The sequence below is a fragment of the Amblyomma americanum genome, chromosome 2, assembly GCF_052857255.1.
Source record: "Amblyomma americanum isolate KBUSLIRL-KWMA chromosome 2, ASM5285725v1, whole genome shotgun sequence".
Taxonomy (NCBI): Eukaryota; Metazoa; Arthropoda; class Arachnida; order Ixodida; family Ixodidae; genus Amblyomma; species Amblyomma americanum.
The window spans coordinates 162805502-162877590 of NC_135498.1; the positions used below are offsets into that span (position 1 = coordinate 162805502).

Below are 72089 nucleotides of genomic sequence, written 5' to 3' on the forward strand. Positions count from 1 at the left end.
CTGTCTGCATTTTATTCTGTTTATTTGTTTACTTTTTCTGGCCAGGGCACGCGAGTGCACGCATCTCTAAATTTTATCTGTTGGACGATTGCGCCACCGTCTGTTTCTGTGCACCTTACTCGCCGCCGCTCTGTTGCCTTGAGGGATGGCTATTATCCCCTCACGCTCCTAGTTTTTCATTCTTTTTTTTCTTTTCCCGGGCCGGCTGCCCGCGGCTGCTGGGTGGGCGGCGGGGGACAGCGCGTTTTTCGCTTTTATTTTCCCTTTTTTCCCTTTTTCTCTCTCTCTTTTCTAGTATTCTTTCCTTTGTGCCCATCTTCTTTCCAGCATACCTTTGCTTTTTGTTTTGTTCATGTGTCGTACATGTGTGCCAATGATGAGCAAGAAAATCGCTGTAACTACAATCTTGAGAAGGGACAGGCTCTGTCCAAAACGTCGACTCAAAATAAGTCTATGGCTAAATGAAGCTTTTGTGAACATTGCATATATATATATATATATATATATATATATATATATATATATATATAGTTAAACATGACGTGCGTGGCTGCTCAAAATAATATAGGGCGAAACATGCGCTTCGTTTAAGGAACCATATTTTTTTTACTCGACGTTTTGATCCGAGGACTGATCTTTTTCAACAGTCATTTGCTTCATTGGGTCTCCCCTTTATATATAATGGTTAGACTCAGAGCAGGAAGAGGAGTGAGAAAAGACAATGCAGAATCATTAAAAACATAAAAAAGCAAAACGACATCAAAGAGCAGCTGGAGTTGCACGAGAGGGGGCTGTGGGAGAAGAAAATCAAAAGAAACGAGAGAGAGAGAGAGAGAGAGAGAGAGAGAGAGCGCTTATCCTGGGCGGATGGTCAGGAGGCAAAATGATCTTGGCCCAACAACAAAAGGAGGAGTCAAACAATGGTCAAGCAGTGTTTTCTTTTCTTTTTTTTCCTCGGGCAATACTGCGCCCCTTCCTGGTATAGCCCTGCAGCTGTACATCGCTTCCGCATCCGCAAGAAAAAAAGAAAAGGGAGGAAGGGGAAGGTGAAGGACGAAATCTCCTGTTGCATCGTAGTACGTGAAAAATAAATCCGGCGCCTTCCGTCCGCTAAATTGTATATCAATAATAATTTCTTGCTTTCAGGTGATGCGGAAAAACAACTAGATAGGTTCAAATAAAGTTCAGATGTTTTTATCCATTGTGCCCAAAGCACCCCCGGGCGTCCGGGTCTGTGAGGGAAAGGCTCAAGCGCATTAACGCCGGAGAATCTTTGCGTCGCGTTCGACTTTTTTTCAATTCCCTTTTATTAGCTTGTTCACTTGTTATTCTCTAGTACAACCGTTCCTCAATTCAACGTTCAAACGTCACGGCCAGAAATAACGCATTGGTCTCCCGAAGCAATAATCAATATGGCGGGTGGCTTACTCCATAGTAGGTTACGAGAATGGCAGGGGCCTTCCGGTCTCTCAATGGCCGGTTATGAAAATGGCGGCGGCCTCCCAAACGTCAATTCTGAAGTGGCGGCAGCCTCTCGGCTCCTCCAGTGGCTGGATACGAGAATGGCTGCGGCCTCCCATACTGTCAAATATGAAAATTAATGGCAGCTTCCCGGTTCCTCCAATGTCTGGTTACCAAAATGGCTGCAGCCTCCCGGTCTCTCACTGGCCGGCTACGAAATAAAAGTGCCCTCCTGTATCGCTGCTAACGAAAATGCTGGTCCCAGTACAACGTACTTCCGGTCTTTCATTGCTTGTCCATTGAAAACTGAACATGAAAGTTGGCGTCCTTCCGGTCTCCGCGATTGCCGGTTACAGAAAATGGCAGCCAACGGTCTTCTTCCCTCCTCGTTTGCGCAGCAACAGGTTGCACGCAATGGCGGTAACGTCTCCCGAGTTCCTCCATCTAACTCGGTGGAGGCGGATGCGGCGACTTTAACCAGTCTTGAATGAATGTCCTTAAAAATGTGATAATTTGTACTATTCGTTCTTCCTCTTGTTACAAATACGAATGGCCCTTGCCTATTTTCTTCAATTTCTCACATGTTCGCAACTGCGCAGGTCCGCTAGGCTTAGCCACCTCCTAAGCCGGTCGGACTCGAGGCGTCTAAAAACGCAACCTCACTCACTTCCACGAATGCTCTTCATGCGTATAAGAAACGCCGGTGATGAACGCGCTCACTCGTTTTCCAAACCTGAGTGCTCCGGGCGAACGCGGCTCCTCTGCAGCGACCCGGTCCTCGATGATGACGTAGAAGGAGGCAAGTTGACGCCGAAGTCCTCCGATGAAGAAGTTGAATCATCCGCCGAAAATATGCCGTGGACTGTTCCTTGAATTATTTATGCATAGCAAAGAATCGAAGACGCCCGGGCGTCGTCACATTACTTTTGAACTAACTCGTGCCAGCCAACACACGCTAGGCCAGTAGGCCTAACGAATACCGGACTCGTCACCAATGTGGTGTCGGCCTGGAGGGCCGCCGAAGAAATGAGTCGAGACTCAGAATTACATGTGGAATGAAGTTTTATTTATTGCGGGTGGGATTTTATATAAAACAATCACGTGACAATCTAAGCTAATAATGAAATACAGATATACATAAATAAGGCCAAATCCAATCCAATTAGAACGAACCAAAACTGAAACCAAGGACACAACACCCCGTTCAGCACGATGGCGCCGTATGGGCTGGCAGCGACGCACTCCTTGCCTCCACCAGGCACACTTTCGCCGTCTTCCCGACGAAGAACAGCGGACGCTGCCTCCGCTCGACCATTACGAAGATCATTTCGTGCCTGGTGAGAGTCTCCCGTTACACGAAAGGAACACTGTAAAAAAAATGTATACATTAATCTCGCAGCGAGTGCGGCGTGGCTGTCTAGCTGAATGGGCGTTCCTGTGAGTGCTGAATAAGTTCCTTTCAATAACAATGCGTGCGTTTGTGCGTCTACTATCGAACGCGTCGGGGCGTCACAAAAGAAAACGAGGACGGCGGGAGCCCAAATCGAAATAGTTAAACCGGCATCCTTAAAAACGACATAAAAGGAAGAGACAGAGTGTGCTACTACACTGCAGAAGAATGGCACCTGGGCTTGCTACTACTTTCATGGAACCGCAAACTAACTCTCCTTTTTTACACCTGCGCAGCTCTACATAACGGGATATCTATCACAGCGCCGATGTACGAGCTAAGGTCACCAAACGACCAGTGCTCATAACAGAGTCCGTCGCTGGACTTAAAGGGACTCTGAGAAGTTGAAGTGTACTTGTATCGATGGCATACCAGCTCCTCATCACAAAACGCCACTCTTAATGTAAACAAAGCTCTTGTAAGGCAGAAAATACCAAGAACCAGAATACAGTTATCGCCGCCACAGGCAAATCTCCGAAGCTAAAACGTGATGACGTCACAGGACAGGAGACACTACCTTGGAGTAATTTTCCTTCCTACATAACCGCAAATCTCAGAGGCAGACAGAGGAAGGTTTCGCGGTTCAATATTAAAGCAAGTTTTGTTTTAAAACCGATAGTGCACTTTTATCACACAAGGAAGACAGACAAAAGACAATCTAAATGTTGGAAGCAAACAAAACTGATGCTTAGCGGCGCCACAGGCGGCCAGGAGAGTTAATATTTGTTATGGCGCTTCGCGTCTATGAGCTTTGCGTGCCCCGTGGTATTGTTTTTGACACGCCTCAATTCGCAAGCGCCGAACAGCAGAGAAACTCCAAGTGCCGCTTCAAGTGGTAGTAAGCCTTTGCAGGAGCCTGTTAAGGCTGGTCAGATGATCGCCATGGTCGATGAAAAACTATGATGGCACGAGGGTCGGTGATCGTACAAGGCAGTTAGCAGTATAAAAAGCACTTGTGTATTCGTACGCTCGCCCGGCGAAACTTTCCCGGCTGTGCCATTCAACTTCAAACCACTTAACGGAAATCGTTTATTATGGACGGGAAGCAAGATACAAGGCAGTTAAGAAAAGGAGATTTGGAACGTGCAGAGACGGTGACTTCGCTCTCCTCCAACTCGTTTGTTTACGGCTTCATTCAATAGCTTCGACAGTTGGGCGGAGCTGTTCTATTCTAGCTCTCGGCTAATTTAATCCATTCACAGTGCACATCTGAAGGTACATGCAAGTGGGCGAGATAGCTCAATCCAGTGGACCCCGCACCTATGTAAACGCGCGAAACCCGTTGAAGCGTCGTGCGTCGGCTTTACTTTCAAGCCGCCAACTTTAAACGCGAGCGCCCTTGAGCACCCATTCGTTTTTTTACCTCAAAACAAATAAGGATCATGACCATTGCAACCGTGGGATACCTCCTCGACGCCGTCTGCAGCACCGTGCAGCAGCGCCGCTCAAGCAACCAGAATCCATTGGCCCCAAAGCCCCGACCAGCCTCCGATGGGCGCGACGCGCCGACCTTGTCCTCATTCCTCGCAACTCGCCGCACTAGTGGCTTTACGATATTCATTCAGCAACGGCTGAGCACGGCGGAAGAGGGAAACGACCCGCCGGCGCCTAACCTAACCGTGCTCCCTCAAGACTATCGCACGCTTTGTGGGACTGAGGTCGCTGAAATGCAGACCGGAGATCACACGTTTTCTAAAATAACTTCGAGAAAAAAGGTAGCCAATTTTCTATGAAAGAGCACGTTTTTTCCTTGTTCAATTTTTGTAACGTTAGTGTTTTGCACTTACGGAATGTTAATGTCGTGTAAAACAGCGTTCCTTATCTGTGCAGTGCGAGCTTATTCCTAATTGAAGAGAACCTTACAGCTGCCTGCAATGTCTTCGCCAATTATAGAGAAAACCATGAAGCTGGAATAATGTATTCTTTCACTGTGTGAGCTGCATCACAATCAGCGGCTCGGAAGCCGACGCAGGAAAGAATTTCTTGAGCAACGACTTTCACCGCATAGCTATTACACGCTTGTCTCAAGACGATCCACGCGTTGTTCCCTTTCATGCTCACTCGAACACCTTCTCCACCGGCATTGGGCTCCCTTTCCTCGACTTCAGCTAAAGTGCGCTCTAGGGGTAATTGGGAGGGGAGAGTGCATTACCACACACTGCTTACACCCTTCCTCTTGTTTCATGGAATCTTTGCCGCTAGCTGGTGAACGCATGATTGTGAAGACTCCCGAAATGCTTCAAAAAGCCTCTCAGACACCACACATGGCCGGGAGATGGAAGCCCGTAGACGGGGGGTTTATAGGAGAATGTATAATATTTATATTATAACGACACGTAATTTGCATTTTTCAGCTGACGCTGCCCGGTGGGAGAGAAACCACTGCTGTGATGTCATAACAATGGACGCAGAAGAAGCGAGGAATGAGCTTTACGATGTGCCAATTAGCGGCGCCAACTTTATAGGTTTGTTTTTGTGTTTAGGTAGAGCGAAATAAAAATTCGTTTATTATTTCATCTGGCATCTCTTGCCTGGAATGGCACTGTTGGACAAAGGCTATGGAACAGATGCGTTGTTCACTGTTGTGACCCAATTTTACTAGACCAAATACACTTGTCGCACCCAAACAACACATCTTACCAAAAAATACCACGCCGTAAGGACGCAGATCGAAGCCGTGGTAGCACGTAATAGCATTCTACCTGCGCGCCTTCCAACACTAGCCTTTTTCATTCATTTTGCCTTCCTTTTCTTTTAACTATCATTACACGCGGCTTTCATCACTTTAGACACAAAATATCGCAATAAAACAAAGCTCCCCCAGCAACACCCCATCCGCTTGGTGCTCTACAGTAAGCTGGGCCGCTTGGTCGTGCATGTGGAAGTGCCATCTGCCTTCTAGCATCTCGATGGCATGGATTTTCAGAATAGAGCAGCAATCTGTAGCCAAAGCTCCGATTCTTACAGAAGCGCGCGAAGATTGGCGCTTCGGTCTCCAAGAAACACTCCACGCAGAGTAGCATCTTAATTTGGGTCACACAATGGTGATAAATATCTGTATCAACTTTCAATTTGTGCACGTTCCTTAAAAACAAAGATGAACTCTAAAGGACAGTGCATAAATCTGAGTTTGACAAAGACATTTTCACTTCGTGAAAAAAGCTTGCAACGTATATGGTGCGTGAACTGAGAGATGCATCCTGGAAGAAACGTGGACGAAGAAGAAGCAGCAGAGCACTGATGGCCGCCGTTCCAAGGCAACCACCGAAGGGCATCATCCGCGGCAGCAACCAACAACCCGCAACCCAAGCAGAGGCTGCGCCTCCACCCGTTGAATGCGGCGCACCTGGCCAAGTGCCGCATAGTGGTGCGGCTCCAGTTGTACCCGGAATTGACCTGGCCGACAGTAGCTCCCAGGCGGCCTTGGCCTCCTTTGCCCTATGCGCACTCTGCTGCCTCGCCGTAGTTGTGTCGGCCACCTCCTTCTACGTGAGTCGCGCCGCGGCCGGCGGGAAGGACGAAATCGGGACGACCACCACAGCACACATCACGGTCGCCGTCACCACCGCGACAACTGTCGAGGAGTTACCGCAGGCTCGTGTGGTCGAAGTCCGGACACGGAGGGCTAGCGGCGCCGCTACGCCAGTCGAGACTGAGGAATGCAGCTCGACGGACGCCGGAGTTGCGTCTGTGTCCGACTACAACCCAGGTCTTGAGACGCCGCCAAGCCGGGCGGCTAGTTCTACTTCGTCCTAAATGCCTAGCTAGCGATACTCCACTGTGAAGCATCTGCCTATCCTGTTTTCGCTGCCTACCCGCGCTGTCAGGGACAGGCCGGTTTTTTCCATGACTATGTTTTCTTTTGTTTTCTTCTTTCTTATTCGGGACACCGTTGATAAGTGCGCATTTAATTTTGTCAATATTCTACTTGCAAACTGTTTTACGTGCTTTGCGTTGGTTTGAATAAAGGAATTGTCATTTTATAGACTGCAAAGTGGCTTTATATTAGACCACACAGAACTTGGTCTTAAATGCCCCCAAAAAGGATACTAGCATGTCACTGGTGTGAGCTTTCTTCTCGGGAAGCGTGCCACCCAAAGAGAAATAATTATAACACAATTTCATAACAACTGCTCGCTCGCAAGATGGTGCCTTTGCCATGGATGAGCTGCTTCTAGATCTGATGCGCGTCCACATGAATCATCCACATGCAGAGGAGTTTTAACATTCACACCCAGCCGAACTTGCTGTTAAAACCTGCTAACCACTGAATTATAAGCCGCACAGGCTCAGCAGCAAGTTAGCCGAGAAGGTTGTCAGGAATTCCTTTCAGCAGATTTGCAGATTCTTATAACAAAGCACTGGTGTTTCATAGTCCCCACGATATGGACATTCTGTAAATTATAACCTGCCTGCATCCACATACTTCTCAGTATTACTTCGTCCACTAGTCTAATTTATTCAGTATACTCGCTCCTCAGCCTTTGTGGGCAAGAGCCGGAAATGCGGCAATGTTCGAGTTGTGCAGAATAAGAAAATGGTACAATCTGGGGAAAAAAAAGATACAAGAGCAGTGTGGCATAACTCACAAAGATGTGTTATGGCTTGACCTAGAGTGGAGCTTACATTAACTACCAAACTTGACCACACACATAGACAAGGTTATTACCGGAGCTATTGGCTGCTCGGCACCCACTTATTCGTTGCCCTGCCACTGGAGCGGCACTTCATGCATTAAGCCTCTACTTCGAGTTGATATACACATCAATATTATTTTCGAATTTTCAATTTTTACAACAGTGTTCTCCTGCTTCAACGAAAAGATCATTATAATGAGTTTGCTCTGAGAAGGAATTTTGTTGTTTTCTATGACTAGGCATACTCACCTAGACACTATGCTTGCATGGAATATTTTTATTATAACCCACACATGAATTACAAACACGTTTTCACTACAAACAGCTATGCCAAACACATAATCATAATCTTCTAGTTTTCAGCAGGAAGGAAACAGTTCCATTTTGTATCTATGATGTCATTCTCACCAAATACCAGAGTAGTTAATGAAACGACACTAGTGCTTACGATAAGTGCGAAGTGGCTCTTGTTTTTAAAAAATGAGACTGCCGTGTAAAGGCACTCCCCTGTCTCAGCCATTCCAAGCACTACTTCACAGCAATAACTGAGATTCCCCTTCCAAACATTATCCCTCTTATTAAAACCCATTGTAGCAAATGCATACTAGTCATCAGCAGTATGCGTACTACACTGGTGAACATCAGAGCACACTGAAACCTCAAGTGAATGAGTTACAGAGGAGCAACGCAAAAACATTAATAATGTAAATCCTTGCAGATCTAGAGCTACAGAGTACGCACAGCAACTGGTTTCAAAGCAATAAGCTGAATATACAAATGAGATATAAAATGTGGGCGGAAATAAAGTGATATGGGCTTTCATAAAGCCGCATGAAGCATTCTTGACAGCATAAGTCATTCTGAATATATGAAGCCTAAAAGCCCACCAGATACAATGCGTGGTGGACATTAGGTTCCAGAAAATATTTACCTGATAAAGAGGCATTTCTTGTGGTGGTATTTCACTGTATACTGCGCAAATTTAACCCTTACGTGAAATATAATCAAAATTTACAATTTATTGTACATCAGTGCCAATTTATGTAGCATATGCTATTATGGATGACTACTATACTAGGCTGCAGGATGGCGAGTGATGATTTAATACTTTATGAATTACTTCGGGGAGAACCAGTGTCAACTAGGAATGCCCAAGACCTTACTTTCTGAAGGAACTCTGACATGACTTGTGCCATCTACTTTTTATCAACAGCCTTTCAGTGCCTGAAAAGCAGTAGTCTCATAATGCACACTAATACAGCAAAAGAAATCTTAACTGCAAAAGGCGAAGCGGCCATTTTTTATATGATTTTAAGGCGAGCTGCGTCACCTGCCTACCGTTCAATTCATACTTCACAATTTTTAAAGACATTTTGTTACTTCATTGAGCACATGGACTCTAAACCATCTCTCTCCCCCTACAGCGCTTACATGAGAAACGGATAATACCATCAGGAGAGCACACTATTGAAGGGCACTGGTGTGAAGCGATACCTGCCTTGCACGTCTCAAGTGCTTGGCTCTATTTCTTCCCATTTGTGTATGAAACAGATACCCTGTCATCCTTCGTGGTTCAAGTAACAATAACTAGGGTGCAGATTGATTCGCTTCTCATAATTTGAGTTGGGAATAATTAATTGTGTTATGTGAATTTTCATGAATAGCATTTGCACACACTACAGATGTATGCGCAGTACTTGAAGTGAACGATCCTTTTTGATATCTGAACCACTGTAGAGAATGGTGCGTGTCACAGACTCGATTTGTCTCTTACCACTCTTTGCATACTATATATTTCCCATACATACTTATGATGTCTCCCAGTATTCTGGATGAGCTCTTTAGCCTGGCGCCTAGGGACGTCTAACGAAGTAAATGAGCATGGAAGACAAAATTTTAAGCTGCTCTGTTGAAAAAATACACCATTAGAACAGAGGATATTGTTACCTTTAAACGAAGGAGCACTATGGTTCGCAGAAATTGCATGAAAATAAAATTATACGTGAAGACCGCCTCGGCAAACTACCGCGGCCTGTATCCTATTTGTTTTCATGGTCAATCAAAATTCAAAGTACCTACAAATCCGACAGCTGTACAATGTGGGTTGGCAAACAAAATCTTTAAAAATATTATTTATTTCATCACAATATGTGGAGTTTTCGCAACGCAAAACAGAATATGCCCCCGCTGGTTCAAGAAAAAGATAATCAACTTCGGCTTCTGTGAGGTTCTCTCGACAGATATTTCGATGTATGCCGTTCGCATAGCATGTAAACGTCTGTTTACTAGTGGGCTCCTGAGCAGAGTGCCTGCGTAAGCGACAGCTCCAGAGGCCCTCGCTCAGGAGTGAGTTTATAGTGTCCGATAGCTGTGATGGATGAACACACGAAAGAGGAAAACTACGCCGCATTCGGACTTTTGGCAAGTATCACCTATCAAGTATGCGTTGTCACGGTATTCGGGGCATCGTACACAAGTTAGGCTTTGACCTCCGCCACCTCCGATTTCCCAACTTTCTATGAAGGGTTACGATTTCGGCTTTAGCCTTAGCACAGGCAAGCTCACGCCACCGAGAGAGCCAACCGACACGATGGATCACGCAAATCTTTATTCGGACAACAACGGCAAAAAAGCACTGTGAACGCTCTATCCATACACAGGACCAAATCACTGCGAAAGCACATTTATCTTTGCGTGATCGCGTTGTACACACACATCCCGATTTTGCTGCCCCTTTTCGACATAGCTGCATGTTCTCGATTGAGAACGCAACATACCGTAGACTCGACGTGTCCATTCCATTCTGCTACCAAGAAGTTTGGTGGCAACAAACGCGGGAGAAAAAAAGCACGACTGCGGAGCCACCGCCGGCAAGAGGAGCGCAGCCGTCCCGCTAAATAATGACAAAGTCTCCAAGGTCTTTACCTGTACTAATGGACAAACACGGCGCCAACACGTTTCTATTTTTACAGACATCGGAAAAGCAGGAACTCTTCGCCTTCTCCACAGCAGATTCCGCAAAGACGCTCGTCTGTTAGCGCAATTTTGCGAATATCGACAGCCATTCCATTACCCCAAATTTCATCTGATAGTCTCTGGTACCCACAGAGAGGGTGACAGTTAGGTCCTTAGCGCCGAATACGTGATTAGTTTCTACAAAACCGCAAAATGTTCGACGCAAGCAAGCAACGCCCATGGATTCATAAGCTACGAGCTATGCATGGACCCCCAGTCATGCCATGTTGCAGCGCTCCCTGAAGTTGAGTTTGCTCGCAAGTAGGTCGTGTTAAATTTCTTGCCTATTAGGACCGGTCGTATGGTTTTCCTTCACGTAGAGACCCTTACTTTTCGTGACGCCGACCTATGGGCACTGCAGGAATTCAATTCACTTCCAGAGAGTTTTTTGCGTGCAAAACCTTTTTCCCAGGTACATTATGAGAAGTTCAACTTACCTATCAGAAAAAACGCGCACATAAGAATCGAGAATTTGCTACATGCCTGGCCATCGTTCGAGTAAATCCTTAGCACGGAGATTCGGACCATCGTCTTGAACACATTGCCCCCTTCAGTGTTTCGCAGGAAGTACGCACGTTAGGGCATGCAGTTTTCTTACTGATCAGATGCTGGCAACTATAGCGAGGGTTGATATTCGAGAGAAGTCAGTCTACTCAGAAGGCTCTGCTTAGTCTGTCACTGGACTCCACCATATTGATCCGAATGCTGAGAGTTCGGTGTTGCTGATTTTAACAATTAGCTTTTTTTGTTCTCGGCTATCTCATACAATATGCAAAGAGGCCGCAAGATCGCAAACAATAGCAGTATCGAAATACTGAGGGCTATTATATGGTTCATTTATTATATGCCACAATGTTTCATAAAAGCAGCAGTAATATTGCAATGAGGAAGCCTGTCAGCTCGGGGAAATACAACATCACCAGTGCTATTCACCGCCTTTTTTTTCAAGAGGCGTTCCGAGGCCTGGATTGGGAACAGTTGCGAATAAGAGCTGCGGATTCGCTCATGACATGGCCGTGCTAAGTCACTCAGGAGATGAGCTGCACGGCATGATCATTGAGTGTTACAGGCAGAGCAGAAAAATAGGTTAAACATTAACTTGCAGAAAACCAAAGTAATGTTATACAGACCCGCAAGGGCACAGCAGTTTATAAATGCTAGCGAGGTGCTGAAATGCTTAAGGAATACGTCTACTTAAAGCAGGTAGTGACAGCTGATTCGATTCTTAAGAGGGAAATAACTAGAAAGATAAGAATGGAGTGGAGCGCGTATGGCAGGTTCTCTGAGATCATGAAGAGCAGCTTACCAATATTCCTTAAGAGAAAAATGCACAACAGCTGTATCTTACCGGTACTCACCTACGGGGCAGAAACGTAGAGGATAATGAAAAGGGTTCAGCTCAAGTCCAGGACAACGCAGCAAGCTATGGAACGAAAAATGATAGGTGTAAGGTTAAGAGACCGGAAGCGGGTGGAGTGGGCGTGGGAACAAACGAGCTTTTAATAGCATCCTAGTCGAAACCAAGAGGAAGAAATGGACTTGTGCAGGGCATGCAATGCGAAGGCAAAATACCCGCTGGCGCTTAAGGATAACGGAGTGGATTCCAAGAGAAGGAAAGCATAGTAGGGGGCGGCAGAAAGTTAGGTGGGCGGACAAGATTGAGAAGTTTGTGGAGACACGGAGGTCGCACCTGGCAAAAAACATGGCTAATTAAAAATACATGTGAGTAGCCTTTGCTCTGCTGTGGGTGTAGTTAGGCTGTGATAATGATGAGTAAGGTGCATTCTGGATGTCCACTTTATCAAAAATTCCAATCACGGGATGCTTAAGAAGCAGCAGCGGTAGCAATATAGTAATTTTGTCACGTGGTTGTGGTGATGGGCACGGACGATGTTGTTAGACAGGTCGGCCTTGAACTGAAACACGCGGCGACCGTAACAAGAGCAGATGACGGATGGTCATCGGACACACGATGACGGTAATTCTCTGCTACGTTAATTTGAGGATAAGCACGAAGCAGACTCACTAGAGAGATGGGCTCAGTCTCACGGGACTTACGTTACTGTTCTTGTCGCTGAAATTACTTCGAACCGGCCTGAGCAGTGTTGACTCAGAGTTGGGCTCAGTTGAGGGAATCACTCAGCAACCACGCAGCGAGAACGTTGTGCAGCCTTCCGCATGATTTCACGTTCGGTTTGGAGACATCTCAGTTACCTCAGCTCGAGAGATACCGCAGACTTTAGGAGAAAATATTTTTTTCTGCCCGCTCTAGACCTCTCATGCATCCGTCGCATGTGACAGCCCCGGGAACTTCTGCGGCATTAGCGTGAAATCGGTCCGCCTCCTATTTGTCAGCTCTCGGACTAGCCTGCCTGATCAACCTAAAAGGAAAAATAATATTCACGGCCAGCCAGAAAGAAGAAGAACAAAAAGAAGTCATCCGTCTGGCCCTGGACACCGCTGAATCCCAAGGGATCCCAGCCTGCTGAAAGGGGAGGAAGATGACGGCGGTCAAGACTCGTCTTTTTCGCCCTCTGATTCCTTGACGGGTGCAAATAAAGTTATTTCATCACGCGCACCCACCGTGCATGTAGTGGAAAGCGTAGTTTCAGCGCACAATTATAAGAACGTCAGGCACCCTTCCTGAAACCTCACGCCACATACTAGCCGCTAGCTGATTGGGAAAACGGGCCTGCGTCGTACAACAGCTACATAAACATTTCGGGCAAAGAACTAAATTCTAACTTTAGGTTGGCAAACCCACAGAATACATCTGCGATCGCATTGTTTCCACGGCGAACCGAGAAGTAAACTGTCTGCAGAATTTTGATGCAGCGTTCCCCTTGAAAGGAATGGTAATACTGCGTGATCATTGGTGCAGATTTCCCCTTGATGGGAATGATAATACTGCGTGATCAAAGTTGTAAACCAAATGTATTAATTGTGTTTGTCCCGTATCCCCGGAGAATACTCGGGTCGAATGAATGGACTTCGCGACAGATGTACACAAACAGACGCGCATTGATTACACCCTATGTGACACAAACACTAGCAAACAAAACTAACTAACAAAAATAATACAAAAAAACCAAGACTACCAATACACACGACCGTTGAACACCCAGTCCACTAGCATTCGGCGTGCGTGCTCACTGTTCGGGGCTCATAAAACGTTGCATGGGTCCAGTCAGTGGCATCCAGGTAGCAGGCGACGAAATGCAGTTCTAAGTGCTCAGGCTGGCGTCGCTGGCGGCGTCGTACGAGCTCCCGATCCAAGTGGCCATGGAGGTGGTGCTGCTGACGTTGGCGTTGGGTGCACCACCCGGTAAGGTGGCAACAGCGCTGGAGGCCCCCCTGGCTGTAGCAGGTCGTTGCGTCGGCAGTTGACTTCTCGGAACGGGCTCAGGAACGAAAGTTCATGGTGCGACACCGTAGACCCGAGATCACCGGAGCAGTAACCGGCGTTGCTCTCTTGCATCCGAGGTGTTCTTGACCCGCCAGAACCTTCGCTTTTCTGTTCTCCAAACCTCTCCCCGGCCCCGTGCCACGCTATTCCTCGTGCGTTTTTAACCTTGACGGTGGTACACGTCATCTTTGTCGTCGTCGTATTCGTCTTCCGTTCTCCACCATATATCTCTTCCCACCTCACCGAATCCTTCTTCTTCATCTTCTTTATTCTTGGGTCAATACGCGTCATGCCTATCGTCATCCTCGTTGTCTTCTTCAAAATTCTTTAGCTCCTTCTTTTATTTCAAACTTACTCTCATAGGTGACATTGGCAACTCTCTCAAGAGTTTTTCCATAAAAACTGCTCACATCATCCACATCTTCAAGCCTTCCAGCCAACCGACTATCTTCTGTGGCGATTCTGGACCCTGCACACAACAAACCGAAGGTGTCAAGCACACACCAAAAACACACCACCGACACAGCACACCAAATTGCATTCACGGAACATTAACACACAACTGCCGTTGTCCGTGTGGTGTCCATAATAAAAAAGTAAATGTCCACAACACGCTTCGCTGTATAAGCACACAACAACACTAAAAAACACACCCCAGAGATATCTAAAGCTTTTTATGTTGGCTCTACTCATGATGTCCGCTCCAACGTTACCTCTGCCATTAATATATTGAACCCATAATGATTACTCTTGCAATGCCAAGCTCCATCGCATGACTTTACTATAGTTCATTTTGGCCTCGGTTATGTATTTTAGTGGCTGATGATCCGCTTGATTTCTGAAAAGTCTGCCATAAAGATAAATCTGAAAATTTCTTACTGCCCATACCACCGCCAAGCATTCCTTTTCAACAGTGCAGGATTTGCGTTGACTAGCCGATAATCTCTTACTGGCAAAAATACCAGATGTAGCACGCGATTCTCTTGCAAAAGTACGGCTCCTAATACTGTGTCAGATGGATCAGTGCGAAGAACAAATTCTTTACCCAAATTCAGAGGAAGCAGAACGGGCGGTTTTGCAATATGCCATTTTAACATAACGAATGCGTTCTCATGTTCAGCAGTCCAATTCAGCTTATTTCTTGCACCCATCTCAGTGAGTTCGACTAGCGTATCGGCTATGTGAGTATAATCAGGAATAAGGTCCCTGTATATCCCATTAAACCCAAGAACGACTGTACTTCTTTCTTGGTCGCCGTTGTCTGGGCTTGCTGCATTTTGACCAAGATGTCTTTCGAAGCGATGCGGCCCATCTCAAGCTTGCGTCCGAGAAAAAAAAAATGGCTTCAAAGCCCACCTCACATTTTGTCGGTTTCTTGGTCAAACTTGCTTGCTGAATTTGTCAAATATTTTTCCAGCGTAATTACCTGCTCTTCCTACGTATCTGTTGCCACAAGGATCTCATCAATATAGTGTTCTGCATTTTGGAAGATGAGCAAAAATTTCCTCATAAGCTTCGTGAGTATTGATGATGCTGTCTTCAAACCAGAAGGCATGAGTTTAAACTGAAATTAACCCGCCGCGCAAGAAAAGGCAGTCTTCTCTTTAGACGAATCTTTCATTGGTATTTTCCGATACCCTTCAGTTAACTCAAACTGAGACAAAACTTTTCGTGGGCCACTTTGGCCAATACAACATCCGCTCTTGGTATAGGTTCCGCATCGAGTATTTTAATGTCATTTAGCCGAAGAAAAAATACACACAATCTATTTGTACCTTCGGGCTTTTTTACAACCAACAGAGGCGCATTGTATGCTTACCGCAACCTCTCAATCACACCAAGATTCAACATCTCCCGCACCTCATTTTCAATTGATTCTTGAACTACTGAAGGTAGTGAGCATTGTTTCACGCTCATTGGTCTATCTGTAGAGAGATCTAATTTGCAACAAATGACATCCGTTTTGCACGGCACATCTGAAAACACATCCCCTTTGCTTTAGAGTAGGGCCTTTAACTGTGATATTCTGTGTTCATTCAAATTGGGGTTTATTAGTACCTTATTCCATGCTACACTTTTCTTCCCACTGCACATGGGCACCTCGGCAACATCATCTGTCTCCTCTGCCACTACCGAGCATGCTACCTTGGGCGCGTACCGTACGGGAACTTCACAATTTTTCAACATGTTTGAATAAAAAGCCTTCTTGGTGTTCTTTTTAAATAATTCATAATTCATGTTATTTTCTCCGTCACAAGGTAAGGGGCCTTCTATGGCATCAGTAACTTATTATGCTCCATGGGTATTCGGATAAGAACCCTGTCGCCCGGATTCACATTTCTGTGAGTGGGCCTTCTTGTCACAGTAGCCCTGATAGCTCTCGCGCGCCCTTTGGAAGCCTTTACGTGCAAGCCCACATGTTTCCTCCAACTTGTCTCGCTACTCAAGAACGTATGTGTATGTTGTCTTAAGATCTGACGCAATCTCTTTATTAGCGCACAGCTCATTGAGTATTGTAATTAGAACTCTAAAGGTTCTGCCATACAATATCACGAAGGGCGAGAATCCAAGACTCATTTGCGGTACTTCGCGGTAAGCGAATAAAAGAGCAGAGGTATCTATCCCAATCAGTAGGTCCTTTCTGGCACATTTTTCTTATAGTCTTTCATAGGGTGCTGTAGAACTGCTCTACAAGCACATTACACATGGTATGGTATGGCGTTGTTAGTAACTGCCTTACTCACAAAAGGCGGTTAGCCTCCTGCACTAGTTCCGACTTGAAGTTCGAGTCCCGTTTACTCAAGATTTCCCTCGGGAACCCACAACGCAAGCATACCTCCACAAGACCCTCCGCCACTTGGAGACTATCAACAGTCTTCAATGAAATAGCGTCAGGATAACGAGTGGCCAACTCCACCAGGGTAAGCACATATATATTGCCTCTGGCTGATATTGGAGAGATTGACCCCACAATGTCAATAGCCACTCTTTGAAACAGTAGGTCGATGGCTGGCATCTTGCACAGAGGTACGGGACCAACTCTTCATTTTGGAACTGTGCGCTGGCACGCATCACACCAGCGAACAAAGCGGCTAACGTCACTCGGGACGCATGGCCAGAACTTTTTGGTGATTCTAGGCACCATTTTGTGAACACCCTGGCGGCCGGCCATAATGGCGTCCTGCCAAAAGCATAACACTGTCTCTCGCATAATTTCGGTACCACCAGCTGTTGGACCCGCCTTCCCGAGCTAACTATGCATTCCCTGTGCAGAAGACTGTTTACCAATTGGTATTGCAATGACCTACGACTAATCGTTCTTTTCACCTTTTGCCCAACTCTTTCGAAAAAGGCTTTCAAACTCGGGTCCTCTCGGAGCCTAATTGCAATTTCTCCCGGTGTTACGCCCAGACACATCGTAGCAGAAATAGAGAGCGGACGCTCAGCGGGCTGTCTCTTCAGCTCATCTCTCCACTGCCGACAAGAAACTGACTGCTCCATCACCCGCCTGAACTGTCTTGGGCCTTTCTTCATTTGGGAGCTCCTCAACGTCGATTATTCTTCACTCGGGATCGGATTCCTCGACACTTCTTGCACTCGTAATGTTTCCTAAGATGAGATCCTATATTGGTTGTTCTACGCATTTTGCCACTACCTGTCCACTGTAATATGGCGTGGACACTAGAATCCTGGCTTCAGGAGGGTACCTTACTGTGCTATCTAGAAGAGTGATGGCCGATGCTTCCCCTGTAAGATCCTCGTCCTTCACGAGGCTTCTCCGAACCAAAACTGTTTAGGCTCCGCTGTCTCTAAGCACCAATATAGGACGGTCTCCTATTTGGCCAACCACCACCGGCATTGCTGCTTTCGACTTGGGTGTTCCACTCACCGCTTCATTTTCCAGCGGCGTTTGCTGTCCTTTCAGCTGTGGGACTTCAGGTGCCGTGACAAGTTCTACCCTGGAGTTGACCACGCATGCAGCTCGGTCAAGCGCTCTATACCGGCACTCATCCACAATATGTCCTCCTCTCTTACAACCTTGACGAACAACCTGTGTCTTTTGGGCAACGCTACTAGACCGACAGTCAACTGCAAGGTGTCCCACCTTGCCACAGAAGAAACACCTTACTGGCGCGTTAGATGCACCACAATAGGCTCTTGGTTTTGTCGCATTTGTCTCTGGCCCGTTTTGAGCTTCCTCATTTGCCTTACTCATATTTCTCAGCCCTTGAGCTTCGAGGAATTTGTCTGCAGTGTCACAAACTCTTGTAATGTACACAACATTCTTCTTTTGAGAAATAGCGCTAGCTTTGGACTGCAACGTGCTAAAAACTGCTCTGTCACCACCTTGTCAGTACTTCTTCTAAACTTTTTTCTGTGTTTGACATATTGTCACCGAGAAACTGTTGACGAACGAAGGGCTCGTTTACTTGTACGCGCAAGTCAGCAGGCAGCTCGAGAGATGAAGACAAGGAGGCATCTAGCCCCGAGATGGCTCAAGGCTTGGCAACTGCCAGGTAATACAGTTAAGCCGTGATACAGTGCCAATATAGGAGTTAGTAGTGTGGCATTACTTGAAAGACACCGACTAGGTGCGGCAGCAATCGGAGGCCGGACAACAAGGGTAGTCGCCTGTGTCTGGCGTTCGGTGTAGACATGCGTGAGGCGATAGCGGGCGTGGTACGGCATCTTCCGGGCGACGTGGACAACTTTGGAGGTCGGCTGTCTAGAGGAGCGAATGGTTCCCTGGGGAAGAACTTCGTAGGTGACTTCACTGAGCTGGCGGAGCACCTAGTAGGGGCCAAAATATTGGCGTAGAAGCTTCTCAGAGCGCCCTCGCATGCGGATTGGGCTCCACACCTTGAATTGTTCACCGGGCTGGTAACACACGTTTCGGTGGCAGAGGTTATAGCGCCGAGCTTCGAGAACCTGCAGGTGCACGGATGCGCACTCGAGCGAGTTGGCGGGCGGCCTCAGCGCAACGAATAAATTGAGCAGCACCCATAACAGAGGAGGTAGTGTTAGCTGGAAGCAGCACTGCATCCAGTATAGTTGTGGCTTCGCGACCATGTACAAAAAGAAATGGAGTCAAGCGTGTCGTTTCCTGGACTGAAGTATTATAGGCTAATGTGACGTAAGAGTATGGCGACCCAGTTCCGGTGGACTGCATCGACATAGACGGAAATCACGTCGGCGATCGTCTTGCTTAGCCGTTCGGTGAGGCCGTTCGTTTGAGGGTGGTAAGCGCTTGTCTTGCGGTGCTGGTGCCGCTCATGCGCATTACCTCCGGCGTAAGGGCGGATGTGAACGCTGTTTCCTTATCAATTAAAACGATGGTGGGTGCACCGTGACGAAACAAAGTGTTTTGGATAAAAAAGTTCCCAATTTCGTCAGCGGTACCACGATTAAGAGGTTTAGTTTCACAGTATCGGCTGAGGTAGCCGGTGGCGACTACATAGTAGCGGTTACCCAGCGAGGACTCCGGAAATGGATCGAGTAAGACCATGCCGACTTGATGGAAGGGAACCTGAGGCGGATCAATAGGCTGCAGTAGGCCTGCTGGCTTAGTCGCGGGGCCTTGCGACGCTGGCAGTCGCGGCCAGTTCTTACGTAATGCTTCACAACTGCAGCAACCGTGGGCCAGCAGTACTTTTGCCGTATTCATGCCGAAGTTCGACAAAAATCCAGGTGACCAGAAGATCGGTTGTCATGGCACGCCTGCAGGACTTCGTCGCGAAGAGGCATAGGCACGACGAGCAGATAAAGAGCATCCGTCGGGCTGTAGATTTTTTTTATACAGGTTGCCGTCACCTAAACAGAACGACGACAGTCCGCGTGAGAATATTCGTGGGGGACCGAGCGCTTAATTCCAGATACTCAATGAGGGGCCGTAGTTCACTGTCATCTCTTTGGTGTTCAATCAGAACGGACATGGAAATGGCGCCAAGATAAACTGAATCATCGTCGGGGTCCTCGATAGAAGCATGAGACAAACATTCGGCATCACTGTGCTTCCTACCAGACTTATAGACGATGGTGACATCGAAATCCTGAAGTCTAAGGCACCAGCGTGCCAGCGCTTGCAGGGATCTTTGAGGTTCGCCAGCCAACACAGCGAGTGGTGGTCACTTACGACCCTGAAAGGGCGGCCGTATAAGCACGGGCGAAATTTGGTCACTGCCCACACAATGGACAGGCAGTCTTTTTCAGTGGTGGAATAGTTTGCCTCAGATCGTGACAAGGTGCAGCTCGCGTATGCGATTATGCTCTCGAGACCATCCTGACACTACACAAGGACCGCATCGAAGCCGATGTTGCTGGCGTCTGTGTACAGTTCATCGGCGGTCGACTCGTCAAAGTGTGCAACGATGGGCGTACTTTGGAGACGAGTTCGGAGGTTTTCAAAGGCCTTCTGTTGCTCCAGACCCCAGAAGAACGGTTCGGATTATTTCGTGAGGCGTGTGAGGGGCTCAGCGATCTGAGAGAAGTGTTGCACAAAACGCTGATAATAGGCGCAGAGGCCCAGAAAGCGGCGCACGCTTCGCTTATCGGAGGGCTCAGGAAAATCAGCCACGGCGGGGATCTTATCGCGGTCGGAGCTAACCCCTTTAGCACTCACGATGTGGCCCAGAAACTTCAACTCTTCGAAAGCGAAGTGACACTTTTCGGGCTTCAGGGAAAGACGGGCCGACCGAATTGCTTCGAGCACAGCGCGCAGGCGTCTCAGGTGCGCTTCGAACGTATCAGTGAAGATGGCAACGTCATCCAAGTGCACGAGACAGGAGTGCCATTTAAGATCACCAAGAGCTGTGTCCATCATCAGCTGGAAGGTTGCAGAAGCCGAGCACAGGCTGAAAGGAAGCACTCGGAATTCGTGCAGACCGTCCGGTGAAAAAAAGACGGTCTTTTCCAGGTCGCGTTCGTCCACCTCGATTTGCCAATAGCCGATTCGTAAATCTAGCGATGAGAAGTACTTGACGTGGCGCAGCCGATCTAGGGAATCATCAGTGCGCGGCAGGGGATAAACATCCTTTTTGTGACTTTGCTTAAACGTCGGTAATCAACGCAGGTTCGTAGTGTTTCATCTTTCTTTGCTACTAGAACCACAAGCGACGCCCTCAGGCTCCTCTACGGCTCTATCATATCACGTCGTCCTGGAGCATTTCTTGAACTTGGCGGCGAAAGGCATCACGCTTCTTCGAAGAGATCCGGTTAGGCAGCTGACATAACGGCGGCTGGTTGGCGTCGACTATAATGCGGTGCTTTGTGAGAGGTGTCTGCCTAACCTAAGAGGTCGAGGCAAAGGAGTCAATGAAAGACTGAATAACGCTTTGGAGGCAGCGTTTCTGATTAGACGAGAGGTTCGGGTTCACGTCAGTTTTTATGGGAGTGGTCGGTGCCTCCACTGATGCCGAGGATTTGGACAAAGCGTGATGTCCCGCAAATTCGCTGGGTACTTTTAAATAGGCAATAGCTGTTCTGTCAGGCGTACACTGAGGTTCACACCAAAATCGGTTACCAAGAATTTGGTTCAGCCATTCTTCAGCTCAACAATTCCGTGAGCAACACAGACTTGCCGAGCAAGGACCCGCGACATGTTGGTTTCAGCGATGCCACGAGTTCCGGTAATGTTGTCGCAATCTACGGTGACAAACATGCTAGCTCTTGACGGGATTATTACGTGGTTGTCAAAGACGCGTAACTTAGTCCCGCGATAACTGCATAGAGAAACCCTCTGTTGGGCTGTCTCGTAAGGAATTAGATTACCTCAGAAGCCACCAACTATTGACTGTCTGCCGCGCTTGCGCAATGTATTGCCATGTCATATATATCTACAGGCTCTCTTCTGTAATAAACTGTTGCAACTTAGCGCTCGTGTGTGTTCTTTCTTGTTCTTGTCTGATGTTGCGCTATTTTATACGTTGCGTCACCTTCTTGTCCTCGCGCATAGCAGGGTCGGCGCGATTGAAGAGTCGCGTCATGTCCTCAATGAGCATGGCGACGCTCCCGTTCGGCTGCTGCAACCTCGATTGCAAGGCGATTTCAGCCTTCTGCTTTCGTACGCTGGTGTTGAACGTTGCTAAAAGCTCTCGGCGAAAGATCCCCAAGTTAGTGAAGGAAGCTTCGTGGTTCTCATACCACGTCTTGGCCGAGTCCTGTAGTGCGAAGTACACGTTCCGCAATTTGCGCTCGCCTTCCCACTCGTTGAAGCCCGCCACACCTTCAAAGCTGGCCAACCAGTCTTCGACGTTCTCAAACCTCTCACCGTGGAGTGATGCGGGCGACCGAGGTGTGTGAAGGACGAACGGCGGGGCATTCCAGGAATGCTGAGTTGTCTGACTAGCCGTAGCGGACGTCATGGCCTTTAGTGATCTTGTGAGCTGGCCGAAATTGGTTGTAGGCCTCGCAGGCGGCGGCTCGCCTTGTGGACAGGATTGTAGCCACGCGTTGAGAACTGACGTCAAGAGTGTCCCCGAGTTCAGCGTACATAAACTGAACCCAGCACCTCCATCAAATATGTCACCAAGGAACGGTTGACGTGCGCACGGCTCGTTTACTTGTACGCGCAAGGCAGCAGGCAGCTAGAGAGAAGACGAGGAGGCATCAAGCCCCGAGATGGGTCAAGGTTTGCCAACTAGCAGGTAATACAGTTTACCCGCGATAGGCGCCACTATTGGAGTTGGTGCTATGGCAATATCAAGCCATCTACCGAAATAGTTGGTCACCCTGCAGGAATACTGCTTAGCGACTTCAGAATCCTCAGTGATCGCGGTGAGAAATCTCTCGTGAAAACCCTCTGCCGTAAACTTTACAATTTGCAGGAGCGCCTTCTTCATTTTCTGGTAGTCTATGGAATCAGCAGCAGGCATCCTCCCAAACGCATTCAGTGCCGCCCCAACTAAACACATGCTCAATGCCGTGGCCCATTCACTGCCTTCCCAGCCTTGCCGCAAAGCTATCCGCTCGAATCATTGCAGATATGCGGCCAAACCATTTCTTTTGTCACCAAAAGGAGTCTTCAGCTTTCTTGGACAAACTCTGGCCGGTCTGGGAGATTCTGTATCCCCAAAGGAACGCTGACCATCGTTCGTGATCCCTTCAAATCATCCCGCGGCATGCTCCTGTTTCCACAAAAAAACTCCTTCTCCCGTTCTATCTTACCATCTTACTTTGCTTGTAACGCCCCGTGTGAGCAATACCTTTAAGCCCGCACCAGTACTTATGTGGGCTTTGCGCAAGGCGTTAGAGCAACAGCTACCGCTTTGTACTTACGAACGCTGCCCGGGAGCATGGTGTATTGAGGTATTAATGAACTGAGATTATGGCTCGATTTGTGTAATTGAGCCAACGTACGACATCATCCCAGTAAGTGTTTCCAGTGTGCATTGCGTTAGCGGTAGCCAGCAGGTATAGCGGCTAGCGCGATGTAGAAAGCCGGTTCACCGGTAACTAATGAGGTGTCTGTGTTTTATCTCCTCTAGAGCATGTATATCTAGTTGTGAGTATGTAGCGACCCGCGCGCCCGGTGGTGGCGAAATGCCGAGGAGGACAAAGTGTCGCTAGGACGCGAGAGAACGCTCCGGACTTGGGCTTCGGCCGGACGCTGCCGTCGCTGCTACGCTGCTGTCTCTTCTCTAGCAGCCCTCTAATAAATGTGGCCGCGGTCACCTTCCTGGCCGACCTCCATAAGTTGTAACTCTAATTGCAATTGCAACTGTGAACACAACCGCACAAAGAAGGCACCGCATGCGCAGCTAACGACTGCGCGGTACAGATCTGCTACGCCTCGCCTCAGTATACCTGCATCGCGCACTGATCATCGTGCAGTGCGTGCTGTTTCGTGTACATATCTCAACATGGCGCCTGTAACGGCTTAAATTTGAGCTACCGTCATATCGCACGACAAAATTAGAAGTTGAGCGAGCCAAATCACATGCGCCATGTTTGTCGTTGTTCCGGAGCTTTGCCGTCTCCTCCCGGTGTACGTAAAACTCTACATCATGCCTTATGCCTCCTGAGATATGCCATATAGCACTTGGCTGCTGATTTGCCTCATCCATCTAGGTGTACTGAATGTGCGCTGACGACCATTTCTTCACCTCGTCCTGACTGAAGCAAGGTCCGCAGAAAGCCTCCAATTTAAAGGCCGTTGGTGAGAAACCAGCATTCGGATAGGGCACAGAAGTAAGGTCACGAACGTTTGAGTGTCATGCGGAAAACAAAATTAGTGCCGAGATTTTACGGGCCATATATATAAAGTTACTGCGACATTTACTGCATCATCTTCTTAAGTTAGTTCCTTTTTAAAGGTGGAAAATTTGACACACATTCAATAGAAGTCGTCCAGCTAGTGGATAGCGTAAAGGTGTGGCCTGAAAATTGCAGTTCTCATTTTGTGCCGATATTCCTATTGCAATGTACTGAGTTAGCGTCTGCGGACGTGCCAAAATTGCGAAGTCTTGGCGCGACAGCCTGATCAAAGCACTAATAACCATGTCAAAATTAACACAACTTGGAGGTTTACCATAGCTATTGAGGCATGGTCTCAGTATTTCCATGGTAACAAAAACAACTAGATAAAAAATGAAGGATGCAATAAAAATATACAAACTATTTCCCCTGAGCTTGCATCTCAGGTTGACATGTGTACCGGATTTGCTTCCGTGCGCCTGTCATTTATGAAATGGGCTTAACATGTCCGAGAGTTCATAAGTGGTATGAAGACATTTCCGCTTACGCAAAGCATCTGCTGGAAATTTCCATGTCTGCGGGAAAACGATGTAGCAGAAATATGTCGCAACCGCACTGGGACTGTCGTTGCAGTGTTCCCGCACGTCCTCTTGTCGGTGTGCTAACAATTTCTTCACGTGTGCCGAACACGATGAAGCAGTGCTGTCCCGACAATCTGGACACCGAGAACAGGATTGACAAAGGGATACTAAGCTGAAAAAAGCCGGGTCTGCAATGCATAAAGCGCGCGAAGCAATGAAGGAGCGCAAACGGAAAAGGCTGCTGACGCGCACGCGCGTCCAACCTGGTCATTTGCGCGCTTTGAATGTACGGTCCGTATTCCTAACATGCGCTCCAAGCGCAATTCTACTTTGGCGCCAGCGCGTTCTCTAGTACTGGAACATTTATGGCTTATGAGGGTTTAACGTCCCAAAGCGACTCGGGACGTAGTGAAGGGATCCGGAAATTTTGAACACCTGGGGATCATTAACGTTCACTGACATCGCACAGTACACGCGCCACCATAATTTCGCGTCCATCGCATTTCGACTGCCGCAGCCAGGATCGAACCCGCGTCTTTCGGGTCAGATGCCGAGCGCCATAACCACTTAGCCACCGCGGCGGCACTCGAACATTTAAAAACAGAGTATGTTCGTCATCTTCAAACTTTCACTGAAGGTTCCATGGATAAGGCCGCTAGTGCACCAGCTTTTCACACTCCTTCTTTGAATACCACCTGGTCTGTATGTTTTACTGAAGTCGTGCCCTTTACAACGGCCGAATGCGTTGCATTTGAGTCGACTTTAAGCAAGATAGGGCCTTGTCCAGCTCAATCTGTTGTGACTGACCGATTCAAAACCTGTCATTTGGACATCAGTCCACGGGTTCCCAGTGATGCCTTGTCTCTTAGATCTCTACGGATGGTGCATAATCTACACTGCAGAGGCTTCTGCATACCATTCCAATGGGTGCCCTCACATATAGTTCTCATAGGCAACGAGGTGGGCGTCTCTCATAGCCTCAGTCGCTTTGGGACGTTAAAACCCATAAACCATAAAACGCAACGGGGTGGCGAACAGTCTCTCCCATACAACGCCGTCAGCTAATTCATCGAGAAGGGTCCCTCAAGATGCCAAGATACGCTTCAGAGAAACGGTGCTGGGCCATTTAATAACTCTGTGAAGTTCACCCAAGAACCCATTGTGACCAAGGAACTAAAACAATTTGAGCCCATATTGCATCATCGCATTCGCATGGGCTCTGCTCGTACCCCTGCGTGGATGTATTAGACGGGTCTGGCATCGTCTCCGCTGTGTTTTACAAGTGGTGTGCGCGCTAATATAGAACATTTTCTTATGTACTGACCAGTGTAGAACGCGGAAAGGTGGGTGTTGTACAGGATTCTATATAACTTCCCTTAAGAACATTTTCTAACCGCGCGGAAATCAGACGTGTAGAAAAAAGAGGCTTCATGCCTTCTGTTAAACTTCCTACAGGACTCGTATTTGGACTCCATATAGTGATAGCAGGCGTTGACTATTCACTGTTGTGGGTGACTGAGTTTAGAGCCATGCAGATGATGCAGATGCAGATGATGATGCAGCCGATCAATACACACGAGGTAACATTTAAATCGCATCCAGTCCTTTATGCACTCATGGCTTTTTAGTCTAAGTGCTTTTACCTCCCATATGTATGGTAGAGACGCATTTTCTTTTCTAGATGTTTTCTATAAATGGAAGAATAAACCTTGAGTTGGTACGGTGCGCTTAACTGTGTTACTCGTCCTTTTTGTGTTCGTTCTTAACCTCTGCCGGTCGTAACTATGCAGCGTGAGCAAATCTTTCCATTGTTGACGTCCCTCCTTACTCCGCCCACGAGCTTCGAGATGATGCAAGGAGACGCGAGGAACTGGGTCACAGAGTCTCTGCCTTGCCGTTTTTTTAGCTTCCTGTTTATTATCGCTTTAGAACAGCGTATCAATGGAATCTAAAAATAGCTAGTTGCAGGCGAAGGCCAGTTTTCTTTGTTGTTGCGCAAGGTCGTTTTTATTGCTCTGATAAAAAAAGGCATATACCCACATCAGATGATCAACTAAGTATCGGGAGCTGTAGACAGGCTAATCAGCAGCACATTTCCATGGCAGAAACGGATGGCCGCTCGACATTAAGTTTATTCCTCGTCCTCCTTGCCTTTGCGGATTCATGCTACACTGTACTAGAATATTCACATTTCACACGTGGACAGTTCTATGAATTAAGAGAAATATTAATTATCAACATTTCCACAACACAATATAGGAATCTGTTCTCTTCAAATTCACTGCGCCTTTCATTTGATTCGTGGATGTTTTGCAAACGTATTTTTTATATTACATGTATTTACTCGCTTGTGCCACATGAAACCAGAAGAAGAAAATACCTTCGCCTCCATGCTGTCTCACGGTCCTTCTCGACGAGCTGACTCGATGGGCAACGTTATCAGCGCCGCGTGGCCAAACGAAAGCCCCGTCTCCAGCACCAACCAACTGGCCGTCAACACAGAGAACTCTGCGGGCGCGATGGATGAGGCCAGTGTTTGTCTCAGTGAGGTACCGAAGGAGGCGGCTACAGGGTATCCGGTCAAGCGGCTTTGTGAGTACCATTTAAGTTGATACTACGACTTCTGCAAGGATAAATAGTTCACCGGTTTCCACCGATGCGCTGCTGTTCTTTTTTTTCATTGTATTTCAGGTGAAAGGAAATGACATCAATCGGACACTAATACTACGTTAAGAATCCAAGGCATTTCCAAATCGCATAACCAGGCCATAGTGGTAGCGTCTAGTTCACCATCTCCACGCATGTAGGAAGCACTGGTTAGGCGATTTCAGCCTATCCTAGGTATATTGACTCCTGTGATCTATTAACAGGATGGCGTTAAGTGTCTCGTTCGGCGGAAAATCTGACGTTTATCCGCGCTGTGACCGTAAAAGTCTGATTGGTCGAAAGCGTCGGGACGTCAGGACCAAGTGACTTCACTTAAATTAAAAACTGGTTGGTCAAGTAATGAAATCTTCCCTTCCTGAGGTCGCCAACCAATGAACTCTATCTCTCAACACCCCTAAGGTAAAGTTGAATGTCCCTTATGCTTTTAATAACGTTCCCTGCCTTCTCACAAAACGTAACAAAGAAACCATCCGCCACTGATATCTTTGGCGCTGTCAGGAGTTCTCTGCACTTTTCATTCCTCTTCATAACATACCTCTTTATGACGCCCACAATCCACTTATTAACTTTCACTGTTCGGCTAGTAATCCGAATCCTTTTCCTTGCTATTGCCGGGATCTGTTCCATAGTTGCCTAGTATCCTGTCGGTTTCTTCTCTACCTTCGCTACCTACTGCTATGAAGTGTGTTACGTTCTTATTTAATGATTACCGATTCGACGCCATCATAGACCTTCTAGTCCATCTCGTCATTAGAACCAAACGTCAGTGCATCCCTGCAGTACATTCAATTTGCACTTAGGCATAATTACGAAGACTGTTACCTCTTCTGAATGCTTAAATACCGATCGGCATTTCTAGGCCACATTTTTACGGGTCAAAAATGCTACACAACATTTTATCATATTTCGTAACCGACTATCCTAGATTGCGCTTTATGGCGTGACAGCGGATGATTTTCCAGGATTTTCCTTTAATCATCATACCAACCATATTTCTTCTACCACTCTCTCTCTGTTTCATTCGCTAGTAAGTTATTTCGATAAAAAAGCGCAACACAAGCATTCATAACCGAAACATAAATTGAATTTCGACCAGCACAGGACGTTACCAACACCATCACGGAACTGCATATGCGCGCTTTGAACAGCTGAATTAGCAACTGCATGCAATTCAGTTATTACTGTCTAAAATTATTAAAAGAAAACTCGAATTTTTTTTCTTCTGCAAATGCAGAGAGATTATCGACGATGATGCAGCTCGTGATCTGACAGATGCGATGTGACCTGTCTTAGTTCAGGAATGAGAAGTAATATAAGTTATTTGCTCTAATACAAATCTTCGCTCAGCTGCACAGATTCCAAATTTGGCAGAATTTATAAAACGGCTATAAAAGGACCTACAGAAAATTTTTCAATAATATGCGTGCATTTAAAAACAAAACACCGGAGTTGCATTTTAGCACCATAAACTGGTATAACGTATCGAAGCTCTATTAAATCCCAAGTATTGCTGATACCTCCTCAAATGTGATAGCTTGACAGACCTCATTGGTTAAATTGCTTGCGTTAAATATTGATAGGCACAGGTTTCAGTCGCCGCCTGTCCGGGCCTAAATATTCTTACCTTCTCCGTGCCTTGAGTAGGCCTATAACCACCGCCTTGACGAGTAGCTGCTCTTTCTCTTAAGACTCGGGAACGGAGGCTGATAGATCTGCATGAGAGGAGTGGGCAAGGGCAAGTTCTGCTCTGGTCAGCGGCCAGGTTTCTCTTGTCCTCTCAGTGGAGCTTTCTAGCTGCTTGTACATTCGATAGCACACCTTACTGGCCTTCGGAGTTTGCTGCCATGAGGCAGCACATCAGACCAGATTACTTATTGCCACCGAAATTTGTTTTTTTATATATTTTACCGGTGGAATTCTTGCCAATGCCGGTTTTCGAATCTACTGTCTACGGCGCACGACGTGAATGAAGTTGCTGTATAGACCATCGATATATATTTAAGGATTTACTATAGAATGCACTGCATTCTAAGAGACAATGAGGTGTAAGAAATGAAGCTTATCTTCCTTTTTCTGGATGCAGACCCTTCGACGGAGCCCTTCGGAGAGTCGGCCCACTGGAGCAGCCCAAAGGACTCCGAGTCCGACTCTGCTCTGCCCGGCTCTGCGCTGGAGACTCCTGAGGTGCCCAGCTCGGGTCCCCGGCTTATCTCCGCGGCTCCTTCGGTGCTGGCGTTGACGCGGTCCCTGCCGCCTCCCGGCCGGCTCTCGCCCTCTTCCGACGACGAGCAGCGGATGCTGCCTCCGCTCGACAAGCACGAAGGCAGTCGCGCCATGACGGAGATCCCCTCGCGCCAGGTGCGGCTCTTTCTGATCCTTAATAGTACAGAATAACGAACCACGCGTAAGTCGTTTTCGCAGCGAACTAAGCGGAGCTGTTTGTTGGTTCTTGGCTTTCCGCAAAAACTGGAACAATTTCTCTTCGACAACGGTGCTCGCACTTAATCGTTGGCCGTCGTATAAAAATGCAGGTACCATCATCAACAGTTGGACGTGTACGGGAAGGGGCCAGATGGAAATGATTTCTAGCAGGAACGGGCATGGGCATGCTTGCTCCAGGACAAAGTCAGGCCGAACAGACAGACTATTCTAGCAGGAGACGGAAAAATGCCCCCTCGGCTAGTGTTTAATCATGCACCGCCAAACAGCTCTCCTTCGTGTGTAGCAGTGCAGCAAGACATGATGGTGCAGTAGGAGCGCCTCAAATATAAGGTCAACGGGGTGCAAACTATTATAACACATACTTGGTCTGTGTACGAAACTCAATGCTGTCGGAGCTGGTTCTTCATCGTCTTAGCTACGACAGATTTGGCGACCCGGCTTCGAACACGCAACCCCATCTTCCTTCATGGATTCCTCTGGCTCTTCCGCCCATCCCCCTGGCTCTTTCGTCCCAGAACGCTCAACATCTCGGTGCTTCAGTGGCAGCGTTTCAGCCAGTTAGCCTGCTGCCATTTTGGCCCAATAGCTCCCGCGCCTGGATCCTGCAGGTTGAGGCGCATTTCCAGCTGCGACGTATCACCAGCTAGCAGACCATGTTCCACCACCTCGTGTCGACTCTGCCTCCTGAAGTCGCTGAGGACTTAGTGGACGTCATCAGCTCGCCGGACTCAGCTCGAAACTCCGACACGTGGAAGGCGGCTAGCATCGACCGCAAGTCAGCGTAGGAGCGCACCAAACTCCAACAGCTCCTCAGCGCTACAGAGCTGGGTGACAGCCGGCCTTCGCAGTTCCTCCGTCGCATGCACCAGTTTCTTGAACACTCCGCTGTTCAGCACGACCCCCTTCTGCGCGAGTTGTTCCTTTCACTTTCACTTTATTTCCTTAAAGACCCTCGTGTGAGGGTATTACATAAGGGGTGGGACAGATATAGATTAACAAGAGAAAAAGTACACAAAAATTGAACGAGTTATACAAAGAAAAATGATTATCGTGATGCAAGCAAACGCGTAATTTGGTTAAGAAACATAGTTTGGCATGTGATGGCAGCAAGTTCATGGGGAAAGCCGTTCCAGTCGCTAGCACTCCGGGGAAAGAATGATGAAGAAAAAGTTGTGCGTGCTCGTCGCCAAGATACCTGCTGCTGATGTCCGGTGCGAACTGAAAAGCGTGGTGGGGGAGGGCAGATATAGGGTTCCTCTGATAGCTCGGAATGAAAGAATTTATGAAATAGGGATAAACTAACAATGTGGCGACAAAGTGCAAGAGTAGGTAAATTGGACTGCGATTTCAGAGCTGATATGCTGATATCAAAAGAGTATGAGGAATGAATTAATCTAGTTGCCCTATTTTGAACTGATTCAAGTGAGTTAGTAAGGTATACTTGTTTCTGAGACCAGATGGGCGATGCGTATTCTAATTTTGATCGAACTAGTGATTTGTATGCGAGTAGCTTAGCATGCTGAGGGGCAGAGTGGAGATGACGCTTTAAGAAGCGAAGCGTTTTGTTAGCAGATGAAATAATGTTCGCGATATGGCTATTCCACGTGAGGTCATGACTAAGATGAACACCGAGATATTTATATGATTGGACAGGGTCGATAGGAACGTTAGAGATAGAGTAGGGGAACAGGAGAGGATTACTGCGATGGTGGAAAGATATATACTTGCATTTGTTTATATTAAGTCTCATTAGCCAGTCGTTGCACCAGTTTTGTACCAGATTTAGGTTATCTTGTAGGGATTGCTGGTTAACGGAGTCAGTAACGGAGTCAGTAACGGAGTCAGTAACGGAGTCAGTAACACATTGTCTCCATCCTCGCAGATTCGGGTGATGTTTCATTATACAAGCTCGCTGAACTCGCTGACCGTGTTGCGGACTACTCACGGTTCTCCAACATTAGCTCTGTGACCAGCCCGCCTCCAACTACTGCCGCAGACTCCCAGCTTGCCAGCATCAAAGGTCGACTTGATGCTCTTCCCAGGCGGCTCGGTGTCCTCGCGTCCTTACCACGCCGTTCGTCGCCGAATTTCCGGTCACGCCACTGCTCCCCGCCACCTGCGCTTTCTTCAGAGCCCCAACCATCTGAAGCACTGCTCGACACCTTGACCGCGGCTGTATGCTGACACCACCGTACTTTCGGCAGCTCTGCTCGCAAGTGCACCCACCCGTGTTGCGGGTCGGGAAACGCTGCGACCGGCCAATGACGGTGGCAAGCGTTGCTCGAGAACGGGCATGCCGACTCTTTTATGTTTCAGAGAAGATGACTGGCGCTCGCTTCCGGGTCGACACAGGTCAGCGCCATAGCGGCCCCTTGGGCAGATAGTTGTCGCAACAACCAGACCTCCACGCTTCAAGCGACCAACTCGCCCATTCGCACGTGCGGTCAATGGTCCCTTACGCTTAACCAGAGATTGCGTCACACGTTTCGTTTGATGTTCACTATCGTTGACGTCACGCAAAAAGTTCTCGACGCAGACTTCCTCAGCTTCTTCAACCTAGCAGTCGACATGCAAGCTCATCGCCTCATAGATCTCAGCACGCACCTCTTCGTCAACGGCGTACTTTCCACCGGTAGTGCAACGGGCTTCGCGCTATCGTCCCTGTTTCGCTGTACGCGAAAGTTCTCGCCGAATTTCCCAACACGCTAAAGCTGCACACCAGAGAGTCACCAGTGAAGCACTCGATCACCCACCACAGCGTGACTTCGGGACCTTCGCTTTTTGCTCCCCCTCGTCGCTTGTCTGGAGAACGCCTCGCTATCGCTGACCGTGAATTCCAACACCTGCTTCAACTCGGCAGAGTATGCCCTTCCTCCAGCAACTGGGCATCGCCAGTTCACATGGTGCGAAGGAAAGATCCGAGCGACTGGAGACCATGTGAAGATTACCGCGCCCTCAATGCTCACACTTTCCCTTACCGCTATCACCTACTTCAGATCCAGGACTTCACATAAAATCTGGCTGGGTGCACGAACTTCTGACAAATTGACTTAGTGAAGGCTTATCATCAAATTCCCGTGGAGCCCGATAAGATTCAGAAGACGGCCATTACCACACCGTTCGACCTCTTTGAGTATGAGCGTATGCCTTTTGGCTTGCTCAAAGGCGCAGATACTTTTCAGCGAGCTATCAACGAGGTTACGCGAGGGCTGGACTTCGTCCTCATTACATGGATGATCTCCTCGTCGCAAGTTCATCCGGTTCTGAGTATGAAGCTGATCGGCGCGCCTTTTTCCACCGGATTGATGAATATGGGCTCGTCGTCATCCCGAACAAATGTTTGGCGTAGCTACAACAGAGTTCCTAGACCGCCTTGTCACTCCACAGTGTATCCGGCCTCTCGACAGCAAAGTCAAAGCCAATCAAGATTTTCCAGCCCCTACGCCTCATAAATAAACTGAGTGGATTCTTGGGCCTCCTAAACTTTCATTGCCGCTTTATTTATTTATTTATTTTCTTTATTTATTTATTTATTTATTTATTTATTTATTTATTTATTTATTGATACTGTGAGCCGTAAGGCCGTTACAGGGTGGATGCATACAATTGAATACGTACACACAGCCACAAGTACACAAAGCCACAAGTACAAAACTTATACAACTTAAAATCATCAATTATTTTGCCAGCAGATAAAGCCACAAGTGCCTGATGTAGGTTAATGTTCAAAATATTACACTCAGTTTCAGACCACCGAGGATCGGAACCGCAGGTGAAGAACATAATGATTGACAGCAAAGACAAATGGCTTCTATAGGCTTAAATAACGGGACAGATAAGTTTCAAATTGGTGTAGATTGTCTGCTTGTAAAAGGTCCTGGGGCAAGGAATTCCATTCATCTATGGTTCTGGGGAAGAAGGAGTATTTAAATGAATTGATTCTCGGCCGTCATGGGTGTGACCTGATCTTTGTGAGAAGATCTCACAGCTCTAGAGGAACGTTGTGTCATGTAAACGCCTATGTTCAAGTTGAAGTGGTTAGTATATAGCAGATAAAACATTTTCAGCCTGGCAACTTTCCTTCGCTTTGAAAGTTGAGGCAAGTTTAGTTCATGAAGCATGTCAGTCACTGAATCTGTAGATCTATATTTGGACAGAATGAATCGAGCCGCCCTTCGCTGAACTTTTTCTATCCTGTCAATTTGGTTTTTCCGATGTGGATCCCATATTACGCTTGCATATTCCAGTGTCGGTCGTACCAGTGTGAGATAAGCTGTTAGTTTTGCTTTTGTGGAAGCAAGCTTCAGTTTTCTTCTTATGAACCACAATTTTGTTTCGGCCTTTGAGCATATGTTATTGATGTGTGTATGCCAGTTTAGATTTGAAGTTATAGTGACGCCTAGATATCTGAAATGGTCGACTCGAGTTAGATAGTGCCCGTTTATTTCATAATCAAAAGAAAATATATTTTTCGTTTTATTGGAAATTGTAAGAAATGAAGTTTTTGCATAATTGATTTCCATTCCGAATAATGTGCACCATTGGTTGATAGTGCTCAATGCCGAATTTAATAGTAACTGGTCTTCTTGGTTTGAAATGACAGAGTAAATTAAACAATCATCCGCAAAAAGCCGGACTTTAACAGGGGGCGGAATAGATACTGCAATATTATTGACGTAGCATAAAAATAACAAGGGACCAAGCACAGACCCCTGAGGGACTCCCGAGGGCACTCCCAGGACGTCTGATTTGGCGCCATCTAATTCCACGAACTGGGTTCTGTTAGTTAGATAAGCCTGTATCCACCGTACAATATTTGTGTTTATGCCAAGTTCGAACAGCCTATCAATAAGTTCATCATGTGGGACACGGTCAAATGCTTTAGACATGTCCAGGCAAACTGCATCCACTTGATCCCTGTTGTTCATTGCTTCAGAAAAATCATGTACCGTTTCTACTAGCTGGGTAACAGTAGATAACCTCCGTCTGAAACCATGCTGATTGGGATTTAGCTTGTTGTTGCCCTCTAGATAGTCGGATAAGCAGTTTGCCAAGACATGCTCAAGTATTTTGCAACAGGCACAAGTGATAGAAATGGGTCTGTAATTATCGGGAATGTGCTTGTTTCCAGATTTATGTATTGGTACAACCCTAGCCTGGAGCCAATCTTTTGGTAAAGAATGCTGCTCCAGAGATGCCTTAAATATGATTAGTAAATATTTAGATACCCATTCCGCATATCGTCTAAGAAACTCATTAGGAATAGTATCAGGACCAGAAGACTTTTTCGTGTCTAAATTAAGTAGGAGGAAAAATATACCTTGCTCAGACAAAGTGACATCTGCCATGTCTGATGGCGGTATGCACTTTTCGCTACTAGAGTTCTCAGGCGGAGATATAGGGTGGCTGAACACAGAATGAAAATAAGTATTGCACCTGTTAGCAATTTCTGCTTGATCAGTAATAACATGACCATCCACTTCAATAAACTTCATTTGTTCATATGAGGGTGAAAGGTGACGCCAAAAACGCTGTGGGGAAGTCTTCATAAATTCTGTTAGCTTTTCAGAAAAGTATTGTTCTTTCGCTGTCATCAACATCTGTTTAAGCATCAAGGAAAGGCGCGAAATTTCATTTTGATTCTTTTCTCGATTGCGTTTTCTACGTTTTATCTTGCGTTTTAGTTGGATAATTTTACGACTTATCCAAGGATTATGCTTTCTGACAGTTTTAATTCGATGGGGAACGAAATATTTCAGACAGAAGTTGACAATGCGTTTAAACTTTCTCCACAATGTGTTGACGTCATCCTGCACATCAAATGAGCCCAAAGACATTTCCAAATAGTCTAAAATGCTTTCATCCTCAGCTCTTGAAAAGTCTTTAACAAAAATAGTCCGCCTTTTTTCATGTTTTGGTGGTATAAGTTGATTTAGGGTGACTAAGACAAGCTTATGATCAGAAAGCCCTTCCTGGATAGACACTTCATATTCGGTTATTTTACTACTTATAAAAACCAAGTCCAATATTGATTCCTTAGTTGCTCCTATCCTTGTTGCTTGTTTAACAATTTGTGTTAGATCATTATTAAAAGCGATGTCTAGCAAGGCATCACAGTGTTTAGCATCAGTTGTATCTATGTCCAGCGACTCCCAACGCACGTGCGGCAAATTGAAATCACCTGCAATGATTACTCTTGCATTCGCAGATACATTACTTGAAAGATAGTCTTGCAACGACTCAAGAAATATGACAGGGGCGTTAGGGGGCCTATAAACCGCTGCAATGACACAGAAGGAAACGCCAAGTTTTAGCCTGCACCAGATGCTCTCTGTGTTGGGGCAATCTTTCATGGGAACAAATTCAATTCCTTCTTTAAAAATAAGGGCTACACCACCACCATGTGAAGCACGATCCTTCCGAATCATTCTATATGTAGGCGGTATAATCTCACTGTCGCCAATTTCAGGACGCAACCACGTTTCTGTAACTGCAATGACATCTGGCTGATGAATCATGATAATGTGTTCGAGTTCAGCGGTTTTATTCAGGAGGCTGCGCGCATTGATATTTATCAGTACAAAATTCCTTTCTTCCGTCTCACACTGTCACGTTGTTTCGCTATCAGTTACGAGCGGCCGTTCTGCCTTCGTAAGGCAGTTCTTTTCGTCATCCCAGAAAAAAGCTTCTTTGTCAATGAAAACCCTGTCGCGTTCGAGTCGAACCTTTGCGCCATTGTTCTTTTCATGTTTAGCACTATCCCATAGTTTCTTACGCTTTTGCAAAGTTGCCTGAGAATAATCATGTGATAACGAAAATTTGCTGCCCTTTAATTTCTGGCAGTTATCAAATAATTTCATCTTTTCGTTGTAGTCAAAAAGTCTAAGTATCACTGGACGCGCCTTGTCCGTACGCTTCTTTCCAAGTCTGTGTATCCGCTCCACTGTGTTAACTTCAACTCCAAGGCGTTCATGGAAAACATCATGCAACACTTTCTTCTTGAGATCATCAGTGGTTTCGATTTCTGTTTCGGTTATGCCAAACACAAGAACGTTATTTCGGCGACTTCTATCTTCCAGCTCATTTATTTTCTGTTGCTGTGAACGGATAGTGGCTCCCATGCTCTGTATCAACGAGTCTAGTCGTTCTTCATTTTTATGTACATTCACTAAAGTATTTTCAATCTCATGGATCTTTGCACTGACTTTTTCTAGTTGTTTAGAAAGAGTTCTCTGATTTTCTTTAATTTCCTTGACATCTTCCATTAGAGTTTTCTGCCCTTTCATGAGTTTACTAAACATTTGCTCGACAGTTTCTGGCCCAGGGTTTAGTTCAACATCTCCAGAAAGCATCAACAACATTGAAATACACTCCAGCACAACATCAGCACACACTGCGGGGCACGGCAGAACAATGATGAACCTATCATCACTTCTAAAACATTTTACATGCTTACTAACCTGTAAAAACAGGATAAACGGTTCAGATGGCTTCATTCTGGAGGCTTCGCCATGCCCACAGTACGGCTCGATGTCGACTGAGCTTAAGTAGCTGGTGCTGTCCGTAGTGATTGCCGCAGTAGCCGTCGAAGGGAACACGTGCGCAGGTCCGTCCCAAGTGGCAGCTTTCCACACAGGTAGCAGCAAAAGATTATCTTCAAAGCTTGTAGCGACAAAGCACGTACTCGAGGCGTGATCCAAAGTTGAAGCACGGCACAGGAAAACCTGTAAAAACAGGATAAACGGTTCAGATGGCTTCATTCTGGAGGCTTCGCCGTGCCCACAGTACGGCTCGATGTCGACTGAGCTTAAGTAGCTGGTGCTGTCCGTAGTGATTGCCGCAGTAGCCGTCGAAGGGAACACGTGCGCAGGTCCGTCCCAAGTGGCAGCTTTCCACACAGGTAGCAGCAAAAGATTATCTTCAAAGCTTGTAGCGACAAAGCACGTACTCGAGGCGTGATCCAAAGTTGAAGCACGGCACAGGAAAACCTGTAAAAACAGGATAAACGGTTCAGATGGCTTCATTCTGGAGGCTTCGCCGTGCCCACAATACGGCTCGATGTTGACTGAGCTTAAGTAGCTGGTGCTGTCCGTAGTGATTGCCGCAGTAGCCGTCGAAGGGAACACGTGCGCAGGTCCGTCCCAAGTGGCAGCTTTCCACACAGGTAGCAGCAAAAGATTATCTTCAAAGCTTGTAGCGACAAAGCACGTACTCGAGGCGTGATCCAAAGTTGAAGCACGGCACAGGAAAACCTGTAAAAACAGGATAAACGGTTCAGATGGCTTCATTATGGAGGCTTCGCCATGCCCCGAAGTACAGCTTTTTTCTGAAGCCTCTGACTGATAATTTGGCTACCTAAAAAGATTCTGCTGTGCCTCTTGAGTAGACTGAAGACGCTGAATCTGCATTTTCTGTTGCCAAGAAGACGCTCGCAAACGCCACTTTGCTCAAACATCCAGTTCCTGACGCTCCACTGCGCCTCGTCACTGACGCCTCAAGCATTGCCGTCGGCGCAGTTCTCGCGCAGCACGTCTCTAGTTGGCAGCCTCTTGGTTTTTATCCCAAAACCTGAAGCCACCTGAGAATAAATACAGCACATTTGATCGAGAACTGCTCGCTGTGTACCTCGCCATCAATCATTTTCGCCACTTCCTGGAGGGCCGGAACTTTCACGTCACCACGGACCATAAGCCCTTGACGTTTGCCTTCCAAAGGAACCACAGCACTTACACTGCACGCGAATTCCGCCAACTGTGTTTTATCTCCGAGTTTACAGTGGATCTCCGTCACGCCTATGCCCCGGAGAATACCGCTACTGATGCGCGTTCCCGTGTTCGAGTCATGGCGTCTGAATCACCAGTGGACATAGAGGAGCTCGCAGCTGCACAACGCAATGATCCAGAGCTACATCGTCTTCGCTCCTTACCCACGTCCTCGTCCTTCGCCGACTGTCGACCGTCGTTTTCTTCACAGTTCATTACGTGCGAGACATCCAGTGGCGTCTCGCGCGCCTACGTACCTTTGACTTTCCGTCGCACCATTTTTGAGAAACTGCACCGCCTAAGCCACCCTGGTATTCGTGCTACGAAGAAGCTGATCACATCTCGTTTCATATGGCCAAGCATCATTGCCTACGTCCGCCACTGGGCAAGAACCTACCTTCACTGCCAGAACGTCAAAGTTCACCGGCATGCCGTCACGCCTGACTCGTTTTTGGCCGCCTGACGCACACTTTTGCCACATTCACATAGACATTGTGGACTGCTCCCGTTATCACGTGGGTCATCTTAACTGCTCGCACGCATGGATCGTTTCAACCGCTGGCCCGAGGCGTTGTCCATCGCTGACACTACAGCCGAGACCATTGTTTAGTCCTTCATGGCGGGCTAGGTCGCTCGCTTCGGCTAGCCGTCTGTCGTCACCACCGACCGCGGCCGCCAGTTTTAATTGGCCATGTTTACTGCCCTGGACAATACTCTGGGCGTCCGCCACATCCATACGACCACCTACCACCCTTCGGCCAAGGGCATGATGGAACGTATGCATCGACAACTGAAGGCTGCCTTATCAGCCAAAAGAACTCTGGTCCGACCACCTCCCCCTCGTCCCCCTGGGTATTCGCTCGGCACTGAAGACTTACCTCGGCAGCACTTCTGCTTAGCTAGCTAGTCTATGGTTTTCCCCTGGGTCTCTCTGGGGAATTCTTCTCTCCTTCCTCCCCTCAGTTAATCCATGACGCTTCCACCTGCATCCGAGACCTAGGCAACACATTTCGCCCCCTTACTCCTCTCACCCCTACAACCCGCCACCCTGAGTCCATGTTCGGCAACCAGGACCTGGACCCCTGCACCAATGTCTTTATCCGCCGTGACCACGTCCGTCCACCCCTCACGCTCTCCCTACGATGGACCTTTCCGCATCCTCGATCGTGTGCAAAAGACCTTCACGTTAGACGTCAACGGTCGTGAAGATGTCGTGACTGCTGATCGACTCAAACCAGCCTACATTGCCACTCCTCTGCCTTTCGGCTCACCATTCACTCTCGCTTCGGCTGCGCCACAATCGTGCGCACGTTCTTCCAAGCACATTCGCTGTGCGCATCCTGTGGCTTCCGCTCTACGGGGGGAGCCCTGTAGCGCCACTCGCGCCGCGCTCGACTCACAGGCCATAGCACACGGCGCCGCATAAGAAGGAGGAAGTTGGGCAGCCGCAGCGCGAGCAGTGCGATTAAAACAGTTCGAACCTCAACGCTCTCGGAGGTTGTTCTTCCTCGCCTTAGCTCCGACAAGCACACGAAACAGTCCATCGCAAGCCGATGTGAGAGGCAGCCGGTGGTCACTTCGGGCGAAGATAATTCCTTACTGAGAGCCTGGCAGTACTACAGAACGTATGTGGTGGTCAGCAGAAGGACGGCCTATAGGAATGATGTGATGTGTGCGGCGCAGGTTTAAAGTATGTGAAAGCGTTGTGGACAGCCGACGGGGACGCGAAAAATTCTCGGGGGACTCGCAGTGGAACGCCGTAGACGAATTTTACTGTGAAGTAAGCCATGGGCCGGTTTTCAGAACTCTCTCAATCAGAATGAGAGTCGCATAACCATCTCGAAGTATCGCTCTAATTGTTCGGCTCTGACCACGGTCAATGAGTGGTCAGAGCCGACCAGTAGGATTTCGGCTCTGAGACTGTTTGAGGCTGTCTGCAGACAGAGGGTTCCGTGATTCGATCCTAGGTCAGCCTTAGAGTACCAAGAGGGATGCCCAGAAGGACGAGATGGAGGTGGCCGGATTAGCTTTCCTCCCTCTGACAAGCAGTGAGAGCAGCCTTCTGGTGGCGACGTCCTACCATGCCACTGGCCGGAAAATGATAGGCGGTTGTATGAACGCGCCATACGGCTAGGATGCAGAGAAGAGCGGTGAAGAGTGTCGACTGCAATTGGTGGCTTCGGTCGACAGTGATAACAGCGGGGCCGCCTAAAGGACACACCCAGCCGGTCGCAAAAGCCGAGCACCTGACTCTGTTGTGGTGCCAGGAATGGGCTATGCCTTGGTCAACGTGTGGACCTGTCCACTCACGTGCACAGGAAGCAGTTCAGACGTGATGACTGTACTGAACCAGCAAGGTCGAAGAGGGTGTTGCAGAATATTTGAGTTGTTCGAAACGGTTAGAGAAAGAGTGTGAAGAGGAGGGCAGCGCCGATAACTGTTACCGTAAGCTGGCGTGACGTCATTCCCATGTGGCATTTCGTTCACCCTACGGTATATAGTGGTCGGGGGGTTCTCGTGTCCAGCCCCACGCGTGCAGTGCTGGCGTCGGGGTTCTTGGGGCATCCTCGCGTATTCCTAGCACCTGTCCTGGTGTCCCAACTACTTGTTGCTGGCGGTTCCATCTTGGCGCTCAGGGTCACAGGCTCTGTCGTCCAGGTCATGTTCCACCACACGTGGTTTGATCTCGTCGGTGTGTCGACGAAAGTTCGCCCCCTCTGGACCATCGGCGTTCACCATGCGAGTGCCGTGCGACGACGTGATTCGGGCTGGGATCCATGGCTCGCATCGACCGAAGTTGTTTACCCAGACGAGTTCCCCCGGCCGCAACACACCAGGACGTGGCGGTCAACTGGAGACTGTGGAGCGAGAGGCCCCGTGGGTGCCACTCCGTTGTCCAGTCTGGAACAGAGCTCGTAGCCCATAATAAGTTTCGCTGGGTACTCCCTGCGGCCTGTGGCGTCCTTTGGCGCCTGTGCAGAATCCTTGCCAAGCGTGTTTTCAAAGAACCATGAACGTTCTTCTTCAAAAATTGGCTATGGTTTGGCTCTGGTCAAACCTGGAGTGACGCGATAGGTACAGCTGGTCGAGCGGAACTCGTTCAGTCGAACTGCAAAGTCATGGCTTTTGCCGCTGCGTTTCGCTGGGCTTTCCTTCATCTTCGTCCCTTGATGTGGATTCGCCTCTCTCCCACCCTCCCTCTTCATTCTTCCCCCACTACGTTTCGCCGGCACGCCGCGCTGCCAGCAGCTGCCACGGTGGCCACAGCGCCGCCACGCTGAAGGCTCGAACTGCTAGCGTTATGTAGGCGCGGGGCGCACACCAGCTGCGTGCCCTGACGTCACTCCGCGCATGCGCACAACTGACGAGGCGGGCGGCGCAGCGGCGAGGCGCGCGGCTCACGCACCAGCTGCGAGCTACATCACTACGTGCGTGCGCACCGCTGACGCAGCGGTGATGTCACGGCTAAGCGCGCAGCCGCGCTGACCTCGCGAAGTGGCTGGCGCAGTGTAGCTATCGCTACAAAAACTCATTAACAGTTTGCGCGGCGCGTTCCGGGAGTCCGATCGACAGCGGATGATACGGCGCTGTCCGCAGATGTGTTATGTTGTTCAGCTTCATAAACTCCCCAAATTAAGCACTTCTAAATAGCGAGCCATTATCAAAAAACAGCGTCCGGGGCTATCCGAACGTGCCAAACAAGGTACGCAGGGCTTATATGGTCGCGTGCACTGTGGTGTTTTCAGGGGTACTGCTTGGATACATTTACTATGTGAATTCATAACGAATCAGTAGCATGTGTCCATCGATCGGCCCCGCAAAGCCAATATGCTGCCTCGACAAACGCTCGCCCGGCCATACGACCGGGGATTTCCTGGGGAGCATAGGCGCTGCTTGTACGCAACTGGGACGCGACTTAACCATGTTCTGAATATCGTTATCAATCCTGGGATATCACAGCAGGGAGCGGCCTATCCCCGTCATCGAGCAAATGCCTTGATTGGAATCATGCAGCAGGTGTAACATTCCCGCTCTTGCGCTGTTAGGGACGATTATGCGATCGTCTCAGTGTAGTAGCCCATGAATACGTTATCCCAGCCTTCCTGTTGAGGTATGGTCGCAAATGTAGGTCATTTGCACCAAGTTTCTTGGCCATCCTTCCCGCACCCATTTTTGCACCTTTGCTAAGTCGTCACCGTGCGAGGCGAGAGCGGCCAGTTGCTCCGCCGACATGACACCGTCATTGAGGTTTTCGGTGAGCAACACATACTCGCCATCCCCGGTTTCTTCCAGGGTATCTGGCTGGGACTTTGCGGGTGTCGGGTGTCGGCTCAGGGCGTCTGCTGGAACGTTGTTTTTTCCCGGCTGGTGTTTGATGACACAGTCATATGCACTCAGCAGCAGGGCCCATTGCTGGATTCTGGCGGCGGTAATCATTGGTACAGCCCGATGTGGATGAAAAAGTCGCACAAGCGGCTGATGGTTAGTCAACAGTGTGAATGGCTTACCGGATAGATACTGCCGCAATTTCGAGACCCCAAAAACTAGAGCCAGAGATTCGCGCTCCAGCTGTGAATAATTTTGCGCGGCTTCCGTCAGTACCCGAGAAAGAAAGCCTATGGGCCAACGCACCCCGTCCCCGATATCGTGAGAAAGAACTGCACGGAACTCTTCTGGGGATGCAGCGCATTCCCGGACAAGAGGCTTGAGTGGGTCAAAATGCGCCCCGAAATCAGCGCACTGGAGGAGGTCCTTCACCTTGCTGAACGCCCGTTGTTTACTGGGACACTACTCCCACTTAGCTTCCTTGGGAAGCTTCCTTGGGATGCATTGGGAAGAAACTAGTGGTAGTATATTACCATGCACAGATACGACCTTAACTCTGCGAGGTTCCTTGGCACCTGCATCAAAAGAATAGCCTCAACGTTTTCCGACTTTGGTTGCCGTTTTTGAGCACTAATTCGATATCCCAAAAAATTCACCTGTTCTCGATGGAACTTGAACCTGTGTTCATTCAAGCGCACGCCGTTTACCTGAAACGACTGCAACACTTCGTGCAGTGTGGTGCAGCCATTGTGTTTCTCTGCGATGATGACGTCGCCTAAGTAGACCTGATCCTCAGGAAGACCTTGCAAGATGGTCTCCATGCGGCGTTGGAACACTGCCGAAGCAAAGCCACTGCAAATGGCAGGCGAATGAAGCTAAACAGTTCCTTATGCGTGTTTATGGTCGTAAGTAGCATGGCTTCCTCTTCTAACGGTATCTGATTGTAAGCCTCCCGCAAATCTATCGTAATGAAGGCCTGACCACCGTTCAACGTTGCCAGGATATCTTCTACCCGGGGCAACGGCTATTGCTCAGTGTGACAAGCTTTGTTTAAAGTCAGTTCAAAATCACCGCAGAGGCGACTGCCGCCATTACGCTTTACTACAGGCACCACCGGTGCGGCCCCCTTAGAATGAGGCACAGGGACAATAATGCCCGCGGCCAAAACGTGCTCAAGTTAAACGTCTACACTTAGACGAAAGGCGTACGGAACTTCGCGTGCTTTCTAGAATTTCGGTACTACGTTGTCGCGCGTCTCAAAATGTACCGGTGGGCACCTGATGACACCTAGGCCTGGCGCGAAAACAAGCGAATTCTGTTACCAAACGGTGCATGTTAACATTGTCCGTCCTGACTAAAGGCCTGTGCTCACCTGTCGTGTTCACGTTCATTACTGGCGCCTCCAACATGTTGAACGCCTGTATCAGGTCGTGTCCGCATAGGTTTGGTCCGGAGCAACCGAGGATTGTCAGGAATCTGTCCATCGACCGGTTTCCGCACGAAACCTTGAGCTTACAATTGTCCCCGAACGGGAAGCCTTTCCAGGAAGCACGCCAGTTTCAATGGCGTATCACGCAGTTTGGGCCACACTTGTTTTGCTCATAGGTGGGCCATGTGATGACCGACACTGGTACCTCTTTATCGACCTGCATGTCCACTGGAAGGCCCCACAATTCATTGTGCGTAAAATGGTTTGCGTGATGCCGACGTAGCTGACACGACTGTCTGCTGCTTCCAATGCAAATATACCGTCCGTGCCCATAGATGTGCTCTCCTCCCGAGATGATAGGGTATTTAACTCACGCGACAGCCCTGGTGGCCCTTGAATGAACTCTCTCTCGATGGTAACAAGCTCGGGCGATATGTCCCCGCTGTTGGCATTTCAAGAATGTTGCCGAAGGGAACCGGTAATCCTCCGATTCGTGCCCTTTTGATCCGTAGCGGTTGCACGAAGCAATTCGTGGCTGGTTTCTTGGGCAATACGACTGACCTCCCATCGCATGCACGCTTCCTTCAGCGGCGTGGCTTCTTTCTGCTACGCGCTTGGTACTGCCATTTCGCCTCATCGCGCAATTTCTTCTCTTCACTCCTCGTCAGCTGCGGCTTCGCAAGCAACTGTCGACGCACTCATGCGCTTAGCAGCCCACAACTGATGCGATCTCGCAGCATTCGATCCAACGTTGCGCCAAAATCGCAAGTGTGCGCTATTTGAAGAATGTCAAAGATGAAATCTTTGACAGGTGCGCCTGGTAGCTGGTCGCGTGTAAAGAACTTGTAGGACTGTGCTATTTCGCTTACGTTCGGTGAAAACTGCTGTTGCAAAAAAACTACCGCTTGTGTGTAAGAAAGTTCGTTCACGTTGCCTGGCGCGCATCGACTTCACGTAAATCTAAAGTAAATCCACGGTGTGGGTCGTCCGCGCTGCAGCCAACCAGGGCACGCTCCTTCTTGTCTTCCGGGACGCCATTTCCTTCAAAGAAGGCCTCCAGTTGAACTTAGTAAGCTGGCCACTTGTCGCTCGTCTCGTCAAACTGCGGTTGGCTGGCATATCCTGTCATAGTGGCGAAGGCTGCGGCGTACTAGAGGGCGGCCCGTGGTCATCTCATCCCCGTCGGCACTGAATAACCCGCACCACACACAGCGGTGGCGGGGCCAAGACAACGTTTCTTTCTTTGATGTGTGTTAATATAGGTGTTCTGCGAAACGGTTAGAGACAGACCGACAGACAGACAGAAAAATTTTATTTCTGCAAGTGAGTTTTATACCCTGCTGGGACCCTGGGTGACTGTGCGGTCCCGCACTACATCATGTAGGTCATGTCGGGACATGACGTCGGCAGCCCGAGTCACCGCAGCAAGCTGCGATGTCGGGTTTGCAGGCGTGAACAGGATCTCCCAGTACTCGCAGCTCGAGATGGCGTGCTGTCCTTGCGGGGGAGGCTCAGCAGGGCAGCCGAAAAGGATGTGGGAAATTGAGGTGTGAGGGTCACTGCATAGGGAGCATGAAGGAGACGTGCCATAATAGTGGGATAACAGCTGAGGCGATGACAGAGAGCGGGTCTGGAGGTGTCTGAGAGGATCTGCTGGGAGTGCGTAAGAGAGGGTGGGGAGGGGGTAAGTCCGACGGTGCCAACGAGGTATTTGCGTCAGCTCTGCAAAGGTGTCCGCCCGCTCCCTCGAGAATCCTGGATCGAGACTTTTCTGAGCCCGGAAAATCAAACCTTGCGCCAATTTATTGACATCCTCTTTTCCAGGGTTCCCAGAGGGATCCGGCACTCACTGGAGCTCTACCCTGCGCGGTATATTTTGGGTAGGGGTGTTCAACAATTGCCAAGCATGGGTGTGAATCCTGCCCCCCGCAAAGTTGGACAGAGCCGTTTTGGAGTCGCTCAAGATGTATTGGGCGTCATAATGTGCAAAGCCTAGGGCGATGGCGGTCTCCTCTGCCTCCTCGGACGTAGAACCCGATTGAAGACAGTGAGTTAGGGGGTGGGGTAGGGTTTTATTGTAGGCAACTGCTACCGCTTCATGGGGTGTACATGCGGCGTCTAACCAAACGGCGTCGTTGGCTTGCCCGTAATACTTGGAAGGGGTATTAGAAACGTTTAGAGAAGGAGTGTGAGGAGGAGGAGAGCGGCAATAACTGTTGCTCCATTCCATTCCAAAAACCTTTATTTCCATCAGAAGGGAGGCCCCTACTCCCTACCTCCAGCACGCAGGGCTACGGGGTAAGGGCTAGGACCCCTGCGATTAAAGGCAGGCAAAGAGTTGCTGGCTCTTCGCGGCCTCCACCGCCAGATGAATGGCTTGCTTCTGCTTGACGGGGTCCGTGCTCCGTAGAAGGGTCTCCCAGGCTTCTCTACTATCAATTCCTTCGTTAGCCCCTGGGGAGTCTACGCATTCCCAAATTACGTGATCGAGGGTCCCCCTCTCTCCACATTTTTTGCACTTATCATCATGTCTTCGTCTTTGAGGACGTGCGATGCCCAGACCGGATTAATGTAATTTCCTGCCTTTAATCTGCGCCAGATTGTCGCCTCTTTGTTTCCGACCTCTCTGTCCGGTGGAGGGACTAGGCTCCTTTGTAATCTGTAGTTTTCAGTTATTTCCCTGTAATTCTGCAGTCTCTCGTCTAGTTCTTTGCAGTCGGGCGGTTCTGCTCCGGCTAGGAAGTAGAGATCTATAGCCAGAGCGTGTGCCGCCTCATTGCCTGGAACTGACGTGTGAGCTGGTGCCCATACGAGGCTAATTTTCCTGTCTATCTTTCCTCCTGTTAGTATCCGCGCCGCTTCTGATGCAATCCTACCTTTAATAGTTATATATGGCCGTTTTGCTGTCGCTAACTATGAATTTTGCTTCTGTCCCTACGCAAGCAAGCGCTATTACTGTAAGCTGGCGTGACGCAATTCCGATGTAGCAGCTATCCTGGGTGTCCAGCGCCTCGCCGCCGATAGGAAGGTCGGAAAACCCTGAGGCAAACTTAAATGAAGAGGTGAGGTTACGTGCTTGAAGCCGGTTCTGCAGATTCTCTCTGAGCTCAAACGAGAAGAACACGCCTCAACAGTGCTAAGCATTGAACTGTCCTTTTTCTTGCGCCGCGAGGTCAATGCCAACATCATCATTCGTGAGCGCCGCACACGGAAGCGTGCTCTTAAAGCTTATCGATAGCTTCTACTCGCCAAGAAAACGACCGCGACTTACTCCTCTATTTACCGTAGCCAGCAAGCGGCAAATTATTGGCTAAAATTTTATTCACTCACTTTTCGGAGACGCAGTCGTCGTAATGTGGCTGCGCATCTGCGATTCTCTCGGGCTAACTCTCGCTTTTGTTTAACTCTTCGTGTTGCGCTTCGTTTCAGTCGTCAACGGGTGCTTATTCGGACTGCTGGTTATGCACCCCGCAACTGCTGCTGCCGCCAGTCAGTGGTGCTACATGTGTTGTTTGCGCAGAGAGAAGGCGGTGACCTTGAAACATTACAGGGAGTGCCACGCCTCTTTAAATATTGTCTGTAGATTGTGACACCTGCCGTTTCCTCAGCCGTTCTTGTCACCGACATAAGTGCTGCTCCCGTCGGTGGAATGGGCACTGCGCGTGTTTGCACTGCCGGTTGTACTACACCTGCACTGTTCACTGTCCACAACCACTGCCCCCACGATTTTATCCAAAGAATCGACTTTTTTAACGACCCATGCGGTGCTGATTGCCCCACTCGCTTTCTTCGTTTTGACCTACCAGCTGCTCTGAAAGCGCCGATACCAAGACGCCACGCTTACGTGCCGCTGAATTTACTCGCCTGCCGCGCGACGCTGCAGTCTACGTTCCAAAGTCCCCATTTCCCTCGTCCCGGGTTTGGCCTACGTCACCTACCCAATAAAGGACGTTGTCCTTCAGCACAACGTCGTCCTTCCACACAGCGTCTTCATCATCACCGCCATCCGCACATACCTTGCGATTCTTAGCTTCAGCATCTCTACCCAAGTTTTACCCTATGGCATCGCACTTACTGAACTGTTTCTTGCTTTGACCGAATGCACCGTTTCTGCTCTCACAGCTGATCCTCAGTCTGGTTTCCATGAGCTTCCCTGCTTGGCCGCTTCATGTACGGACCCTACTTCTGCAGTGAAGGCGGAGGATTTGCCACCAAACAATACCAGCGTATTCATCACCGTTTTAGTTTTCTACAGTGAAGTCTTCGATTTTGGGAATCGCCCTCTCGGCCAAACTACTGTCATGACCCATCGCATCAGTACGGGCGATGCCAGCCCCATACACAGAAGGCACTACCATGTCTCCCTTCCGGAGCACCATGTCATCCACATAGAGCCTTCTGGCAGTCCTTGGGCATCCCCGGTGGTGTTGTTGAAAAATAAAGATGGAAGTTTGTGCTTCTGTGTTGACTATCGCCAACTTAACCAGACAATAAGGAAATATGTCTATCCTCTTCCGGGAACTGATGGCGCCCACGACTGCCAGCATGGTGCTAGCTATTTTTCTTCTATTGATCTGCGCTCTGGCTACTGGCTAATTGCTCTTGACGAACAGGATGGTTAAAAGTCCGCCTTTCTCACCCCCGACGGTCTGTACCAATTCAGTCATGCCTTTCAACCTCTGCAACGTTCCTCCTAACTTCGAGCGTATGATGGACCCGCTCCTGTGTGGAACCAAATTGACGACATGCTTGTGGTGCCTATGTGACGTCGTTTTCTCATCCACGTTCAAAAGCTACGTGCACCGTCTTTCTACGCTCCTAGCCGTCTTCGGCCACGCAAGCCTCAAAATGAACTCTAAGAAATACAGCTTCGGTTAGCGCCAAATTAAATCCTCAGAAACTTGGTTGATGCACCTGGTGTCAAGCCCGACCCTGACAACGTTCGTGCCGTTTGCGTGCCCCCGTTCCTCAAGCGATGTGCGCAGTTTCATTCTGCTCTATTCGTATTTCCGCCGGTTTATACCAAACTTCGTCTACACGACCCTTCCCCTTACCACCCTCCCGAAGAAGGATGTGACTTTCTACTGAGGCCTTGACCAAGCTCGTGCCTTCACCGCACTGGTTGCGGCCCTCACTGCTCCACCTGTGCTGGCCTATTTCAACCCTTCTGCGCCTACGGAACTTTTCACCGACGCCAGAGGCGCCATCTTTGTGCAGCGCCAGGACGAGCACTATCGTGCGAATGCTTACGCCAGCCGCCTGCTATCTCCCTCCGAACGTAACTATTTCATTACGGAGCGGGAATGCCTTGAACTTGTTTGGGATTAAAGAAATTCCGCCCCTATTTGTTTGGGAGGACCTTCTGCGAAGATGCGGACCATCATGCCATTTTTAGCTGTCCCCTGTTGAAGACCCTAAAGACCATTTGGGTCGATGTGCCTTGCGCTTTCAGGAATACACATTTACTGTCATCTACAAGTCCGACCGACTGCACTAAGACGCTGACTTTTTTCCCCGCCATCCTGTCGATCCTCCCGATTCCTAAAATCGCGGTTCTGACGACTGCCTTTTTCCGTATCGGACTTTCTAAGCATCGGAAACGTACAGACGGCCTCCGCAGCGACCAATCTGATCCTACCCTGAACCTGTTCGTACTGCATCACGATACACTGTGCCGAGCCAATATGCACTCAGATGGCGCCGACCTGTTTTCTCGTCGTCTTGACCTATCTTGGCTATTCTGTACTCTCCCACTTCATGATGGTTACTGCAGGGCACCCCGGCGTGTCACGCACATACGATAGCGTAAGAAGGCAGTTCATCTGGCCTGGCCATCACCCTTCGGTCCGCGACTACGTTGCAGCTTCCGATCAATGTCAGCGCCTGAAAACGCCCTTCCTTCCGCCTAGTGGCCAGCTTCAGCCCATCGACATTCCCACTGACCCTATTTTCCGTGTTGGTCTCGATCTCCTTGGCCCTTTTCCCACATAAACTTCTGGGAATAAGTGCATTGCCGTTGCGACCGATTACACTTCCGGATACGCTATAACGCACGCTATCCCGACAAACTGTGCCTCAGATGTCGTCGACTTTCTTCTCCATGACATCGTCCTGCTTCATGGCGCTCCTCGTCAAATGCCTACGAATCGAGGCCCCTGCTTTCTTTATAAAGTGGACCACAACCTTTTACGCTCATGCTCCACCTGTCACAAGATCACGACGGTCTACCATTCCCAAACAAACGGCCTCACTGAGCGCCTTAACCATGCCCTGACGGACATGCTGTCTATGTAGCCTCCGACCACCATCGTGACTTGGACAACAGCTTGCCTTTGTTGACGCTCGCCTACAATTCATTACGCCACGATACCAATGAATACTCCCCTTCAACCTGCTCTTTGGCCAAGACCCGTTGCAACCCTTTGACAACTTACTCCATGACGCTTCTGCCAGCAGCTACGCTTTTGACGCCATTGCCCGTGCTGGCGCCGCCCACCAAATCGCTCGGGATCGCCTCGAGCTTCTCTGACCGCCAAAAATGTGTTGTTCCGACATTCATCACTGGGACACCCACTACCCTCTCGTCTCTCTCGTACTCCTCTGCCTCGCTACGCGTCGTGTGGGCCTGTGTGAGAAGCTACTGCCTCGTTACACGCGTCTTTACCACGTCTTGGCAGAACAGAGCAATGTGGCATAAGAAATCACGTCCCGGCACCCCAACTCTCCTACTGCGGCCCCATCCACACAGCTCATGCACGCCGAACGTCTTAAGCCCTACTATTCGAACCAACCACCTTAGGACGCACAGGGCCTGTGTGTCTTCGGCGGGGCGCAGGAGGGTAGTGTTACTGTACAGACGAAAGGCAAAGAGGGCGTGGTTCTGTCGCGGTGTTGTTGACGACGTCGTCAACAGTGCTCGGGTGACCAAGTGGTCGGGGTGACCTGGATTTGTGTGTTCCCTGACAGCAGCTTTTCGCGCCTGCAGTTGAGCTAACCTCAGTAATAATACGCTGAGTGTATGAGAGGTAAACGCAGAAGTGTCCTCGGTTTTTGCTCAGTGTCTTGTGTTGTCGAATGAGTAAAACGCTCTGTCGCTTAGGGCACAGCTGTAGCGAGTCTCCGCTTTTCACACAGCGCACGTATATTGGCTCGCACTGAATGAAGACGACCTTAAATAGCGCATTTTGAGTCCATGTACTGAACAAGCAGTATCGCTGCGAAACCGTTCGTGCTAGCTGTAGAGCGCCCACTGTGAAATATTGCTTTGCTGTTCGCACGAAATCTCCGCTGGTTCAGATTTGCAGTCATATTGCGGCCAGTTCGGGAAAACTTCTTATATGAACGCTTCTTGTTTTGCCGCCGTTTATGCGCTTACCACTCGTGAGATTTACCTATTAGGAAGCACCCCGAAAGTCATGAAAATCAGCTGCCAAAAACGCTGCAAAGCACGAGGTCAGCAAACCTTTGTGGACCTCGGCCGTGGTCATGTGGGTGACACTTTATTGACATGATGTGCGCTTTGAGGCCAAGCTGAAATGCATCGAGAGTATTGCGTCCATCAGACAGTTCACAGGCAAATCTCCACTTCAGCAAACCGTTGTGATGAAGATTGATCGCGAAAACAAAAATTCAACCCTACTAATGTTTCTTAGCCTCATATTCTCTATTTTGAGCTATCAGTTGGAGCACACTGCAATGAAATAATTTAATTTCATTGAACCACAGTGCAGTGCATTTCTAGCTCGGTACCTGGGCAGGTGTAAACCCGTTCTCAGTGAATGTCATTCCTACTGCAAACAAGCCGTGTGAAAACAATAAATCGTTTTCACGTAAATTTCATTAACATAGAGCACCGAGCCTGTTGGTAAGTCTGCATGCATACATGCACGAAAACGTGTGCTGTCTGTTGTCTTTTCTGTTTTTCCGTTTTTCTAGCTGGCTTCCGCCATGTACCTAAACTTTGACTCTCGGTGCAAGGTATTGTCGAAAGAAACGGCACAGTCACTGATCAAATTAAGGTATAGTGTGCGTTGGAACACTTACATGTTCACTGACTACAACCAGATTTTGAACCTGAGTAATTAAAATTTAAAAGCGAACCTTGTGATGTAACAGCGGCGTGTTAATTTGGTGTACCGTAAGGAACACGTACGAGTTCCAAGCACGTCATATTGTCACGTAGGGGTAACAGCAGTCGAAGCAGCGATGAAGACGGACGAAAAGGTCTTCTAAAAGAAAGCTGTTTATTGGCTGCCTTGCACCCAAAATGGACTGAATCACTCGGCTGAGCCGAAGCGACAAGCGTGCTCGGCGGTCGTCGAACAGAATGGCCGGCGCTGTCGGCCGTGCTCCATTTAAAGCTGATAGCGAAACTTTTGAGATAAAGCGTGCAAAGTTACTAGAACATTCCGGAACAATGTAGAATCAGCTCTGCCTGGCTGCGATCAAACGAGATAAATCTAGTCGCGTCTTGCGTCGCAAAGAAAGCGATAAGGTGGTGTGGTGGCAGTTCTTAAAAACGAAGAAACTGCAAATATTCCTGGCATTACTACCCTCTCAAAGAAGCATCGACCCGATGCATTAAAAGAAATAATGCATCTAATAAGAGAAAAAAAACGAATCTTGCGAAAATAGAGAATGGAAATGCAGCGGCCTTTAGCGCGAATAATGCGGCTTCAGACGGACTACATGGACAACTTCTGGTCGTACGCGGCGTCACTGGGATGCAGTCATTTCGTCAAGGATGACATCATAATCCAGTTCACCTAGCCAACGAAAAACCTTGTACGGGCCGTAATAGCGGCGCAAAAGCTTTTCACTCAATCCACGGCGGCGAATGGGTGTCCACACCCAGACTTGGTCTCCTGGCTTGTGTTCCGCGTTGCGTCTTCGTAGGTTGTAGCGTCTGGCGTCGGAAAGCTGCTGATTTTTGATCCGTAATCGGGCAAGCCTTCGAGCTTCTTCTGCGCGTTGAAGGTAGGCGCAACGTCGATGTTCCCTTCTTCTGTAACGTTGGGCGGCATGGCGTCTAGCGTGGTCGTGGCCTCCCTACCATGGACGAGTCTAAAAGGCGTCATCTGGGTGGTCTCCTGCACTGCGGTGTTGTATGCGAAGACGATGTAAGGCAGGATGACATCCGAAGTTTTGTGTTCGGCATCGACATTCATGGCGAGCATATCGGCGATGGTTTTGTTCAGGCGCTCGGTCAGTCCGTTGGACTGCGGATGGCATGCACTTGTCCTATGGTGGCTGGTTTGGCTGTAACGCAGGATGGCTTGAGTTAGTTCCGCTGTGAATGCTGTTCCTCTGCCCGTGATGAGCACATCGGGGGCGCCGTGTCGAAGAAGAATGTACTATGGTCCAGTAAAACTCTAGTTTGGGCGAGTTGGTTCATGTTGAAAGAAAAACTGGTAATGGCGCCCGTTTCTTGCGCCATTACCAGTTTTTCTTTCAAGAATGCACTCCGCGAAAAATTTGGCGGCTTCTGCTGCTGTTCCGTTCGGTAGGGCTTTCGCCTCGGCGTAGCGGGTTAGGTAGTCGGTTGGTATGATGATCCACTTATTTCCAGATGTTGACGTTGGAAAGGGCCAAGAAAGTCCATGCCGATCTGCTGAAAGGGCCTTGAGGGAGGATCAATAGTTGTTCAGAAATCCTGCTGGTCGCGTTGGAGGAGTCTTTCGTCGCTGACAATCTCGGCAGGTTTTCACATAGTGTGCGACATCGGCAGAGAGTCAGGGCCAGTAATACTTGTCTTGAATGCGGCGGAGGGTGGGAGTAAACCCGAGATGTCCAGCTGCCGGCTCGTCGTGTGAAGCCTGTAGAACTTCGCGGAGACAAGTAGGTACAACAAGGAGGTAGACTGTTTTGCTTGCTGTAAAGTTCTTCACAAGGACCTCTTTCTGCACACAGAAGGAAGACAGTCCTCGCTTGAATGAAGTTGGGGGTGAAAAAACCTTGCCTTCCAGGTACTCGATGAGGCCTTTTAGGTCGGGGTCCGAGGGTTGCTGCTGAGCAAAAGAGCTGGGCTGATGTGTCCCAAGAAGGCGTCCCAATCATCGTCCGGCGGCGGTGCATCTACAGGAGCTCGTGAGCGGCAATCGGCGTCAAAGTGCTTGCGTCCGGACTTGTAAACGACGGTGACCTCAAACTCCTGGAGACGCAGACTCCATCGAGCGAGTCGGCCAGAGGAGTCCTTCAAATTGGCAAGCCAGCAGAGCGCATGGTGGTCGCTGACCACCTTGAACGGTCGTCCGTAAAGGTAGGGGCGGGATTTCGACGTAGCCCAGATGATGGCAAGGCACTCGTTCTCAGTTGTCGAATAGTTGTCGAACGTCGCTGGTGCAGAACAGAGACCAAATGGCATCACCTTGAATTCAAACAGCCCATCCGGAGTGATGAATGCTGTCTTCTCGCGATCTCTTTCGTCGACCTCAATTGGCCAGTAGCCGCTCTTGAGGTCCATCGATGAGAAATATTTGGCGTTGCAGAGGCGGTCCAGTGTGTCGCCGATGCGGAGGAGGGGGTAGACGTCCTTCTTTGTTATGTTGCTCAAGCGGCGGTAATCCACGCAGAATTGAAGTGCGCCGTCTTTATTTCTCACTAGAACAACCGGTGCCGCCCATAAGCTGTTTGAAGGCTGGATGACGTCGTCGCGAAGCATTTCTCTGACTTGGTCCCGGATGGCTTGTCGTTATCGCGGTGACACACGGTAGGGGCTTTGACGGAGAGGTCGGACGTGTTGATCCGTTATAATGCGATGCTTGGCAATTGGCGTCTGTCGCACCTTGGGCGATGTCGAAAAACACTCACTGCAGCTTTGAAGATTTCGGATCTGGTCTTGTATGTTCCGGTGCAGGGCTGTGTTGATGTCGAAAGTGGGCGGGTACTCTTGGTCAGGCGAATCTTGTGCGGAGTGGTCGGAGAGGGCGAAGGAGTCTCGTACGTCAGATATTTCGTCGAAAAAGCAATAGCCGTTCCTCTGTTAATGTGCCGGTATTCTTCGCTGAAGTTAGTCAGCAGTACTTCGGCCTGGCCATTGCGCAAATGTGCGATGCCTCTTGCGATGCTGATTCCTCGGTCTAGGAGCAACTGCATGTTCCCCTCGATGATGGTTTCAGCGTTAATGGCTTTCGTGGCGCCTACGGTCACGATAACGCTTGATCGGGGTGAGACACTGAGGGCAACGTGATTTTCCCCAGTTTTCATGGAAGCGATGGCTTTGTCCGTCGAAAGCGTGATATGCTTGGATCGGAGGTCGATGATCGCCTGATACTCATTAAGGAAATCAATACCCAAGATCACTTCGCGGAAACATTGCGGTAGCACAACAAAGGTCGCAGGATAGGTATGTCCTTTGACAGTCATTCGCGCTGTGCATCGTCCTGATGGCGTAATGAGTTGGCCCCCTACGGTGCGAATTTGTGGGCCGTCCTAAGCCGTTGCGACTTTTCTCAGCTGCGCAGCGAATGTTCCATTCATAACCGAGTAATCGCCTCCTGTGTCGACTAGAGCAGTAACTTTCCGGCCGTCGATAGTCACTTGTAAGTCGGAGGTCCTGGCTCTTGCATTGCATGTTGCTCTCGGCGTCGGGTCACGGCTTCGTCGCGTATGCGAGTTGCGGGTGGGGTGTGTGGTCGAAGGTCTTCTGGCTGGTGGCGTCGTTTTCAAGGCAGCCTGCGTTGTGGTCGGGATTCTCATTGTGTGCGGCGTCGGTGCAGCGAGTGCCGGTTCTTCATGCGGAGTCGCGGGTGCAGCGTCTTCATGGGACGTGGTCGGTGGAGTATCTTTGGCGTTTCGCTCTTGAGCAACCCCACCTCCAGAGGTTGCTGCCTTTAGTTTCCCCTACGGGGGTTGGGAGACCTTCCTCGTACCGCGGCTGCGTAGTTGCGGCGTGGCGACGCAAAGCGCCAGGTTGACGGTGATGGTGAGCGCGAAAATCGGTTCGGCGTGTACTCTTCTCGACGCAGGTACTCGTCGATTTCCTGCGGACGTTACCCGAAGCGTGGCCGTGGGGCGTTAATGGCAAATCCTCGAAGACCGATACGTCGGTACGGGCAGTGACGAAGAATATGGCCGGCCTCACCGCAATGGAAGCACAACGGCCGGTTGTCGGAAGTCCTCCAGGCGTCGCATTTCCTGGGGCTTGAGCGTCGGTCATAGGCTGGGCGGGCGGGGGCTGGGAGGCGGCGTTGTGGAACAAGTGGCTCATCTCGGGGAGGACGTGGGGGTTGTGTTTGGGGCTCAGCAGTCCTTTCTGCAGCGGCGTAGATCATGGCCTGGGGTTCTGTGGCCGTCGGGGAGCCAAGTGCCTTTTGCACTTCTTCCCGTACCACGTCCATCAGAGTCGCTGCTTGTGGCTGTGGGGAGGATGGCAGTAATCGGCGTAGCTCCTCTCGGACGATTTCGCGGATAACTTCCCGCAAGCTGTCGCTGGTGGTGGCCGGCGTGTCCGAACAGATTGCTCAGGCAGAGGAAGGGTGGTTGTACTGCCGAGCTCGGACGTCGAGGGTCTTCTCAATCGTGCAGGCTTCGTTCATGAATTCCTCGACTGTTTTTGGCGGCTGGCGGACGAAGCTGCGAAAGAGTTGTACTTTTGCGCCCCGCAATAAAAACTGAACTTTCTTTTCCTCGGTCATTTCGGGGTCGGCGCGGCGAAATAGGCGCTTCATTTCCTCAACGTGACCGCGGACGGGCTCATTCGGAAGCTGGATCCTGGACTCGAGGAGTCGTTCAGCTCTTTCTTTCCTCACGAAACTGGTGAATACCTTCAATAGTTCTCTCTTGAATAGCTCCCATGTCGTAAGGGACGACTCGTAGTTTTCGTACCATGTGCGTGCGTAGCCATCCAATGCGAAGAACACGTGTCCAATTTTTGCCGCATCATCCCACTTGTTGAATGACGCCACGCGCTCAAATTGGTCCAGCCATTCTTCAGGGTCTTCGCACTAGGGAGCCATTGAAAGTTGGCGGCACCCGCGGCTGCTGTAGTATGATCGGTGTCGACATCTTCGGCGAGGTTGTGGTGCTCGTAACAGCGTCTTTTCGCTGTCTGGTGCGGTCCGGCAGTTTCCCGAACTCAGGCTCCTCTCCTTGGAGACGTAGGCTGGCTGGCTGAGCTGCTGGCTTGTCCTCGGGTGCGAAGCGCTGAGGGCTGGCTTCACGACTTGAAGGGGGCATCCAGAACATGGGAGGCTACCCCGCACCTACACCAGATGTAACGTAGTGGTGACGGTAGTCGAAGCAGCGATGAAGACGGACGAAAAGGTCTTCTAAAAGAAAGCTGTTTATTGGGCTGACTTGCACCCAAAATGGACTGAATCACTCGGCGGCGGCGAAGCGACCAGCGTTCTCGGCAGTCGTCGAACATAATGGCCGGCGCTGTCGGCCGTGCTCAATTTAAAGCTGATAGCGAACTTTCGAGATAAAGCGTGCAAAGTTACTAGAACATTCCGGAACAACGTAGATACAGCTCTGCCTGGCTGCGATCAATCAAGATAAATCTAGTCGCGTCTTGCGTCGCAAAGAAAGCGATAAGGTGGTGTGGCGGCAGTTTTTAAAAACGAAGAAACACTGCAAATATTCCCGGCAGTATTATATTATGCCTTCACCAGTGGCAGTAGTGCTTCGTGGTTGAGCTGAGAAATTTTGGTCAAACCCTTCGATATTAAGCTTTTCTCGGCTTCAAAACATCAGGAAATGTGTTTTCTTTGTGGAAAACTGCTCTTTCCCTTCAGCATTTATTTGCTTTCCACATGAACAAGATGTCTGAGACACCGAAGGACCCATTCTAAATGTTCGTTACAATTTGTCACCTAAGACTATCGCTCCGTGTTATCGAGTTGAAACAAGGCGCTCGTTTCGTAACAATCAATTATACATGCTCATTTCTTATTACCAGCTCTCGCTTGCGGCGTGACTGTTTACAGCAGGCAAGTGATGTCAGGCACCGCCTATGGCATGAAACGAGACGTGCATGATTGTCAAAGATTGTGACGAATGAAAAGTGAAAATAATATTTGTGCAGTAAGGTCATAAATAATGCGCTGACTCTCCGCAACACAGGTCTCCACCGAGCTGTGTGATATTGCCGGTGCCGATCCTACTTCGGGTGACCCGGCGGCGCCGCTGCTGTCGGGGCTTGCGTGTGGCCTCCTGATGGCGGGCGCCGTGCTGTGGCTGGTGTCGGCGTTGCTCGCCCTGGTCTCATGGCAGCTTGCCAGCGAGCCGCTCGGCGCCGAAATCGCCCAGAACGTGTCCGTGCTGGTGCGCCGCATAGAGACGCTCGGCTCCGCCGGCAGAGGAGAAATGGGGGCCAAGGGCGAGGAGTTCACCAACGGCTCTGCGGTGGCACGGAACATGTCCGTCCTGGTGGCGAACCCACCAGCTCCGTCGCCGAAAGTCGGCCTTGTCTTACCGCCGTTGTGAACGCTGTGTTGTGCTAAGCAAGAGTTCCGGAGAGAAAAACGCTTGTGATAAGGCTGCTCTTAAATGACAAACAACTTTCTCCGCTTTTTACATATTGAAGATTAAAACAAAAATTCTTTATCTACGACAAACCGTCAATGTTTCAACCCATCTGAAGAGACGCGGCACTATATCAACGTCACCTGGTACCCTCTTTCCTTGTCCCACTGTGCGTGCTGTCTCCACAACCAGGTAGGTGATCCTTTGGGATTGTGTTGGGACCTGCTTTGTTATTGGAGTGAGCCTGGCTGTGGCCTCGCTAAGCAGTTCGATGCTCCCGTGGGCGTAAGTGGATGGAAAACGGGAGAGTCCCTTCAAGTTTAGAGGCACTGCAAGAGAGAATTATGGTAATTTTGTCAATCCCGCTGCTGTTTGGTGTTAAAGAAGCCTTACTCTACAGCGACGTCGCCGGTATGGCGTACTATAGTCGGCAATGCTTTTCATGGTTGCCAGAACGGTTCACGGCCTATTTTACAGAAACTTCGCTTCTCTGTAGCACTTTCCTATCCGTTGCAACTAGCTTAGAGGATGATCTGCATTACATGCCATCTTGCTGGTCTTATTACCATTTTGCCCTAGCAGCCGTCGCACTGTCTCAGTGGTTATGATGCTCTGCAGCTGACCCGACCGACGCCGAATTGATACCGGCCTCGGTGGTCGTATTTCGATGGAAGTGAAATACTACACGCGTCTGTGCTGTGGAATGTCAACGCACGTTAAAGCCCCCACTGGTAGTCGAAATTATTCGGAGCCCTCCACTACGACCTCCGCCATAGCTTGATTTGCTTTGGGGCGTTAAATCCCGTAAAACCTTATCAAGCTGCGGCCTAACGTCTTCTCTCGCGATCTCTAGTGCTCTCCCGTCCTACAACACTAAACATGACCTTACCTTAGGTCTACTGTTTGTCAGAGACAACATATTGCCGCGAATCATTGCACTGTGTGTTCATTCTTCAAATCTGTCGCCACGCCGCTTTATCGCTTTGTTTGCGACACTATACGCGACCAGATTTATCTGGCTTTCGCATGCAGGCAGATCTGATTCTACGTTGTTCCAGAATGATCTGGTAATTTTGCACGCTTTATCTAGAAAGTTCGCTATCAGCTTTAATTGCAGCACGGCCGACAGCGGCCGGAATTTTGTTCGACGACCGCCAAGCATGCTTGATGCTACGCCGCTGCCGACTGATTCAGTCCATTGTTGGCGCAAGTCAGCCCCAATAAACAGTTTTCTTTCAGAAGACTTTTTGTCCGTCTTCATCGCTCCTTCGACTGCCGTCATCACTACGTGACAATTTTCTTAAATTGGTCTCTTAGAGCAGGTACCGCGGTTCTACGCGTGATCTCACTATTGAATACTTACGTTTCTCAACGCCCACGTATCCTTGAAATAAATGATCATGGACGGAATTTAAAACAATTCCAGACAAGGCGATTTCAGGTTTATCCAAAGTAACCCAGCCGCCGCGGGGGCTCAGCGGTGATGGGGCTTGGCTCTTGACTCGAAAGACGCGCGTGCGATCTCGCCAGCGGCGATCGCATTTAAATTGAGGCTAAATGCTAGAGGCGCGCGTACTGAGCAATATCGGTGCACGTTGGATACGTGGGCTGCGCCACCGGAAGCTACTCGACTTACCGAAGTTACCGGCGCGTATAATCTTTGTTTAAATATTTATGCCAGCGGGTACTGTGCCACAGTAAATAAAAAAACGAGTCCAGGTAGTAGAAATGTTCCGGCGCCCTCCAAATCACTGTAAACAAGAATCAACCCAAATGGGTGTTTAAATGGTTGGCGCCACCCATTATACCCCAGATGCGGAAACATTTATTCCATCAATACGAAGTAAAATTGTGCTAAATTATCTTTTTTACTCGGCATGGCGCCGTTTTCCTCTACAGTAAGCTACCCATTTGAACTGCTCATATGAAGCCTCCAATGCTCTAACCATACCTGATCTTCCTTTGTTAGTCTCACCACCCCGTTAGAGCCTCCACTTTAGGCCTAATTCTCACAGTTTTTTTTTCAGTGTGGTTCTCGCTGTGGTTTGCCGCAGATTATATTGCGTTGCATGAAGATGGAACTTTGAAAGAGCATAATTAGTTCCAACGCTGATATCTTGCTTCAGCTGAAGACGCTACATTTTTGCTCAGTCAAAATGAAAATCCAAGCCTTTATGAAGTACATATGAAAGAAAATACTGCCATACCAAACAGCCTTGAGGGGCGTTTTCATTTTAAACTTATTCTGCTCTGGTTTTAGTCAAATATAGCTTGGTGCATAACTGTGAAAACTACCTCGCGACTGCTTTACAGATTCGAACTGTCGATTATAATATTACGTCGCGTTATCTACGCACATAGCCAACCAAGCGAGCTCGTACAAAAAAAGCAGACGACGAGGAGACTACTCATGCCGCCTCCGCCTACGCCGCCGCTGGGCTTCGGACGGCGAAAAGAACGATTGACGCGGGGTCACATTCGGGCACGGCAGTTTCTCAAGCTAGACTGCCGGCGGCTCCGGAGCTGCTGCCCCTTTCTGCCGCTGGCACTGCTGCAAGAATGAACCTGAATGAGGATAAACAAAGAAAACACAATTTTTCGGCCCCATTTCTTTGGGTAATAAGAAATTTACACCTTTATACACGTAAATAACTCAATTGCTAATTTGTAAATAACTCATTGGGTGAGGCAGAGTCGCGACTTCTGTGGTATTGGCGGCAAACGTTTGTATGAGCCCGCACTGGCGACTGGGTTTTCCCGTGCGCGCCGCATTCTTGGGGCAAACCCATCCCCGAGCATTTGCTGGGGAACATGCCGAGAACGCATGCTTGCTGCGCTCACTTCAGTGCCTGGAACCAGAAGTTCAGCGGTAACGCCCGACGGATCTCCGTTCATCTGCCACGGAAGGTGTCGAGAGCGTGCGGCTCTAACCGCTCACGACGCTGGCTGGATCATGAGGAGACTCTCACCGACTCCGCGGAGTTCCGCTGAGCCTTCGACGTGGCGCTCTCGTCCCTGTTTCCCTTCACCCATGAGGGAGCCTTGCCTACTCGCCCGCCCGGTGTTTTCCTGACGCCCAATGGTGGAGATGGACCACGTCGAATTAGAGGAGGGAAAAAGGTTTTCCACATTCCTCCCTCCTTAAGTGTTGTCCCACGGTTGAACTCATCCATGCATGCCAACGAGGAAGTGCCAACGTGCGCTGCGGTGACGACTGCAAACCAGCTCGTACAGGCGGGGTGCCGGGGTCATCTGACGAGCAGCGCCACCGCGCACCCGTCCTTGTCCCGCAGCAGGCACCCCAATTTAGTGTGCTGGGAGGGTGCTGTTTACGCTGACGCGCCTTTGTTGGAAGATAGGGGGCCTGGCCCCCCTCGCGTAGCCGCTGCAAACTGCTCGCTCGACACTCCAAAGCTTATGATGACTCACGGCCGCAAAATAGCAGGCAGGGACCCATGCAATAGACAGCAGGCCGGGGTAGCTTCTCTCGAACTCTGCATATCGCTCCTATAATCTCCAAAAGTGTGAATCAAAGGCAATGAAAACTGCGCAAACTGACCATTTGGTAAAATGCGGAGCTACGCGAGTACCATACAATTCTATCCGGTACCGCCCAAACGCTCGGTTCATTTGAACGTAGCTAGGTCTCTTCGGTCGAAGCACATACGCGGTTCGCTTTCCGGCATGGTGGTGTTAAGCTCACTTGAACTGCATTAGAGTTTCTGGTTCCGCGAAATTAAAAATTCGCTTTCCAGCCGTAAAAAATCCGACGGTCGTTTTGAACAAAGTAAGCTTTCTATAGTTAAGGGAGACTTGTCGGCTCTAGCGAGGTTCATATAAAACGATAAAAACCATTTGCGCGTGCTTGTGCCAAGGTACGATTACGTCCTCCCAGAAGCGACAGGCAGCTCCCGAAGAGCCTGAGGCCTACTCGCTCTGACACTTACCGGTGCCAGCAAAGGGCCAAGGACAACAGCTAGAACACAACGCCACGAGGAGGTACGTTTCTACCAAGGTGACCCTAACGCGAACGGCGCCTACCTCTCGAATTGTCGAAGTGCCCCGGTGCTTTTCCTGCAATCACGACTGCAATACAAATCAGCTGATTACCGCCGCCAGCTCCCAGATCCAAAGAGACAGAACAAAGAATATTTACAACTATATACAAGAAGAAAAGTAGGACCACCCTTCAGGCTTCCGCATACACTCGCTTCTGGCTTGCTGTTTCCGTGGACGTCTCGGTCTCCCTCTCCATGTGCGGACCTCGTTCACCTTCCGAATGTGTATCGATAAAGTGCTCACCAAAACTATAGCATGCACGGCAATTCTGTAATGCCGCTATTACGCTCATCTCGCTGTAAAGAAAGCAGCTTAGCCTTGCTAGCATCTCCGAATTCGGTGGTATCGGCGGCGAACGTTTGTATGCGCCGACAGTGGCGGCCGGGTTTTCCTTTGCGCGCCGCATCCTTGGTGCAATGCCATCCCCGAGGATTTGCTGGGGAAGGTGCCGAGAGCGGCGTTTGCAGCGCTCACTTTGCTGCCTGGAACCAGAATTTCAGCAGCAAGGTCCGTCGGATCCCCGTTAACCTGCCGCGGAAGGTGACGAGAGCGTGCGGCTGCAACCGTTCACGACGCTGGCCGGATTCCGAAGAGACTCTCAACGGCTCCATGGAGTTCCGCTTAGCCTCCGAGGTGGTGTTCCCGTCGCTGTTTCCGGTGCCCCCATAAGAAAGACTTCCCTCCTCGCCCTGCCGGTACTGTCCTGACACCCGATGGTGTAGATGGGCCGCGTCGAAATGGAGGGGAGAAACAGGTTCGCCACACGTTTGTAGCCGTGACAACCTACGGTAAACTCCAAACCATGCATAAGCGCGACGACAAAAAGCCATGATCTCCGCAGCACTTCCATCGTTGGCGGTATGACGCTGACAAAGTTATTGGAAGCACATTCCATCCACGATTAGATTTTGGCCGCTGTCACATTACCGTCCTTTCTGATTGCAAAAGTTTTCTATGAAGCGCTTGCTCCTTTCACAACTCGCTCAGTGAGTGAAGGAGCGCGCATGTGTCGCTACAACAAATACGCCTGAGTTTATCACAACAGCGTAAAGGTATTATTCTGACCTGAAGGTGACTTGAGCGAAGGGGCTGGTTTCAGTTGTCTGAGCTAGCCAAGTGCATATATGCGGAGCTCCCCTCTTAGCTTCGTTGTTTTCTCATTTATTTGGGCTCTTGTGCGACATCGTTTTTTTTTATAAATTAAAAGCGAATTTTGTCTTACGGCCAGACGTAATTACCAAGCTGTCCCTTCCTTTTTCCGGCGATAATGTTTCGTATTGCAACTACTACTCTAATCACAACCGTTTTTGCGTTATTTACATGAACATAAACCGGATTTGCTAAGGCACGAACCAAGATTAACTATATATGACTTTTGGGCGCACAGCAGCCTCACATATTTCACCAAAATAACTGTTTCTTCTTTGAGAGATAATATTTGACAAAAAAACGAGAATTTCTCTTGGATGCAAGCTTTGGAAAAAATGTCCAAATCTTCAAACAATAAAATTGAAATGCTCAATCTTTAAAAACCTCCAGCGCGCTTCGCGACGGCGGACCTGGCCTGCAGGGAATCTGGAACAGGATGGGCAAGGGCGTGATTGCACATCCAACACTTCTTCAGTGGGAGCAGCACCTCTCTCCCCGAACCCTCGCCCCCCTTCCTAGTTTATAATTGCTTGCACTGAAATCAGATTTCTAACAATTTCTTCAGTCCTAGGCCGTCATTAATGTAAAGCACGGTGGTGTTGGGCTAGCAAACAGCGCAGTCAGTAATAAAGCAATTCGTCTGGGTGCCCTAAATGCATCATGTCGGAAAAGAACGGAAACAGACAGTGTGCATTTTTTTATTATAATCGATCACTCCTCATGGGTACATCCTTAAAAAGCTGCCAATTTTAATTTCGGTCTAATATTCAACCACAAATGCGCCTTTCAAAATTTCAAAATTAGAACAAATATAAAGCAAAAACTTATAGCTTTAAAATAAATAATCAACCAATCAATAAATACATTTTATTTTCACCAAAGATGGGAAAAATTATCAAACCTGAAGTGTCACCCCAGTCAAAAGTCCCTGCTCGCCGCTCAAGGAATCTGGGCCGCCCTTTTGTTAATGCCGCACTAGGCAGATTGTATGCCTTCGCGGGATTCGCTGTTGACAAGAACCGCCGACACGATTGTGTTTTTGGGCGCGAACACATCTGAATAGAGACAACAACATTGCGAGGGCCCCATGTTGCACGTACGCTGTCCGAGAAGAAACCGAGGTTAGGGCGCAGGCATCGCGTTCCACGATAACACATCGAAAACCTCCGAAGCCGTGTTTAGCAGTGGCCTTAAAGCATGCACGTGACGTTATCAGAGGGCTAATGGAGGCATATTCGGTAATATATTAAATGTATAAAATTTATTGACAAAAAAATTATTTCAAGACAGCACCAGCTAAGGCTGGCAATATAAATATATTGAATATGCCCAGGAAATAGTAAATACACTGAGTCTCCCGGCAACCTCTACCGCATCGTATATGAGTCATTCCACGCCAAACGTCCCAGACGTTGAGCTCGACCATCTCCGATTTGTTAAAAAAAATCATGGAAACTTATCCTAATCTGCGTTATGAAAGCCTGAAATACTTTTGCCAAAAAATTTTTTTCATGAGGTGAGGGCAGTTTGAATATTTAGAAATGGTGAGCAACCAGGCACTGCTCAGTAATTAATAAGAAATTAAAATTTGTAAAATACAGTTTACAATGTTTTTATTGACAATTGCACAGATTTTGTCTTCCGGTACAATTCAGAGCATGCAGCTTTATACGATATAACTTTTTTTAATTCGTCTTTTTTTCGCTGGGTGAGGGAACCTGGCTTTAAAACAGAGGAAAAGGAAGGCCGGATACTAGAACGTGAAGGCAAAGATGCTGGCGGTTTTTCAGTGTCATCCTCATCTGTGTCTGTCGACGGAGCAGCAAAATCTTTGGAGACCTTGAAGTCGAGAGTTGGACGGAAACTCGTCTGGTCGGGGACAATCCTAATAAAACTTAAAAGGAGGACGCCGACCAAAAGTAAAAAAACAAAAAATACCAAAATGACATTTCGGCTCCCGTCATTTTGTTGTTTTTTGTTTTTACTTTTGGTCGGCGTCCTCCTTTTAAGTTTTATTACTTTGGAGACCTTGACTCTAGCCTGAGTAGGCGCAGCCACCGGACGACGTTTCTTTCGAGGGGATTTAGAATAAGTGATGTCGTGGTCATTTGTCTTGCAGAATGGGCACCTGAATTAGGGAAGACCGTCTGCTGGTGGTTTGAATAGAGTGTCTTGGGATGCAGGGAACAACTTTTTGGTGACCATGTCGCAGGCACCGATAGCAGAAGACTGGTTCAGGACGGAAAGGCTTCGGACGAACGATTCGTCCACTCTAGAAGAATCGGCTAAGAAGTTCTAACGGCCGCACAAGCAGGAGAAGAAACGTGCCTCGGTTGCCTAGTCTGAGGGCATTAAGCACTGAGTGGGTGTCGGAGTAGAGATTCTTCATCACTGCCTTTGGAGGCGCATTAAGTTCCAGTCATAAAAGACACATCTTTGCAAGCCGGGTCCAGATGCTAGATAGGTCTGCATAGGTACATATTGTGACTGGCTGATGTATAATTTGTCAATGTCACAGATCTTTTCAGCATCGGCAAGTGACGGTACTTGGACAGTGATGGAATTGCAGGGGCGGTAGTAAATAAAACCGCGGTACCATGAGATGCCCAGTGCACAGTCAATGAGCTGCTGCACCGATCTCGAAGGAACTGACGTTTCGTCGTATTGCGAGGTGGGCTTAATGTGCACTTGGAAGGAGCGATCAAGTTCAGGGAGTGAATATTTCGACGGTGTCGTCTTTGAAAGGGCAGGATCGGTTAGAGTGGCCCTTAACTTTTCCGAAGCCCGTTCAATGCTCTCGGCAGAAACAGTCCGAACAGGAGTGGTCGGGAGTGTTATAGCGGTAGGCACAGGAATAGGCAAGGCAGTAGGGGTCCACGATGGTTCGTCCCCTGCTAGTGAAGACGGTGACTTGAGAAGAGATGAAATACCGGGTGCAGGAGGACCTGAGGTCCTGAGGAGACACCCTTGAGGTGGAAGGGTAGGCAAAACGGCAGACGCATTGATAGCAGGTTGTGATCTTTTCATGTCATAATTACTTTTCATGTCGGTTCGCCAGGCGGAAGTAGGCCTGCGCCCCTCACAGAACGAACGTCGGCATCGTGAAGGCAGTTTAGGAGGGTCCGTCTCGAGATCCTGGGGCGTTCTTGGGATCTTCAGGCAATGTGAAGAGATGACACTATGGCCGGAATGGTAAACACAGCACATAAAAGCACAAAACCGATCGGTTCAAGATCAGTATCCTTGGCATGTGGCTACAAGAAAACGGACGCCATGAAGAAACAATACTGAAACTAATTAGACGCATTGCTAATCGCAAGTCGGGGATTAGAGAAGCCAACCTACTAAGACTAGTGCAGTCTTTCGTCATCAGCAGGGTCGCTTATGCGGTCCCGTGGCTGAACCTAACCAAATGCGAGAAGGAGATCGACGCCATCATCCAGCAAAGCGTAAAGACAGCAGTCGGCCTTCCCATCATCACGTCTACAGATTGGCTGATGACATTTGGGATATACAACACGTTGGCAGAGGTTGTTGAGGGCAACCAACTCTCTTAATATGAAAGACTGGCCTAGTCCTCCACGGGACGAAACACACTCCTATGACTAGGCTTGTTCTATGAGAATCAAGAGGAGCCAAGATCGACATCCCGACAGCGGTCAGGAAAAAACTACATTCCCCTGCTTCCGAAAAATATGCATCCGGAATACCATCAAGAAAGGAGGCAGAAAAGAGCGGAAACGCTCCAGAAGAGACATCAAGAATGAGAGGACGTGGTCTATATACACGCCGCCGAGTATGAGAACCGACACTAAGTGGTTGCGGTCGTCGCTGACGACCAGCAAAAACCTAAGAGTGAGCGCCTCGGTTCAAACGAGCGTATAGCTGCAACGGCCGTGGAAGTTGCCATTGCTCTCGCGATCGTGAAAACAATAGCCACCACAATCATGAGCGATTCGAAAACAGCAATAAAGAACATTCTTAAGGGCAGAATCTCTTCGAAGAGAAAACGCATTGTGGATATTAATCAAGACGACCGATTGATTCAACTAATACGATCGCCAGCCCACTCCAACCTCCACGCTAAAGAGGGAGCTCACGGGTTTGCTTGGTCTTACTCTCCGGGTGAGCTCGAGCCCAATTTACACCCTCGGTGGAGAACGAATAATCATCAATAGGGAAATTACGCAGCACTATTGGCTCGAGACGGTAGAATACTCACCTGCGGATAAGAATTAAATAAGAATCAAGAAAGCATCTGGAGGCGATTAGAGACAAGGACATATTCGAACCCGATTACCGTTAGCTTGTGGTACCCGGGACAATTCTAAGATAGATGCCAGCTGTGTCAGGCTAGAGCAGATTTCCTGCTCATTATGTGGACGTGTCCTGAAACTTACCACACGCACACAGAAACTAAGACAGATGAACTGTGACAGACTCTACTGCTCAGCTCAGACTCTGAGACTCAGCTTAGAACCATCCGACTGGCCTAACGCGCCGCCCGGGTACATGGATTCCAGGCCGTTGTCTAGGCGGTTGGGCTCAAGCGCATCTTATATCCATCGGATAATAAAATTACATATTAGTACTACCCAGCCAACGAATTTGAAATTTGATGCACTGCCGATTTCAGTTTGGTTCCTCTTTCAAGAAAGGCGCACTGCTTCAAGCTTGATGCAGAGGTTAAGCTCGAATAACGAACCAAAAGTATGACGCCACGCTGCGTGGAGTTTCGGATACGAAGTTAGTTACAATCGCAGTGCTGATGTCTGGAACGGGGCTTAGGATAGGCTTTTAGGATAGGTGGGGATTAGGATAGCCCTATCCCAGTCGTGTTGGTTATGCTCTGCTGCTGAGCACGAGTTTGATCCCGGTGGAGGCTGCGGCATTTTGACGCAGGCGAGAAGCGCAAGAGTTTGGTGATAGCTTAAACGCATGCATCGCCGTTTCATCTGAAAGAAAAACGGCTGGTTTTGTCCTTATAGTTTACAGTCAGAGAAGCGCACTTGATTCACCGAATTTTCATGTTATTTTCTCACGCTATCAAAACACTAAGCATTGATACAAGCCCATGAAGCTCTCTGTCGGGTCTGTTATGTCCTCAAAGAGCTCACTAGTAGTCCTTTGCAGATCTGCGGATCCAAATACGCTTAATGGCAAACTCGTAGCATCTGGGTAATTCCACGCCAAACGTCCCAGACGTTGCGCTCTTTCGCCTCCAATTTGTTCAAAAACATTCATGGAAAATTTTTCATAATATGCGTAATGAAAAATATGAAATACTTTTCCCGAATTTTTTTTTGTGTGTTGAGGGCAGTTTGAATATTTATAAAATGCGAGAAACCATGAACTTGTCAATAATTAATAAAAAAATTCAAATTGTTCGAAAACACAACAATTTTTTTCCCTGACATTTACACAGATTCTAGCCTTCGTATAATTAAGTGCATGATGCATGATACGGTATAAGTAAGTATAAATAATTGAAGTGTGAAAATGTACCAGATTTGTCTTTTTCTTAAATATCAACTTGCTTACGGTAATTCAGAAATAGCTGTTTCGTTTCTATAGATGCCTAGTGCCTATAAAAAATGTTACAGGGGATGAAACTGCATACATCGAAGTAAAAAGAATACTAAAGTTGAAAAATGTGCGTTCTAAGCCACAGCTTTTATAATTTCCCCCTTAAGTGGTTCAAGTAAATATGAAAACAAACGCGGGCTATAGAGTAGGTTACTGCCTTTCATTCCTGCAATTTTTATTGAGGTAATTTTTGTTTAATGCGAGAAAAGAATTTTTGAATATGAGCTCTCACGCCGCTACTTGCGTCGTCTCTTTACGCCTCCTCACCGCAGAGCACAACACTCCTGACACTGTGATGAGACGAAATGTAGAGTTCTTATTCCTAAGTGAGGTGTGTACATTGCAGGTAAGCATTGGAAAATTGAGTCGTCGAACAGGTATACGTGGGAAAAGATTTTCTTAACGCTGCCGGTGCGGCACATTCCCAAGTTAGCCAGTTTTTCGGTGTAGTTCCATCGCACTCAGTCATTCTTGCCAGCGCCACGACAGACGTAAACACCAGCATAGGAGCTAGTGAGACGCCTATCTGGAAATGACCAGAAGGATCCGGTGTTGAAACCATCCGCCACGCAACAGCACCACGTCGTGGTACCGGACCTTTGTGGTCGTCAGAGGCTCATGCCCGGTTGTTTCCGATGAGATGTCGTGCCTGCTTTGATTTAGTCAGCGTAATTTCTGCATTAATACTCCCGCGACAACTGTAGACCGGCCACTATGCTGGCGACGCACCGTCATGAGTGCAAAAATACCAAACCCGAGTGCGGAGCAATGGAAAGGAATGCTCTCCAGCGACCGTCAGGACGTCCAACTTGGGCTAATCCGGCGAGCACAGCTGGCAGCGGCATCCAGCGGAGCCCTGGGCTAGGGGCAGACGACCATTGCTAAGAAGACGGACGACATACCTGACTCCGCCAAATTGCTCACCTACTCTCTAGAGCTCAATAAACGTTTTCCTTCCTTCCTTCCTTCATGCGAGCGACGCACCAACGCGCGTGTGGGCCGCGTTCACCGCCAGAGCGTCGCGCGTTCCTCGCCGCAGCTGCGCACTCCGCTCCTTCACGTACGCTCCGAGGCGCTCGCTCTTCGCGATCTTATTCGGATATAAATAAAGGACTTGTGATACGCCTGCCATGCTAGATGGTCATCCCTAGTCCTGGTCCATGCGAGAGAGCACGCTGAATACCCTTGTTTTGAAGCGAAAAGCTTCACTATGCCAGGTTTTCGAGCCGTCATCGGGACCGCAAGTTTGAATGTAGCTAGAGGTAAAAAAAGACGTCGGTCTGACATATCTCACTGGACGCCCGAATCGCGTCCTAAGTGAAGGGAATTGAAATAAAGCTGGTTTTAAGGAAAGGAAATGACGCCTGTCTCATATATCTCGGTGGACACCCGAACCGCGCTGGAAAAAAAAAATGAAAATGAAAGTTGACTTTAAGAAACGGAAATGACACCTGTCTTTCATTGCGCCATTTTCCTAATACTAATATTAATCATTGTTTTCTCGGGAAAGGAAATGGCGCAGTATCTGTCTCAGATATCGTTGGACACCTGAACCGCGCCTTAAAGAAAGGGATTCAGGGGGAGTGAAAGAAGAAAGAGATGCCGTAGTGGAGGGCTCCGGAATAATTTCGACCACCTGATGATCTTTAACGTGCACTGACATCTCACAGCACACGGGCGCGTTAGCGTTTTGCCTCCATAAAAACGCAGACGCCACGGTCGGGTTCGGACCCGGGAACTCCGGATCAGTAGCCAAGCGCCCTAACCGCTGAGCCACCGTGGTGGGTACCGATTTTCTTTCAATTTGGCTTCCCGAAATTATCTGCAGGGTTTGCGCGTGATTTGAAACCGGATTTGCTTCCATATCTCCGCATACAACGAGCAATAATACAGTTTTCAATATCACAGAAGCTAGATTAAATATATACTGCCTTTTATGAGGGCTTTTAATGTCGTTTCGAAGAAAGTAAAATGCTTAAGAAATAAAATGAAATGTGGAAACTGCCATTCGCTCGACCGCAAATGTAGCCAGGGAGATGCAGCTTTTCGCTTTTGACCAGGATTGACCAGAGCTATACCATCAGCAATTTTTTCTTCTTTTGACTGCTCTGCATCAAAGCGGGTCTGATTGAACTTCGAAAACAAAAACGATATCGCTTATTGCATACCATATGCCGCATGTCACGCGATGTCTTCTTTAGCTCCGGCCTTAAAAATGCACGACAGCGAACAAGGGAAAACTGAGGTTGTTATCTGGCCAGAAACGTCGTGACATGCCAGGTGGCGTGTTCTGCAGTGAAGAGCCGTTTAAAGACGACGGAACTTGCGGCGCGAGAGCTCAACTTCCAAAATTCTTTTGTTGTCTTAAAAAAAATTACGTTGATAAAAATTTCGCAAACGAAAGCAAATAAACTGTTTTAGATAACCCGCTATTTGTATTTTTACTTAGAGCACCTAAGGTCGAT

General features: G+C 48.8%; 1 protein-coding gene across 1 annotated transcript; it reads left to right on the top strand.

Moving 5' to 3' along the window:
• Nucleotides 1-27167: 27167 nt before the first annotated feature.
• Nucleotides 27168-58817, top strand: LOC144120190 (uncharacterized). Its single transcript, XM_077652609.1, has 3 exons — nt 27168-27333; nt 29492-29766; nt 58429-58817. Exons 1-3 carry the CDS (start codon nt 27168-27170, stop codon nt 58789-58791), a joined length of 804 nt encoding a protein of 267 aa, XP_077508735.1. The 3' UTR covers nt 58792-58817.
• Nucleotides 58818-72089: the final 13272 nt, after the last annotated feature.

Excerpts from the sequence above, each read along its gene's own strand:
- LOC144120190 (XM_077652609.1), top strand. The coding sequence starts at position 27,168 with ATGGGCAACGTTATCAGCGCCGCGTGGCCAAACGAAAGCCCCGTCTCC. Across the intron at positions 27,334-29,491 it reads GTATCCGGTCAAGCGGCTTT|ACCCTTCGACGGAGCCCTTC; the intron begins GTGAGTACCATT and ends TTCTGGATGCAG. Across the intron at positions 29,767-58,428 it reads CGGAGATCCCCTCGCGCCAG|GTCTCCACCGAGCTGTGTGA; the intron begins GTGCGGCTCTTT and ends TCCGCAACACAG.